General features: G+C 40.6%; 2 protein-coding genes and 1 pseudogene across 8 annotated transcripts in view; 2 read left to right on the top strand and 1 right to left on the bottom strand.

The window, feature by feature from the left end:
* Positions 1–2,664: 2,664 nt before the first annotated feature.
* PPP6C (protein phosphatase 6 catalytic subunit) lies at positions 2,665–41,521 on the top strand. The gene is made up of 7 exons (XM_032865849.1): positions 2,665–2,863; positions 21,639–21,734; positions 30,109–30,174; positions 31,315–31,456; positions 36,557–36,636; positions 36,808–37,017; positions 38,811–41,521. The coding sequence occupies exons 1-7, from the start codon at positions 2,789–2,791 to the stop codon at positions 39,057–39,059; spliced, it is 918 nt and encodes a 305-aa protein (XP_032721740.1). The 5' UTR covers positions 2,665–2,788; the 3' UTR covers positions 39,060–41,521.
* On the bottom strand, positions 13,831–14,383 carry LOC116872579 (annotated as a pseudogene).
* A 3,614-nt stretch (positions 41,522–45,135) lies between the features above and the next one.
* The window catches only part of SCAI (suppressor of cancer cell invasion), a 129,895-nt gene continuing 111,985 nt past the window's right edge, over positions 45,136–63,045 (top strand). For 3 of the 7 annotated variants that reach the window (XR_004383676.1, XR_004383675.1, XM_032865845.1), the window contains exons 1-2: positions 45,136–45,304; positions 46,014–46,058. Coding sequence is in view for 3 of the 7 variants with exons in the window: in XM_032865845.1 (XP_032721736.1) it covers positions 45,252–45,304; positions 46,014–46,058 (98 nt within the window). In the remaining 4 variants the exon portion in view is untranslated. Of the gene's footprint in view, positions 45,305–46,013; positions 46,059–63,045 lie in introns of those variants that run through there. The other 4 variants (XM_032865840.1, XM_032865839.1, XM_032865842.1 and 1 more) reach the window with 3 other exon arrangements.

Here is a 63,045-nt window from a genome sequence, read left to right as displayed (position 1 = left end):
CTGCATACAATATGATGACAGTTATTATCTCCATATAGAAGCCAAGAAAACTAGAGTACAGAAAGGATAAATAACTTTGCCAAAGTCACACTCTGAGTAATAGAGCCTGGACTTGAACTCTGGCCAGCTGGTAATACAGTTTGCACACTTTACCTCTACTATATTGCCAACCTAAAGTAGGCCTCTTCCACTCCATTTTTCTTACAGTACCCTTCTTTCCCTTTTAGACACGAATCACACTTTGCAATTAGGATTTGCTCATTTATATTTATTCTGTTTGTCTTTGTCAGACTGTAAGCTCCATGATGGCAAGGATCATATCTGTCTCATTCATGTTGTAAGTGCTATATAAATATTTGTTGAACAAATGAAGAAATATGTGCTGTGGATGTCATTAATTCTGCAGCAAACTTTTAAAAATTAATTTTAGGGGTGCCTGACTGGCTCAGTCTATAGAGCATTTGACTCTCGATCTTTGGGTTGGGTTCAAGCCCAATGGCGGGTGTAGAGATGACTTAAAAATAAAATCATCAGGGGCGCCTGGGTGGCTCAGTCATTAAGCATCTGCCTTTGGTTCAGGTCATGATCCCGGGGTCCTGGGATGGAGCCCTGCATTGGCTCCCTGCTCAGAGGGAAGCCTGCTTCTCCCTCTCTCAGTCCTTCAGCTTGTGTTCCCTCTCTCGCTGTCTCTCTCTTTCTGTCAAATAAATAAATAAAATTTAAAATAAAATCTGGGTGCCTCGGTCAGTTGTGTGTCTGCCTTCAAGTCAGGTCATGATCTCAGGACCTTGGGATCAAGCTCCGCATCAGGCTCCCTACTCGGTGGGGAGCCTGCTTCTCCCTCTTCCTCTGCAGCTCCCCCTCCTTGGTCTCTCTCTCTGTCAAATAAATAAATAAAAATCTTTAAAAAAATTAAAAAATCTTCAAATAAAATTTAAAAAAATAATAATTTTGGAGGTGCCTGGGTGGCTCAGTCAGCTGGGAGTCTGACTCTTGATTTCTGCCACGGTTGTGATCTCAGGGTCGTGAGATTGAAATTTTAAATATTTTATTTATTTATTATTCATTTATTATTTGTTCATTATTTATTATTTACTATCATTTATTTCTATATTATTCGTTTATTATTATTTAAGGATTTTATTTTAAATTAATCTCCACACCCAATATGGGGCTTGAACTCACAACCCTGAGATCAAGAGTCGCATGTTCCACTGACTGAGCCAGCCAACCCCCCCAAACTCCCTCTACCCCAACAAAATACACTTTAAAGTAAGAGGATTCAGGCCAGGGCCATTTGAACAACAAATATTTTTGAGCACTTGCTACTACTAGATTATTCAAGTCTCCTAACTGGTCTCTCATCTGCAGCCGTCCTAATACAGTCATAGAGATCCTTTTAAAATGAGTTTTGCATGTTACTCCTCTGCTCAAAACCCTGCAGAACAAAATCCCCATTAGATTAAAAGTAAAAACGTTCTTTTCTCTCATCCCTTCTCCTCTTGCTTCAACGGCACTAATCTTGCCATTTTCAATATTCCATCTAGATATGCTTCCCTCTCTGGGCCTCTTGTGTTAGCCTTTTCCTTCTGATTGCCCTCAAGCATCTGAATGGCTAATCCCCTACCTCTTTATTGGTTCTTAGAAATGCATCACGCCATCTCCCTTACACTGTGATCTTTCTTCCTTCTCTCTAGCACTTATCACTTCCTAATATGCTATACAGTTATTATTTTATGTTCTGCCTCCTCTTCTAGAATGTAGTTACAGATTGAGGATAGAGATCTTTGTTTATTTTGCTTTCCAAATATCCTAAGTGCCTACAGCTGTACCTGGCATATAATTGGTGTTCAATAAATAGCTGCTAAATGAACTACTGTTGAAGTTATACTTAGTGCCAGGTCCTGTTTTTCTTTTCTTTTTTTTTTTTTTTTTTTTTGCTGTTGTTCGTTTGTTTTTGTTTTTCTTCTTTGACGATAGAACAAAAGACTCCCTGCGCTCATGAGACTCACACCGAAGCATATTTAAACCAGGTAGACCTATGTTCGGGTCTCTGTTCCCCTGCCTAGTCCCTGTGCGTTATAGGTCAAGTTACTTAACCTCTCTGAACCTTGCTTTCCTATTAATTGTTATGAGAATTAAACGGAAAAACAGCATTTATATAGCACTTAGCCTAAGAAACCCGTAATGAGTGTTTCCCTCCCCTCCGGGGCTGCAAGACTGGTATCCTGATGTCTCTGCTACAGGCTTAGGCAAGGTTTTCACAAGGACTTTCAAAGGTACAAATAGGTTAACTACGCCCAGGCTTACCCAATTTTTAACTGAAGAAGTTCTGGTGAGAGGATGCTTAAAAGAGTCGAAGTGAGAAACTAAGGAATGGCTAGGGTCATCTCCTTTTTTTTTTTTTAATCAGAAAAGCCTCGGTGGGCCCATTGAAGTTAAAGTATAAAGGAAGGGAAGGGGAGAAAAAGTGGGGCTAACTGGCCACAACTGCAAACTACAAAGCCGAGTACTCCCCGCGGCAGAAAACTACGGGTCCCAGCAGGATTCACTGTCTGGACCCGGGGTGCCTCCAGGGAGCTGCAGCCTGGTTCCGCTGGAGAGAGCGTGGGGCGTGCGGAGTCAGCGGGGAGAATCGGATCAAATTTTACGCCGCTGCGCAGACGCCTCTCACGGGCCGGACGTGACGTAGGAAGAGTTCCGGCTTCGGCCTCCGCCGCTGCCGCCGCCGCCGCTACTAGAGCCGCCGCTGCTGCCGCCGACGTCGTCGGGGCTTGTTATTTCTAAAATGGCGCCCCTAGACTTGGACAAGTATGTGGAGATAGCGCGGCTGTGCAAGTACCTACCGGAGAACGACCTGAAGGTGAGCCCGGCCGGGGCGGGAGCGCTGCTTGCGGGGCTCGCCCCTTCCGGCAGTGGGGCGCCCGCCGGCCCGCCCTTCCTCTCTCCACGGGACCCCCGCCAGCATCCCGCCCCGTCCGGTCCTGGCGGTGGGCCTAACGCGGGGCGAAGCGACCCGGTTCGACCTGGCGTCACGCGGAGAGCGAGGGGAGCCCGAGTTCCCCGAATGCTGTCCCGGTTCTCTCCGTGGGGATCCCGTGGGATGTCGCGGCCTCTGTCCCATGGTTGCCCCTCCTGGCCTTCGGGCTACCCCAGGCTCTAAGCCCTGACAGCTTTGCGTGGAGGACTCCTCTCCGCTCACCCCGACCCGGGTTTCCCGGAGGCCGACGGAGGCCCGGCGGACAGTGCCCTCGGAGTGGGGTCATCCCCCAGAGGTGGTGACAGGAGCGCGCGGGGTGGCCGGCGTCTGACAGGAGATGCCGCCAGCTCCCGGAACGCGGCCGGGCTGTGTTTAGGTCCCTGCGGAAGGGGAAGACGGTGGGCCAGAGAGGTCTGGTAGGGATGTCAGAGAACGTCAGGTCGTCCCTCTTTCCGTACCCCTCGTCCCAGTCGCTTGTTGAGAGTGTTGGTTTAGTTCTGTTAATTCAGATAGGAACCCATTTTCCAGTGCGTTGTTGAGCTAATTTCAGTGGATAAAATAGTAGGCCCTCAGTACAAAAACTTTCTGCCTCTTAAATTGTTTCCTCGTAATCCCTTCTTCTTTTATTTTTTAAAGATATTATTTATTTTATTTGAGAGAGAATGAAAGAGAAAGCACGAGGGGGAAGGGTCAGAGGGAGAAGCAGACTCTCCGCCAAACAGGGACTCTAGGATCATGACCTGAGCCGAAGGCCGTCGCTTAACCAACTGAGCCATCCATGCACCCCTCATAAGTCCTTCTTAAGTGAAGATTTCCTTTCTTGGTTTCCCAAAGGAGATGAGTTGTTCCTTTGTGGGGGTAAAGGAATGAATGTAAGAGAGAAGGAATGTAAGTTTTTAGTATGTTGCTTTTCTGAGAAGTGTTTTCATGCACAACGTTTAGGTGTCTGACAGTGTTCAGCGGTCAGTGCTGGTGACTGTTTTACTTGTTCAGTTAACTTTGATTTACTGTGTGGTAAGTGGGTAAACCGTTGATTTTTTTTTCCCTTTAGTCTGTGGATGTAAAGCAATTTATTTTTGTAAATTCTTTTTCAAGGAAGGGATTACTGTTTTGGTGTTTTTTTCTTTTGCTCTGTTCGTACAGGAAGTTGATATTTAACATCAGTCAACAAGTATGCAAAATGTCTAAGGTCACACCAGCTCTTATGGATGTAACTTAATTGTACTTAGATGTTAATTATATGTGCTGTATGATAGGGGGAGTCATTCTTGCACATTTTCCCCTTCTTAATAAGATACTTTGATTAAAATGAGGACAAAGCCAATACTAGCACTGTAGCTTTTATTTATGCCCATCTGAGTCCTTCTGACATTAGTTTTGTGGCTTCCTTCTGTTTATATGCACTGATACAGCCAACATTCTAATTCATGGAAAACTAACTAGATGTCTTTTGGTGGCATTGTTCAATAGATCAAGTTGATTTTCTCATATCAGTGATTTGATGTGGAACTTTGTTTTTTAGCACAAGTAAAGCTGTCTTGAGCTTTGTGTTAATGAATAAAATGTTGCTTATTATTATAGCGTGTCTTGATATTAACTCGAGATTGGCTATATGATTTGGAAGATAATCAGTTGGATTGGATTTTCTTTAGACCTCTTAGTTTGATAAACATTGGATTTTCTTCTCACCTTAAGGAAATAGAGGTATTAAACCATTTCATTTCCCTTTGCAACACTGTTGGGCTGTATGTAGTGTATATCTGTTTCTTTCCCCCCCCCAAATAAGTATTTATTTATTTTTATTAACATATATTATTTGCTTCAGGGGTACAGGTCTGTGAATCATCAGTCTTACATAATTCACAGCACTCACCATAGCACATACCCTCCCCAATGTCCATAACCCAGCCACCCTGTTCCACCCTCCCAACCCTGTTTGTCTCCCTCCCCAGTGCCATCTAGTTTCATTTTTTTCCCTTCCTCCCCCCCCCCCCGTGACCCCCCACCCTGCCTCTCAAATTCTTCTTATCAGAGAGATTATACGATAATTGTCTTTCTCTGATTGACTTATTTTGCTTAGCATAATACCCTCTAGTTCATCCCCATTGTTGCAAATGGCAACATTTGGTTTTTGATGGCTGCATAGTATTCCATTGTTGGATATATATATATATATATATATATATATATATATATTCCCCCCCCCCAAATATTTCATTTATTTATTTGACAGAGAGAGACAGTGAGAGAGGGAACACAAGCAGGGGGAGTGGGAGAGGGAGAAGCAGGCTCCCCATTAAGTAGGGAACCTATTGTGGGGCTGGATCCCAGGACTCTGGGATCATGACCTGAGTGGAAGGCAGATGCCCAACCAACTGAGCCACCCAAGTGCCCCTATATATCTGTTTCTTTTCTTTTCTTTTTAAAATACTTTATTTATTTATTTGACAGACAGAGATCACAAGTAGACAGAGAGGCAGGCAGAGCAGGGTAGGGGAAGCAGGCTTCCTGCTGAGCAGAGAGCTGGATGTGGGGCTTGATCCCAGGACTCTAGATCATGAGCTGAAGGCAGAGGCTTTAACCCACTGAGCCACCCAGGCGCCCCTGTATCTGTTTGTTTGTTTCTTTTCTTTAAAGTTTTGTTTTATTTATTTGACAGACAGAGATCACAAGTAGGCAGAGAGGCAGGCAGAGAGAGAGGAGGAAGCAGACTCCCCACAGAGCAGAGATCCTGACATGGGGCTCGATCCCAGGACTCTGGGATCATGACCTGAGCTGAAGGCAGAGGCTTTAACCCACTGAGCCACCCAGGCGCCCCTAAACATCCAACTCTTGATCTCAGCTCAGGTCTTGATCTCAGCGTGATGAGTTCAAGCCCCAGGTTGGGCTCCATGCTAGGCTTGGAGCCTACTTTAAAAAAAAAAAAATAATAAAAATTAAAAAAAAATTTTCCCACTTTTTTTTTCCCCCTATACTGACCTTTGTCCCATAGCTCCATTTACCTTATTGCTCCATTTTACCCTTCTCTGTTGTATGATAGCAAATATGTCTGTATCCACCATTAGATTACAAGCTTCTGGAAGGCTAGGATCATATTTATTTTTGTGTTCTCCGTAGTCTTAGAACACTGTCTTGTATGTGATAGACAGTTAAGGTTTGTTGAATCTCGTTGTATACTGTTCTACAACAGACATTTTTCAGATGTCTCCTTGTGTCCAGTACTGTTCCCTGTGGGTGCTAGAGATAGAATCCGATACTTCCCTATGAGGGGCTCTCAATATAGTGAAGGAGATAGAGAGGTAAACAAATGATTGTTGCGTGGTATGTTAGGTGCTATAATAGAGGGCTCTTCAGGATATTGGGGAATGTATTCAAAGCAGCATCTAACTGGAACTGGGACAATTTCAGCAAGAAGGAGCAGTGAGAGGATAAGAGTGTGTTCGGGTAGACAAAACAGGAAGGAAAGAATTTGCTAGCAGAACAAATACCATATGCAATGGTACAGCTTAATTTGAAAGAACATGGCTGACTCAGGGAACTTGAAGTAGTTTGGTATGGCTGGAGGTGGTGCTGGGAAGGCAGGGAGAGGCCAAATCATGGAAGACTAGATTGATAAACTTCGATTTTTATCTTTCAGGTATTATATAGAGAGACGCTGAAATGCTTTTATATTTTAGGGAAAAACAAATCATACTGTGACTTTGGGATGTTGTTTAAAATGTACCTACTTGGGGTGCCTGGGTGGCTCAGCGGGTTAAGCATCTGCCTTCAGCTTGGGTTGTGATCTCAGGGTCCTGGGATCAGGCCCCATGTTGGGGCTTGGTTGGGAGTCTGCTTCTGCCTCTTCCTTTTCCCCATCCCCCACTTGTGCACGCTCTCTCTCTCAAACAAATAAAATAAAATCTTAAAAAAATGTAGCTAACTAAAAAGAAAAGTAGATTCAAAGAAAACTATTACGGGGATACACTTTTGTATGTGGTAGGAATATGACAAAAATCATAAAGATGGTATCTGTGTAAAGTTTTGGAAACACTGCCATAGACAGAGGAGTGCTCTTGAGAAATTTTTAAGGAGGACTGTGATAGTAGATTTTAGAAATATCGTTCTGGCAGCGTTTGTGGACCATGGTTTGGAATGGGCAAAAATGTCATAGAAGCAGTAGGGCAGGTGACATGGGAATTTAAAGTAAGGCAGTGACAAATGACTGCGGTGTTTAAAAGGAGATGGGGACTCCTGGCTGGCTCAGTTAGGAAAGCATGCTACTGGATCTCTGGGTTATGAGTTCAAGCACCACACTGGGTGTACACAGTTTTCCTAAAACACACACACACACACACACACACACACACACCCACCCAAAACTTTAAAAGTAGATGAAGAAGGTGTACTAGGATCTGTTGACATGTTAGGCCTAGGTTATGGGGAAGAGAGAAGAGTTCAGTGTAATCTGTTTCTGGCATAGATTACTTAGTAAATACTGTAAATTAAAGAATGCAAGGGAGTTTGCTTTGGGCTGTACTGAGTTTGAGATGCTGCCGAGTGAAGATACTGAGGTAGAGATGTCCAGATTATCTGTTGGGTTCGCAAGCTGGTTAGGTAACAAATACTTTTTGATTGTCAAATGTGCTCCAGACGCCAGTAGCTCTAATAGTAGTAAACTCAGAAGAAAGGTCTATACCATTGATTCTCAGCTGGGGTGATTTTGCCTCTGAGAAGATCCTTGGCAGTGTCTGGAGACAGTTTTGATTGTCACAGCCAGGGAGTTGCTATGGGAGTCTAGTGGGTATAGAGGCCAGGGGTGCTAAACGTTCTGTAACAGATTGGACAGCAGCCTCCACAAGAAAGAGTTATTGGTAGTGCCATGGCTGAGAAACTCTGGCTTAGACTAAAGATACGGATGTTTTCTTCTAGATTGCAAGGGTGTGAATATTATTATCATCTTGGATTCCAGCTCCTTGTTCCCAGTGATTTGTATTATAGTAGAAATTCTATACAAAGGCTATGTAAAATATACTTTTAGATAGATTTTTATTTATTAAACCAAGAGATTTTATGAATACTAGTATGTTAAAGTAAATAAAGGAAATGGGATGTTTTAGCTAGCAGGATCAGCTAAACAAAGAATCACAAAAATTTAAAACTCGGTGAATTTGAGGAGCAGGAGGGGACACAGAGACAGGAGCAGAGAATAGACTGGAACCCTGAGTATCATGAAGAAAAGGTAGAGAAGGGAAATGGGGTCTTCTAAGAAGGGGGTTATGAACCTTATGTTCAAGAATTAGGAACTAATTGGGCATTGTGGGGAGAGATGGGTATAGTTTGCCTTAAAGTTGGGTAAGATTGAGAATCTTGCCTCAGAGATGATTTTGTAGCAGTAAGAGAAACCACGCTTCTTACCAACTAAGCAATAGAACAAAGCTGTGAAGGGCTTTGGAATAGAGGACGATGTGTCTTCTCTCATGGCAAGGCTAGGCTCTTTGAGGCCAGTGTGTGTGTAGTTGGCTGACTTACATAGAATTTGTATTTGAGCTTTCGTGGACTTATTTTTGTGTGTGCTTGGTTTGGATGTGTAAGCTACTGCTGAACTGGAGAGATGAGAGGCAATGGCTTTGGCTTAGAGACTCGACTTTCTAAATCTTCAGTTGGGACTGCAGACATGGCAATCACAGGAGACAATTGTTACTTTACTTAAGGTAGTGTGCGTGGTCTCAGATTGAAGATGCTGCCTAAGTAGTTTACATGTGTCCCCTAGACACTTACCAGCTTTTGAGATTGGCAAGGTTTCACAGTAACGTTCTTGAGTTTGTGGTGTACTGTTACTTTGAGGTCAGCACTGGGGGATATGGGCCAGTCAGCAGGGGTGACTTGCAGTTCAAGGGGTATTATGGGCTAGGAGAGCCAGACATATGTGGGTGCAAATTCTAGCACATTTGCATATGGAAATCATGGAGTCCCTCGGGAATCTGTGCTGTGATTAGTTTCAAAAACGTTAATTTGTTCCAGAAAGGATATAGAGTGGTTTACAAAGGTGTGTTCAATATAGCAAGATAAATTACATACAAAATAAGTAAGAAAAATGAGACAAAGAAAATGTAAAGATAGGATACCAAGATGGACCAGTAAAAGAATTGTATATAAGATAAAAGCTGTGATGGCCAGATTACTTCTTTGAGATTAAGCCCTGAGCTTTCAGGAAGTCTACTGAAAGATAGAAACTAATCAGCTAAAAAATTCACAAAGTCTAAAAGGTAACAAACACAAGCTTCTCAGGAAATCACATGTATCCATGATAGAGGGAGCAGAGATGTTCCTCCCCTGGGTCCTCCTTGAACAACAGCACCCTGCGCATCTTATTTATTGTCTACACGGTGACAAGCTCTGTTCCCACAATGCCCCTTACCACAGGTGGATGGCACGACATTAAAGTGTAATTTGGGGAAAAAGCAATTGGGAAAGGAGGGCAGTATAATGCAGGGTGATGACAGGTCTCCCTGAAGGACAGTTTGGCTTATTTCAGGGTGGAGTTTATAGTAGGTTGGTTTCTTTCTTTCTTTTCTTTTCTTTCTTAAGATTTTATTTATTCATTTGACACAGAGAGAGAGAGAAAAAGAGAGAGAGAAAAGAGAGCATGCACAAGCAGGGAGAGGAGTAGGGAGAGGCAGGCTCCTTGCTCTGTGGGAGCTCAATCCCAGGACCCTAGGATCATGACCCAAGCCAAAGTCAGATGCTTAACCTACTGAACCACCCAGGTGCCCCTAAGAGTTTATTTTTAAGTAATCTCTATACCCGTTTTGGGCCTTGAATTTAGAACCCTGAGATCAAGAGTCATATGCTCTACCAGCTGAACCAGCCAGGTGCCCCTATTTATTTATTTTTTAATTTTTTAATTAAGAAATTTGGGGGGGACCCCTGGGTGGCTTAGTCATAAAGTGTCTGCTTTCGGCTCAAGTCAGTGATCCCAGGGTCCTGGGATCGAGCCCCACATTGGGGTCCCTGCTTAGCGGGAATCCTGCTGCTCCCTGTCTCACTCCCCCTGTTGTGTTCCTCTCTCGCTGTGTCTCTCTCTGTCAAATAAATAAATAAAATCTTTTAAAAAAATTTTTTTTAAGTAAGCTCTGTGCCCAATGTGGGGCTTGAACTCAGGACCCTGAGATTAAGGAGTCACATGCTCTACCTACAGAGCCAGCGAGGCACCCCTAAAATTAACTTTAAAAAGAGGTGCGTGGGCGCCTGGGTGGCTCAGTGGGTTAAGCCTCTGCCTTTGGCTGGGGTCATGATCTCAGGGTCCTGGGATCGAGGCCCGCATCGGGCTCTCTGCTCAGCGGGGAGCCTGCTTTCTCCTCTCTCTCTCTATGCCTGCCTCTCTGCATACTTGTGATCTCTCTGTTTCAAATAAATAAATAAAAAACTTTAGAAAAAAAAAAAAAGAGGTGCGTGAGTGCCTCAGTTGGTTAAGTGTCCAATTCTTGATTTTGGCTCCCGTCATAATCTTGGGGTCACGAGATCAAACCCTGCTTAGGTTCTGTGCACTCAGCACGGAGTCTGCTTGAGATTTTCTCTACCACTCCCTCTGCCCCTCTGCTCTGCTCTCTTTCTCTAAAATAAATAAATAAAAATCTTTTTAAAAATTAAAAAAGATTAACTTTTAAAGTGTACAATTCAGTGGGTTTTAGAATATTCAGAGTTGTGCAACTATCATCATAATCAGTGTTTGAATGTTTTTTTTTACCCCAAAGAGAAATTCCATAACGGTTAGTAGTAACTCCCCATTTCCCCCTTATCCTAAGCCTGAGGCATAGGCAACCACTAATCTACTTTCTATCTCTATGGATTTCCCCATACTGAATGTTCTAAGTTGAATTCTATAGCATGTGGCCTTTTGTGACTGGTATAACGTTCTCAAGGCTCATCTACTTTGTAGCATGTACCATTACTTCGTTTTGTTCTGCGGTTCAGTGATGTTCCATTGTATGGATATACCACATTTTGTTAATCCATTCACTGTGGATGGACACTTGGGTTGTTTCTACTTTTTGGCTATTGTGAATAATACTGTAGTAATACTGGTGTAAAGGTATCTGAGTCCCTGATTTCAATTTCTTTTGGCTCTATTCCTAGGTGTGGTAGTCCTGGGCATGTGGTAATTCTTTTTAGCATTTTGAAGAACTTCCAGACTGTTCTCCATAGTGGCTATCCCATTTTATATTCCTATCAGCAATGTGTGAGGATTCCTGCTTATCCATCTTCTTGCTAGCACTTGCTGTATTTCATTTTTATATTTATTTATTTATTTATTTATTTATTACGATTTTATTTATTTATTTGACAGGGAGAGAGGGATATTGAGAAGGAATACAAGCAGGGGGAGTGGGAGAGGGAGAAGCAGGCTTCCCACTGAACAGGGAGCCTGACATGGGACTCAGGGATCCCAGGACCCCAGGATCATGACCTGAGCCAAAGGCAGATGCCCAACAACTGAGCCACCCAGGCGCCCCTATATTTCACTTTTAAAAACTTGTGGTCACCCCAGTGTGTATGAAGTGTTATCCCATTGTGGTTTTGATTTTCATTTATTTCCCTAATGACTAATGATACTAAACATTTTTTTAATGTGTTTATTGGCTATTTGTATATTTTCTTGGGAAATATGCCTGTTAAGTCTTTTGCCCTTTTTTTTTTTTAAGAATTATTTATTTGAGGGCGCCTGGGTGGCTCAGTGGGTTAAGCTGCTGCCTTCGGCTCAGGTCATGATCTCAGGGTCCTGGGATCGAGTCCCGCATCGGGCTCTCTGCTCAGCAGGGAGCCTGCTTCCCTCTCTCTCTTTCTGCCTGCCTCTCCATCTACTTGTGATCTCTCTGTCAAATAAATAAAAAAAAAAAAAAAGAATTATTTATTTGAGAGAGAGAGTGAGTGTGCATGGATGAGGGGAGGGGCAGAGGGATAGGGAGAGAGAAAATCCTAAACAGACTATTTTCTTCCACAAAGAATAAATGTTTTTCATGCTTTTTTAGAAAGTAAAAGAAACAGGGACGCCTGCGTGGCTCAGTTGGCTAAACAGCTGCCTTTGGCTCGGGTCGTGATCTCAGGGACCTGGGATCGAGTCCCGCATCGGGCTCCTTGCTCAGTGGGGAGCCTGCTTCTTCCTCTACCTCTGCCTGCTGCTTCCCTGCTTGTGCTCACTCTCTTTGACAAATAAATAAATAAAATCTTTAAAAATAAATAATTAAAAAGTAAAAGAAAGATGAAAGTGGAATTCCTTTTGTTTGACATCTCCAGCAACTGCTATTGTATGTGGGCTTGGTGCATATCCTTCTTGCTCATGTTTTATAATTCAGTGTACACAGATATGTAGTAGGCTGAGTATATAACCCTGTGTGTGTAGGTATAAAACTCTGCCAGAGCAGTTTGCATGCACTCTCTTATTTCATCCTTAGAATCTCCAGGTAAGTATCTCTATTTTGTGGATGAGGAAACTAAGACACAGAGAAAGATCAAGTAACTTGCTCAGGGATATACAGCTAAGGTAACAGTAAGCTAAGTAATAAGGTAAGAGGTAGAGCTAATATTTGACCTCTTATCTTTTTGGACTTAAAAGGCTGTGCTCTTAACCTCTGAATTATACCATGGTATTAATGGGTATGCTCCTTTTCTTAGAGTATAAAATATTCTGGAAATGGTACTTGTTGATTAGGAATAAAAAAGTATTCCCTCTCAGCTCCACTCTGTTTCTCCAAAATTTGACCTTTTAGCAGCATTGAACATAGTTGATTACTCCTCATTTTCTTTTTTGCCCATGCCTCTCGATCACTCCTCTTTTTTTTTTAATTCTTTTTTTAATTTTTAAGATTTTATTTATTTATTTGAGAGAGTGAGAGAGAGCATGAGTTGGGTGAGGGGCAGAGGGAGATGAGATTCCCTGCAGAGCAGGGAACCTGACACAGGGCTCTATCCCAGGACTCTGGGATCAGGACTTGAGCCAAAGGCAGATGCTTAACCAACTAAGCCATCCAGGTGCCCTGATCACATCTCTTTTGAAACATTTTCTTCACTGGACTTCCAGGATACCACATGCTCATGGTTGCCTTTCTGTCTCACCAAGCTATCTCTTTTACTTGTTCCTCCTCTTTTCCCTAACTTCTAAATATTGATGTATCTTACAGATCATTCCTTGATCTTAATCCTTTCCTCTCTTTGTAGCTACCACTATAGTTATCTCTTCTGGTCTCATGTATGTATGTATGTATGTATGTATGTATGTATGTGTGTATATATATCCTGACAGTCTCTAAATTGGTCTCTCTGGCTCAGACCCTTTTCCTTGAATTCAGGACTCATTTGATCACTTATTTACAGCACATACAGGGCTCTTAGAAGTCTGGTAGGCATCTGAGACTTAATGTGTCAAAATCAGATCCTGACAGCCAAATAGTGGAAACCACCCAAATACGTAGCAACTAGTGAATGGATAAGTAAAATGTGATAGATACATACAGTGAATATTATTTATTTAGAAAAAAGAACAAAGTAATAACATGTTTCAATACAGAAAAGCATTTTCATTACATATAATGAAAAGCATTATATTAAGTGAAAGAAACCAGTCACAAAAGGCCATATATGCAGATGTCCAGAGTGGACAAAGCCATAGAGACTAAGTAAATAAGTGATTGCCTAGGGCTGTGGCGTGAGTTGTAGGAGGAGACTGCCAATGCATACATAGCTTTTTGAGGGATGATCAAAGTGTTCTCTTTTTTTTTTTATTATTAATTTGTAGCTTTGAGGCATTTTATTATAAAAAACTGGCATTCATGTACATAAACAATAAACTTAGAATTCATCACATATTTATTTTACTTTTTAGCTTGACCTTCTAGTAAATCTTTAGCTTTATTGATTTTGGCTGCTATGTAAGGAGATTCTCCCTTGTCTGGGTGATTTAAAAACACAATTCATCAGTGAGCAACTCTTATTTTTTCCTTTATTGGCAGTAGTATGCCTAGTATTTTTTTTTAAGTTTTTTAAAAAATTTATTTACTTGACAGAGATCACAAGTAAGCAGAGAGGCAGGCAGAGAGAGAGGAGGAAGCAGGCTCCCTGCCAAGCATAGAGCCCGATGAGGGGCTCGATCCCAGGACCTGGGATCATGACCTGAGCCGAAGGCAGAGGCTTTAACCCACTGAGCCATTCAGGTGCCCCATAGTATGCTTAGTATTAATGCTGCTTCTCGTTTTGTCATTTTGGGTTCCAATCCACTTCTGTAAACCACCGCTGAAGGCAGATTTTGGTAGACATTGAAAAACTTGTTTCACTTGAGGCTCCATGTTTCATGGTTTGCAAAACATAACATCCTGCAAATCCTGCAGCAGCAATGGTCAGTCCAGCTGCTACCTTTGTACTGGCCATGGCTCTGGCTTGGTTCCCTTCCTTCACCAAGAGCAGTGTTCATTCCAGCTCAAAGACCTCAGCCATCAATTCCTACGCCTCTACCAGGCAGTGATACAGCCACCACCAGCAAGCACTGAAAATTTTCTAAAATTAATTATGATGATGGTTTCCAAACATCAAGCACATGAAGAAAACAACTGAATTTGCACTTTATTATTTTTTTAAAAGAACTAAAATCAAAACAATCTGCTTATGCAAGAAATAATTGATAAGCTGGACTTCATTAAAATTAAAAACTTTTGCTCTGTAAAAAGACAGGAGAATAAGAAGACAAGCCACACACTGGAAAAAATGTTTGCAAAATACGTATGTGATAAGGGACTTTTTTTTTTTTTTTAAGATTTTATTTGACAGACAGAGATCACAAGTAGGCAGAGAGGCAGGCAGAGAGAGAGAGGGGAGGAAGCAGGCTCCCTGCAGAGCAGAGAGCCTGATGCGGGGCTCGATCCCAGGACCCTGAGATCATGACCCGAGCCGAAGGCAGAGGCATTAACCCACGGAGCCACCCAGGCGCCTGTGATAAGGGACTTTTATCCATAATTTGCAAAGAACTCTTAAAAATCATCAATAAGAAAACAAACTGCTCCTTTAAAAAATGGCCAAAGACCTGAGCGGACACCTCACGGAAGAACATGTGACGAGCCTATGAAAAGGTGCTCCTCATCATACATCACTAGGGAAATAAATGCAAATTAAAACAATGTTATAAACAGGCAGAATTCAGAACACTGATATCACCAAATATTGGCAAAGTTGGGGAGCAAAAGGAGCTCTCATTCATGCTTGATGGGAATGCAAAATACAAAGTATGGCCACTTTGGAAGATTGTTTGGCAGTTTCTTGCCAAGCTCTTACTCTACAGTCTAGCAGTCATGCTCCTTGCTGTTTACCAAAATTAATTGAAAACTTGTGTTCATCCAAAAACCTATTCGTGGATGTTTACGGTAGCATTATTCATAACTGCTAAAATTGGGAACCAACCAACATGTCCTTCAGTAGGTGAATGGATAAATAAACTGGTACATCAAGACAATGGACTATTATTTAGCACTAAAAAGAAAAGAGTTATCAAGCCATTAAAAAACATGAAAGGACCTTAAGTGGTTATCATTAAGTGAAAGAAGGGAATCTGAAAAGTCTACTTGTGTATGATTTAAACTGTATGACCTTCCGGAAAAGGCAAAACTATGATGACAGTAATAAGATCACTGGTTTCCAGGATTTGGGGGAGGGAAGGATGCATAGAGGATTTTTAGGGCAGTGAAACTATTCTGTATGATACTATAATTCTGTATACATGTCATTATACATTTGTCCAAACCCACAGAATGTACAACACCACAGGTGAACCCTAATTGAAACTATGGACTCCACATAATACTGATGGATCAGTGTAGTTCATCAGAAACAAATGTACCACTCTGATGGGGAATGTTGATAGTGGAAGACGCTGTATGTATGTATGTATGTGTTCGTGAGCAGCACATATATGGGAATTCCCTATATCTTCTCAATTTTACTGTGAACCTAAAACTGCTCTAAAAAAATAAATTCTGTTTAAGAGAAAATTACAGTAAGAAAGTCTTTCCTTAGGGGCGCCTGGGTGGCTCAGCGGGTTAAAGCCTCTGCCTTCGGCTCGGGTCGTGATCCCAGGGTCCTGGGATCAAGTCCCACATTGGGCTCTCTGCTCAGCGGGGAGCCTGCTTCCTCCTCTCATTCTCTGCCTGCCTCTCTGCCTAGTTGTGACCTCTGTCAAATAAATAAATAAAATCTTTAAAAAAAGAAGGTCTTTCCTTAGAGTCTTAACTATCAGTAATGACTATTAACACCCTTGCAGTTACTTAAGCCAAAATAATTTTTTAAAGATTTATTTATTGGGGCTCTGGGGTGGTTCAGTCACTTAAGCCTCTGACTTTGGCTCAGGTCATGATCCCAGGGTCCTGGGATCGAGCCCCATGTGGGGCTCTCTGCTCAGCAGGGGGCCTGCTTCTCTCCTCCACTGCTGCTCTGCTTGCTTGTGTGTGCGCTCTCTGTCTCTGTCCCAGGCAAATAAATAAATTAAAGTCTTTATTTTAGGATTGAGGATTTGATTTATTACTAGTGAGAGAGAGAGAGCACACCAGTGGGGGGAGGGGTAGAGGGAGAGAATCTTCAAGCAGACTCCCTACTGAGCACAAAGCCCAACATAGGCTTAATCTGTCTACCCCTGAGATCATGACCTGAGCCAAAACCAAGAATTGGACGCTTAACTGCCACCCAGGCACCCCTTAAGCCAAAAACATTGAGTCACCCTTGATTCCTTTCTTTCAGTGCTTTCTTTCCAATTGTTCTCAAATCTAGTGGATGCTGCATTCAGAAAACATCTGGAATCTGTTCACTTGTGGCCATTTCCTACTTTATGATGCTAGTCAAAGCCAGTATTAACTTGTACCTAGATTATTTGTAGAAGCCCCCATAAGTGGTGTTCCTGATTCTGCCTTTACCTCTTTCCTATCCCTAATTCATCATAGCCCATAAAAATAGAGGACGTAAGATCATAATCACTCCTCTGCTTAGGGCCTCACAATGGCTTCCTGTTAAAAGCCAGGTCCTTATATTTATCCCCGAGGACCTAAAAATGTTTTGTGGTGCTCTCCTGGTTTTTTTTTTTTTTTTTTTTTTTTTAAATTCAATCCACTAAGCACTCCAGCTTTGATGTTTCTCAGACAACAAGCATGCTCTCATCTAAGCATTTTGTACTTACTGTTCTCACTGGCTGCAGTGCTGTTCCCCCATAACCTTACCTTTTTCTGATTTTTGCTCAAAAGTCACTTTATCAGTAAGGCTTCTGTGCTCACCTTATTTAAGGTACCAGTACCACCTCCCGCCTCTGCCACTATTTACTCCTGTTACAGTGCTTCATTTTTCTCCATTCCTTTTGCCACTATCTGAAAAAGTAGTATGAACATATATTTTACTTATTTCTTTATTTTCTCTACCTCTCCTCATGAGAGTGTAAGCCTCTGGAGAGCAGGGCTTTTAGTCTGTTTGGTCATTACTATTTATTTACTTTGTTTCTAGAATTACTGGTATCATACTAGGCTCTCAATAAATATTTGTTGTGTTGAACAACTAAATATTTAAGATAGTACAGTGAAAAAAGGTACGTAACCTGGATTCCAGATCTGTTGTTACTAAGATTAAGTAGCTTAGTGACTGAGTGCTTGTGGGTCTCAGTCTTACCATCTGGGTCTAGTGAAAGATTTGACATAGGCAGTTTTTAATGAAGTGAGATAATAGAAATATATATATTGGTTTCTGCCCCCAGTTCCTAGCACAGAAACCCTTATAATTTCTTGGGTGATAGGAGTGTCCTGTTCTAAAGAGATGGTTCTGGGTCAGCTCCCTGGGTATAGGCTAATCATTGGAAAAAACAAATCATGATTAGAAGCTTGGCATTTTCAGGGGCACCTGGGTGACTCAGTGGGTTAAAGCCTCTGCCTTTGGCTTGGGTCATGATCCCAGAGTCCTGGGATCGAGCCCCGCATTGGGCTCTCTGCTCAGCAGGGAGCCTGCTTCCTCCTCTCTCTCTCTGCCTGCCTCTCTGCCTACTTGTGCCTACTGTCTGTCAAATAAGTAAATAAAAAATCTTTAAAAAAAAAAAAAAAGCTTGGCATTTTCAGTCCTATCCCCAGTTGTCTTCAAATGGGAGAAGGGCTGAAAATGGGGTTAATGGTTGGAGCTTCCATAAAATCTCTGAAGTATGGGGTTCAGAGAGCTTCCATCTGAATGTTCATTCATATCCTTTGTCATGTTCTTTAATAAACTGGTAAATATGTAGATGTTTTCCTGAGTTCTGTGAGCTGCTCTAGCAAATTAGACCCAAGGAGGAGGTCTTTGTAACCTGCATAACCTTTGATCTATAGCTGGTTGGTTAGAAGGCTAAGTGATAACTTGAGCTTGTAACTGGTATCTGGAGAGAGAGAGAGAGAGAGAAAGTGTGTGTGTGTGTGTGTGTGTGTGTGTGTGTGTGTGTGTGTGTGTGTTTGGTGGGGGGAGGTGGCGCAGTCTACTTGTGGGATATGATGTTATCTCTGTGTGGATAGTGTCAGAATTGAGTTAAATTGTTGGACAGCCAGCTGGTGTCATGAAGAATTGCTTTTTGTGGGGAAAAAAACCTCTACACATTGAGTGACCAGAAATGTGAGTGTTTTGTGTCACTAGTACAGGAGACACATAGGAAAGAAGCACACACTAGGAAAGAACTGGGTTTTTCCCTCCATAGGAAAGAAAAACTGAATTTTTTTCTTCTACAAATGTAAACCAGAATTTTTAAACTGAAGCAACCTTGAGAAACCGTCTTTCATTATAAAGTTAAGGCTTTCAGTTCAGAAACATTGTTTCACTCACTGGTGTCTGTTCCTATTATGGATTATTGGCAGGACTAAGGCTTGTTTGCAGTGTCTGTGTTGTGGGAAATTCAGCACAAGAAGGAGCTAGCTGCTCAGGGGCCCTAAGCTAGAAGGACTCCAGGCCAGAAGAAAGATCTTGGCTTTGAGGTTCTATTTGAAGATGAGGAACTTATCCTAGGAATAAGAACAAACCATTTTATTTTGAAAAATTCCAAGCAGCTGTATTTCCCCTCATTTTCTTTTGAGGGGCTTCCATTACCCACCCCCTTTTCCCCCGGGATCATCTGTCATTGTGAGTTCTCGCCTGTGCTTGGCTCTGTATAAAGTAGCTGTTGCTGTTAAAAGTGTGTCTCCTATATATTTAGTTAAATTGTCTCATTCAGATATTTATTTTTTTATTTTTTATTTTTTTAGATTTTATTTTTTAAAGTAATCTCTACACCCAATGTGAGGCTCAAACCTATAACCCCAAGTTTGAGAGTTGGGTGCTCTACCAACTGAGCCAGCCAGACGTCCCTAGCATTTAGATTTCTTCATTTTTTCTTAAGGCTTTATTTATTTGAGAGATAGAGAGTGAAAGAGCATGTGTGCATGTTTTGGGAAGGAGCAGAGGGGAGAGGGACAAGCAGACTCCGTACTGAGCATGGAGTATGGAGCCTGACTCGGGGCTTGGGGCTCGATCTCACAACCTTGAGATCACGACCTGAGGTGAAACCAAGAGTTGGAGGCTCAACCAACTTAAATTTCTTTTTTTTTTTTTTTTTAAGATTTTATTTATTTATTTATTTGATAGAGATCACAAGTAGGCAGAGAGGCAGGCAGAGAGAAGAGGAAGCAGGCTCCCCACTGAGCAGAGAGCCTGACACGGGGCTCGATCCCAGGACCCCGAGATCATGACCTGAGCCGAAGGCAGAGGCTTTAACCCACCGAGCCACCCAGGCGCCCCTCAACTTAAATTTCTTAATAATTCCATTATGCTTGTGTAGTTGGTTGGTTGGTTGTTTGTTTTAAGTAAGCTCTACATCCAACGTAGGGCTTGAACTCATAACACTGATGAGCCGGCAAGGTGCCCCTTTTTAATTAATCAGTTAATTTTTATTTTTTAATTTTTTTAATGCTTGCATAGTTCAATTTCTCTTTTCTTAGCAGACCTACCATAAAACCCAGTAGGGCCTCTGACTGTACTATAAATTGGTCTCGTATGAAAGGTAGGTTCTCCCCCAGTTCTCCATGCATAGCAAGACTGTACACTTCCTTCTCCACTGCTCTGTCATGAGAATCATTTTCCTTCTATGAAATCTTTTGATTTGAGTGTTGTCAGAGAACAAATACATTTAAATGCAAACAGAGTTCTTTTTAAAAAGTTGGGTGACTCCTCAATTTTAGGTTTACATTTTGTAATTATTTAATTTTAATCTTTTAATTTTGAGATAACTATTTATTTGTAATTGTAAAAAGTAATACTGAGAGATCCCACATACCCTTCACTCATTTCTCCCTAGTAGTAAGGTCGTATAGAACTATAGGATATTGTTGTTGATACAACCCATGATCTTACTCAGATTCTCCAGTTTTACTTGTACTCTGTGTGTGTGTGTGTGTATTTATTTCTCTGCGATTTTATTACATCTGTAGTTTTAAAAAAATTATTTTAAGATTTTATTTATTTATTTGACAGAGAGAGAGAAAAAGCACAAGCAGGGGTAGTGGGAGAGGGAGAAGCAGGCCCCCTGCCAAGCAGAGAGGCTGACGCGGGGCTCGATCCCAGAACCCTGGGATCATGACCTGAGCCGAAGGCAGATGCTTAATGACTGAGCCACCCAGGCACCCTGATTACGTCTGTAGTTTTATGTATCCAATGCCATATTTAAAATACTTCCATTACCACGAGGATTCCTCATTTTGTCCTTTCCTAACCATACCCACTTCCTTTCTGCTGCTTCTAATTTCTGAACCCCTGATGACCACTAAGCTGATCTCCCTTTCTATAAATTTGTTATTTTAAGCGTGTTATATAAATGGAATCATATAGTATGTAATCTTTTGGGATAGGTTTTTTCCTCACTCAGCATATATCTCTTGAGATTCATCCAAGTGTCAATAGTTTCTTGTTATTACTGAATAGTATTCCATGGAGTAGATGCAGCACAACTTGTTTAGCTCTTCACTTGTTGAAGGATACTGAATTATTTCCAGTTTTTGGCTATTATGAATTAAGCTTCGAACATAAATTTTCATTGGTGAGTCCAGTTGCTAGGTCATATGGTAAATACATGGTTTGCAACTTGCTGTATTTACTTATTTTTTTAAAGATTCATTAGTTTTAAGTGGTGGGGGGAAGAGGGCAGAGGGAGAAGGAGAGAAAAATCCAGGCTGACTCCTTGCTGAGTGTGGAGCCTGCTTGAGGGCCTGATCTCCCAACCCTGAGATCATGACAAACCAAGAGTCCAGGGGTCTTCTGACTGTGCCACCCTGATGCCCCTCCAATTTACTTTAAAAATGAGTAGATAAAAATCTTTTATTGTTAAAATTATTTACTCTTACATTTGTTTGGTGAAAAGTATCATTTTACAGTTTCTTTAAAGATGTTTTCTAGAACCTATTGTCTGTAGCCAGGGAATTTGCGTTTTGGAGTAGCCATTATATCATTCTTGGGCATTATGAGATGAAGGTGGAAGCTGACGAATCAAGCCACAGAATCGTTAAAGGGTAGTTTTCCTTTCTTATGAAATAATACATGTATTAGTTCTTGTCTTTTTTGCATTTGATCTTTAGTTTTAATATTGTAGTAAAAGGTTGAATTGTATTTTCTCTTCTTACAGCGGCTATGTGACTATGTTTGTGACCTCCTCTTAGAAGAGTCAAATGTCCAGCCAGTATCAACACCAGTAACAGTGTGTGGAGACATACACGGACAGGTAAAATTTCATGAACAGATTTTTAGCTTTTGTACTGTCCATAGTCCACGTGTGTTTCCACTTATGTGCAAAAATGCCACGAGAAAAACAAGAAACAAACACAGCTCATTTGATAGATTGGCCTGTCTGTGTGACACTAATGATTCCTGGTTGCTATTACAGTGAGTAAAAGCGGTGGTCAAATTACTCGTGGAGTTCGTTGAAATTATACTTGCAAAGTGGATAGAATGCAACATTATTGCTCTGGGAAGGGTTGTGGACAACTCACAGTGACTGTGATTAACAGGACGTGCTTTGGTTGTAGGTACTAATTTTCTATTCTATTTACTCAGGTCAAATTTTATTGAAAATGTATCATTTCCATAGTGGGAATGAGAATAATATAGGTTCAGAAGGATAAAATTGTTGGTGCATGATTTTACAGCAAGTCTCTGCTAGGATAGGAGAAAGATGAGTCTCATTTTTTTATCTGCTGGGCTTTTTTTTTTTTTTAACTTGACAGAGAGAGAGTGAGAGAGGGAACACAAGCAGGGGGAGTGGGAGAGGGAGAAGCAGGCTTCCTGCTGAACGGAAGCCTGATGTGGGGCTCGATCCCAGCATCCTGGGGATCGTGACCCAAGCCGAAGGCAGCCGCTTTAATAGCTGAGCCACCCAGGTACCCCTGGGCTTTTGTTTTTAAGAGTTTCAAGGCAGTGGCAAGAGGAATACACCTCATCTTTAGACTCTTACTGTCAGGGTGTAGCCCAGTTGGAAACCCTCTGTGTATTTGTAGAGGTGTTTTGTGTGTGTGTTTTTTGTTTGTTTGTTTTAACTGGGAATGGAAGCTAAGCAGAACTCTCAGTCTGCTGTCTGTGTACAGTGGGGTTGTGGATATAAGACATATATTGTAAACAATATCTTTATCAAACCCAGCATGACTTGCTGTCATCTGTGCAATTTCCCTGCCTTGAATAAGACTGCCTAAAGGAGCAGAAATGTATATAAATTGGTTGTGATTGGTGGCTGTTCCGTGAATTAAGTTCTGTTTTGAACACTTTAGGGCTCTTTTCTTTTTTTGGTTTTCAATTTGTTCTTTGGGTGGTTGAGGTCATAATAAATCTGGCATTTGCATGTTATCAGCTGCTAAATAGAGAGCCCATTAGGTCATCTCTGAGCTGTTGAAAGATTTATTTATTTATTTATTTATTTATTTATTTATGTAGGTGGGGTGTCTGAGAGTGGGGGTAGGGTGGGGGGCGGTAGGTGGGAAGAGGCAGAGGGAAAGGGAGAGAGAACTCAAGCAGACTTGGTGCTGAACTCGAAGCCCAAGGCAGGGCTCGATCTCACTATCCGTGAAACCATGTCCTGAGCTGAAACCAAGAATTGGATGCTTAAGTGGCTGCACCACTCAGGCACTCCCATCTGTGATCTTTTAAAATCTTAGTTCTCTAGGGTAGACTTTAGGAGTGCATTTCTTAAAATTTCCATACACTGGGGTGCCTAGATAGCTCCGTCCTTTAGCTTCTGCCTTTGGCTCAGGTCATGATTCCAGCGTCCTGGGATTGAGCCCTGCATCGTCAGGCTCCCTGCTGGGATGGGGGGTTGGAGGGGTGAGGGAGCCTGCTTCTCCCTCTTCCTCTCCCCCTGCTTGTGTTCCCTGTCTCACTGTGTCTCTCTCTTTGCTAAATAAATAAGTAATCTTTAAAAAAAAAAAACAAAAAACAAAACAAGTCTCTGTAAAAAAAAAATTTCCATATACCTTCTCTCCAAAAACATAATAAATAAACATTTGTATTTTGCTAAGATAAATGATACTAATATAAGCATGCTGTAACACATTCCTAAAAGCTGAAATAAACAAAATAATGTTTTCCCCTAGGGGTGCCTGGGTGGCTCAGTGGGTTAAGCCTCTGCCTTTGGCTTAGGTAATGATCTCGGTCGGGGTCCTGGGATGGAGCCCTGCATCCCCTACATCGGGCTCTCTGCTCAGCAGGGGGCCTGCTTCCCCCCCACCCCCGCCTGCCTCTCTGCCTGCTTGTGATCTCTCTCTCTCTGTCAAATAAATAAATAAAATCTTAAAAAAAAAAAAGCTTTAAAAAAAAATGTTTTCCCCTTATTATAATATTAAAATTGATGGGTTTCCTGGGTTCTTAGGACTTTTTAGTATGTAATTTACAATAACTTTTTTAATACATAATTTGCAGCCATGATCAAAGGCCAGGAAATTAGAGACAACTTCAAACTACTAAAATTAATTAAAATAATAAAATTTTACTTCTGTAGTACATATACACCTTCAGTCAAATGTACAATCTAGCTAACATTTCTTGTGTTTTGAAGGTTAACAAAGTGCCTTTATTTTTTTTTTTTTTAAGATTTTATTTATTTATTTGACAGAGAGAGTGAGATCACAACAAGTAGGCATAGAGGCAGGCAGAGAGAGGTGGGGAAGCAGGCTTCCTGCGGAGCAGAGAGCCCGATTCGGAGCTCGATCCCAGGACCCTGAGATCATGACCCGAGCCGAAGGCAGAGGCTTTAACCCTCTGAGCCACCCAGATGCCCCAACAAAGTGCTTTTTCACATATTCTGTGTCCTACTTTTTCAAGAGTCCTGTGAGATTGAATTATATTGTAGAAAAGGAAACTTAGACTGAAAGATTGAAGAATTAGCCTAAACTCACAGAACTACAAAGGGACATAGTTGAGATTTGAAACTTAACTTTGGTGCTTGTGTCCATGTTTGTTTTTTTTTTTTTTTGTTTTTTTGTTTTTTTGTTTTTTTTTTTTAAAGAGAGTGAGTGGGGGAAAGCAGAGAGGGAGAGGGAGAAGCAGACTCCCTGCTGAGCAGGGAGCCAGACATGGGGCTCGATCCCAGGACCCAGGGATCATGACCTGGGCTGAAGGCAGATGCTTAACTGACTGAGCCACCCAGGTGCCCCCGTCCATGTTGTTTTTAATTGTTTTTATTGAAATATAGTTCTTATTTTAAGACTACCACCAAATTGAACATTGTTTCTCTTTTACTTGATCCTTTATATCACCTGCTAATTAAAAGCTTGGGACTTTCAGAGCTTCCAAATATAAGATGTGTCCTTTAGGATTTTAGAGTTATCTTCCCCTTGGGCCAGTTCTGGCATTCGAAAATTGGGTTATGAGCGTCAATAAACTCATTTAAAAATTTTGGCAAGCATGAAGTTCTGAGAAGCATTGCAACAGTGTAATCTAGTGAGGATATTGTAGACTGCATTGTCCAAGCTTGGTTTAAGTCCTGGCTTGGCTGCCTATTAACTATTCAAGAAATCACTTTGGGTAGGTCACAAGTTTTTAGGTATGGCCTGTGGACCTTTGAAGGTCTGTAAGGTGGTACAAAATCAATTGAGGGTAAGACTGCAGGTATCTCAGCATGAATCAAAGGAGTAGCACCAGACTATGCTGGTTGTTACTGTATTCTTCACAACATATGTGCGCAGTAAAAAAAAAATTCCGGTATCACTTAAGAATGTCCTCGATGATACTTACCTGGCAGGGGAGATACCATGATCACAAAGAATGTCCTTGGTGAAGCAGTAATATTAGTTGTAATTATCAACTTGTGAGCTGATAACATCTTTTGAACAGTCCTATGATGGAAATAGGAAGTATGCGTACAACACATCTGCTGGATACCAAAGAAAGGTGTTTTGCTCAAGAAAAATATTTGTGTAGTTTTTGTTATCACAAGCTGAAGGAGCTTCTTTTTTTAATGGAACACCTTTTTTACTTGAGAGAATGACTAACAAGCTATGGGTATTTGACAACTATCTTTGCAACAGTGAAGGAGTGAACCAGTCACTTCGAGGAAAACAATTGACCATATTTATTGCCAGTGACAAAATTTGGTTTTTCAAATCAATAATTAGAATTTTAGAAAATTGGAGCCCACCATCATGATGGCGGACTGTCAGCTTCTGATATTTATTTTTTTCATTTTTTATTTTTTAAGATCTTTATTTATTTATTTGACAGAGAGAGAGAGAGTGAGAGAGAGAGCACAAGCAGGGGGAATTGGGAGAGGGAAAGGCAGGCTTCCTGCTGAGCAAGGAGCCCAATATGGGGCTCGATGAAGGTAGATGTTTAATGACGAGCCACTCAGGTGCCCCAGCTTCTGATTTTTAAAGACTTTTCTGTTGGTGATGATATTAACAAATATGGTTTTTTGGTGATATATAATGAAATATAATTTCTGTTTTCCAAATGACCAGTGTGCTAGCCACTGAGAGTGGTAGACCAGTCTACTAACAGAATAGGAAAAAGACCATTTATCAAATGTTGGTATATTAATAAGGTATGCACCATTATCTCTAAAGATTATTAAAATACTCTTCCTTTTTGTAAAATACACTTGTGTGAAGCTGGATTTTCTTTATGTACTTTCATCAGTATATCCCAACAGATTGAATGCAGAGGCAAATTATGAAAATCTAGCCAAATTCTGTTTAACCAGATATTAAATTTGTTTTGTTTTGGAAGACATTGTTTACTTTTCGTTAGAAATACGTGTATGTTACTATTTAATGAGTTGTTACTGACTTAAACAATTAAATATTAAAATGATTACTTTTCATTTCTAATATGGTCAATAGCAACTGATGATAAACTATATCAGCAAAAGCTTTTTGGGCACCAGTAATGTTTAAGACTATAAATGGGTCCTGAAACTAAAAAGTTTAAAAACTGCTGAGCTAGCCAACTGTTTCCTTGTCTCTAATGATGGAATAAAATCCACTTCTCGGGATTGCTTTTATTTTATTTTAGTTTAGTTTAATTTTTAAAAGATTTTATTTATATGAGAGAGACAATGAGAGAGAAAGAGAAAATGAGAAGGGAGATGGTCAGAGGGAGAAGCAGACTCCCCGATGAGTAGGGAGTCCCATGTGGGACTCAATCTGGGGACTCCAGGATCATGACCTGAGCTGAAGGCAGCTGCTTAACCAGCTGAGCCACCCAGGCACCCAGAATTGCTTTTATTTTAAAATGAGATTTACAGGAGTTCCTGGATGGCTCAGTCAGTTAAGTGCCCAGCTTTTTCAGGTCATGATCTTAGGGTCGTGAGATCGAGCCCCATGTTGGGCTCTGTGCTCAGGATGGAGTCTGCTTCTCTCCCTTTCTCTCTGCTCCCCGCCCCCCCTGCTCATGTTGCATGCTCTCTCTAAAATAAATCAATCTTCAAAACAAAATGAAGCTTACAGAGTATCCGTGATGTGGAAAACATATAATAGATGGTAAAAATAATTTGTGAAATGATGAGGTGAGCTTCCAGTAATGTAGGACAAACTTAGTTGTCTGCACATGTTCTCAGTAAATGTTTATTATATTAAAGAATTTTGGAAAAAAAAACTTCCATTATGAAGTAGGAACTGTTGGGTCCCTAAAGCAGAATATTTGATCGTCTGTTAAATATATATAGGGTAAATGGAAACTTATAACATTTTTATTTAGGAATATGTTTCTATAACTATCAGTAGAAAAGTTTAAGGACACTCACTCCCTCTGCCACCATTTCTTTTACAAAAGCAACTGTTTTATGAAACTTTTAAATGCTCCCTTCCTGACTCTGTGTGTATATATAGTAAAATGGTATAGTTTACTGTAGGTATAGTTTTGTGTTCTATCCTCTTCCCTAATCATTTTTCCATTTTGGTGCATAGTTTCTACTATAAGCATTATTCATGATTAATCCAGGTCTTTGAGTTGGTAGATCATACTTTATTAAAAGTCTTTTAGGGATACCTGAGTGGCTGAGTCTGTTGGGCGTCTGCCTTTGGCTTAGGTCATGATCCTGGGGTCCTGGGATCAAGTCCTGTGTCAGGCTCCCTGTTTGCCGGGGAGCCTGCTTCTCCCTCTGCCTGCCGCTCCCCCTGCTTGTGTTCTCTCTCTCTCTCTCTCTCTCTCTCTCTCTCTGACAAATAAATAAATAAATAAATAAAATCTTTAAAAAGTCTCTCAAAAAAATCATTGAACACTACATCAAAAACTAATTATGTACTATACAGTGACTAACAACATAAAAAAAACTAAAATAGTCTGTTGTCAGTCATGAAGTGTGTTTCTCTAATTATTATTATAAATGATGTTGTAACACATTTTCTATATATTCACCCAGTATTTATTTATGTATGTATGTATGTACGTACTTATTTTTTTGCCCTTAGGATATAGTCACAGAAGTGGAATTACTAGAATTACTAGGCTAGAGTAACACACAACACATGTATTTCACTGATACACAGCACACACACACACACACACATTTTTATTGCTCATGCTGTGTGTATATATATAAACATACACTATGTAAATAATATGTGGTATATATGCATCATGTATACATCTATGGGATGGGAATTGAGATGTGTACTTTTTAAAAATAAAGATTTATTTATTTATTTATTTATCTTTAAAGATTTTATTCATTTATTTGATAGAGACACAGCGAGAGAGGGAATACAAGCAGGGGGAGTGGGAGAGGGAGAAGCAGGCCTCCCGCCAAGCAGGGAACCCGATGTGGGGCTCAATCCCAGGACTCTGGGATCATGACCTGGGCCGAAGGCAGACACTTAACAACTGAGCCATCTGGATGCCCTATTTATTTATTTTAGATAGAGCCTGTGGAGGGGATGGGGCAGAGGTAGGAGAGAATCCCAAGCAGACTCAGGCCCATGGGGGACTCAGTCACCTGCCCTGAGATCAGGCCCGGAGGCAAAACCGAAAGTCGGACACTCAACTAGCAGAGCCACCCAGGCACCCCAAGAAGTATACTTCTGTGTATCTGTGTCCATTTCTAAATGGACAGACAGCAAGTGTGTTGGACAAATAATAGTCTACCACTTGACTGAGATTGAATGCTGTTTCATTTGCTTGCTAATTTTAAGAAGATAGGGAAATTTTAAACTTTCTAAAGTTTTTTTTTGTTTTTTTTTTTTTTAATTCTAAACCAGGAACAATTTCAGACTTACAAAATACTGTTATAAAGGGTAGTGCTTTATTTCTTTTAGTAGTTAACATTTAAATTTAAATTTCGTTCACGGTGACTTAAGATTACTGTTTTAAGTGTTAGAAATTTAGGGTGCCTGTGTGGCTCAGTGGGTTAAACCTCTGACTTCAGCTCAGGTCGTGATCTCAGGGTCCTGGGATTGAACCCCGCATCGGGCTCTCTGCTTAGCAGGGAGCCTGCTTCCCTCTCTCTCTCTGCCTGCCTCTCTGCCTACTTGTGATCTCTCTCTCTCTGTCAAATAAATAAATAAATAGACCAATAAATAAGTAAATAAATAAATCTTCAAGTGTTAGAAATTTAATAATTTTATTTTCAAGTGTAAAATACGACTGTATAGGTGTTTTAGTTGTAGTTGGTCAATATAGTAAATTCCTTTAATTCAAAGTCTTAGAAAAGCTTAAGTTTTCTTTAGGAATTAGGATTAAGATAACCTAGTTGATTGAGTTTACCACATGTAAACTCAATGGTAATTTGTCAATTACCAATTTACAGTGAAATAGAATATGATGAAATACACAGTTCTTTTTTTTTACTGATTATTGAGAAGACACTCCATAGCTAAAGAGCCTGAGGGTATACATCTCTAAAGTAGAGTGTGGGAAGGTAGGTTGAGGTGATGTTGTGAAGTGTCATGTAAATTCACTTGAAAAAAAATTCTTACCTACTTGTTTCCTTATTTTTTTTTAAACATTTTATTTATTTATTTGACAGAGAGAGACACAGCAAGAGAGGGAACAGAAGCAGAGGGAGTGGGAGAGGGAGGAGCAGGCTTCCTGCTGAGCAGATAGCCCCAAAGTGGGGCTCCACCCCAGGACAATGGGATCAGGCCCTGAGCTGAAGGCAGAAGCTTAACGACTGAGCCACCCAGGCGCCCCCTGTTTCCTTATTTTTTATCTCATTAAAATAGATGCTGAGTATGGGGTGGGGTGGTTAGGTTAGCTTATTAACAAGTTAGGTAACTGATCAGTTATTTCAAATTCTCAAGTGATGGGGCACCTGGCTGACTCAGTTGGTGGAGTATGTGACTCTTGATCTTGGGGTCGTGAATTCAAGCCCTGCACTGGGTGTAGAGATTATTTAAAAAATTCTAGGTGACAAGATAAAATGAAAGAAATTTGAGGGAGAAGGCTTATAACATTAATGATCTGGGAATGATTTACTGGTAATTGTGAGATTTATTTTAGTACTTTTTTTAGACTTGAGATCTGTGTGCTTGGCAGTTTTGCTTACACTTTATTTCTTGCAAGTGTCAGTATTTGAGGTCTTCTTAATTAGATACTTCTTTACACATTTTGCTCTCAGTTTTATTATTTTACTTCTTTGTGGGAATTTGTAATCAGCATATATTGCCTTTCTTTTGTAGTTTTATGACCTTTGTGAACTATTCAGAACTGGAGGTCAGGTTCCTGACACAAACTACATATTTATGGTATGTAAACCCCAATGATATCACATACTTACTTAAAATGGAAAGGATCTGACTTATTACAATAAATTACATAACAGTTTAATTTTCAGGTAACATTCACTATTTAATTATATGAAAAGGTGATGCTGTACTTTTTTACATTTTTGCCATTTGACCAGATGAAAGTAATTGTGTTAGTAAATTGGGATATGCATAGGACTGGGTTGTAGCCCGAGTAATGGTTGGCAGAAGAATAGTCTAGAACCACCCAACTTTAAGGCACAAATCTTCAATTTACTGTTATTTTATCACACTTTTTTTGAGCATTTATTTTCATCTGTTACCATTCTACGGATTGATGAATATGTGCACATACACATTTGCTATTAAGGGAGATATTTGCTTACTTTGCTTTTGGAATGTAATGTTACTGTTGAATTTTTCCTAAATCCTGTCATTTTCCTTCCTTTTAAAGGTTTCTGGGTCACTTTCCTATTCTTTTAGCTGTTTTCCTCTTGATCTAACATTGTCCCAACTAAAACATTAATGGGAAGTGAAAATAGTATGGCTTTACAAGCAGTTGTTAGATGCACAGCTTTACCTAGAACACTGTTATAATTACGGCATCTGCTTTTACAAGAACACTATCTTTTCATATTGGTAGTTTTTCTGATATAGTTATGGTGATTTTGGGGACACCAGGCTGACTCAGAAGAGCATGTAACTCTTGATCCTGGGGTCGTGAGTTTGAGCCCCATGTTGGGTATAGAGATTACTTAAATAAATAAATATTTAAAATAATAGAGTGATTTTTGAAATTTATTTTAAAATTTTTGATTCACATATGACCTTTTAGAAATATCTGCTAATGTAGGTAATAGAGAATTGGAAAAATGGTGGTTTTGTAGGGAAGATCCTTGAGAGACTTGCACAGCAGGATGCTCTAGGCCTCCTGAATCATAAGACAAGCACATTTAGTAGAGACTGCTCATTTACTTTGATTTGAGTTTTTTGGTTAAAACCTAGTGTCCAAGTAATTCAACATGTGACTCTTCATTTTTGTTATTTTTGACTGTGTCTCTTGGTTTGTACATTTAGGTATAATTTTAAAAAATATTACTGCTATTATATTGTTTCTAACTTTAAATTTTTACTTTACAGGGTGATTTTGTAGACAGAGGTTACTATAGTTTGGAGACCTTCACTTACCTTCTTGCACTAAAGGCTAAATGGCCTGATCGTATTACACTTTTGCGAGGAAATCATGAGAGTAGACAGATAACACAGGTGTATGGATTTTATGGTAAGACTTTCTATTTTCTCTGATTCTGAATATTGTTTTACTTTCCTCTTTGGGAGAAAAGCCATGCAAGTCATACATGTGTTTTACAGTAAAATTAGAAATACAGATCATCGTTTTCCACTTTCTCAACCTTTAACTCTTCCCTCTTCTTCCCCCAGTCAATTGAGAACCTTACCATGGAGTGAGAACTATTTTTAACTTTTTCGCGTACATTGTCCTAGATCATTGCCTTAAAGTGTAGTCCTCAGTTTACCTCAAATGAATCATTAGGAGTGCTTGTTTAAAAGGTACATTGCCGGGACCCCACTGAAAACCTTTTGTGGTGGGAATCCTAGAATCTGCTGAATGTGAATGTTCTACGCTTCAAAGTTTGAGAACGTGTGTGTGTGTGTGTAAACATATTTGTGTGTGTACATACCTGTTTTTTCCACTTAATGCCACCAGCCTTTCTTCACTTCAGTGACGTTATTTTTATAGCTGCATTGCGTTTACTGTGTGGATGTACTATAATTGATTAAACCTGTATCTTTACCATTGGACATTGAAACTGTTTGTTTGTTTGTTTGTTTTAAAGATTTTATTTATTTATTTGACAGACAGAGATCACAAGTAGGCAGAGAGGCAGGCAGTGGGGATGGGGGTAAGCAGGCTTCCTGCTTAGCAGAGAGCCCAATGTGGGGCTTGATCCCAGGACCCTGGGACCATGACCTGAGCCCAAGGCAGAGGCTTTAACCCACTGAGCCACCCAGGCGCCCCTGGAATTATTTTTAAGGTGCTCTTATACACATAGCTGAATGAATGTTCTTTTACATGTGTTTAATATTGTATGTGTATAATATATATAATTACATATGTATGTGTGTGTATATGTCTATCTTATCTATCTGCTCCATCCAGAGAATGCTAGAACCTGAGGGGTCAGAAATGGAACTTAACCTTTAAAAGCAAAATATCTGCTTCTTTCAAACTTTTATGTGGTTGAAAGTTTTTAAAAATGTGGTAAGAAAAAAAAATGAGGTTAGAGTGGTGTTGGAAGAATTGGACAGCCACATGCAGAAGAATGAAACTGGACCATTTCCTTACACCACACACAAAAATAGACTCAAAATGGATGAAAGACCTCAATATGAGACAGGAATCCATCAAAATCCTTGAGGACAACACAGGCAGCAACCTCTTCAACCTCAGCTGCAGCAGCTTCTTCCTAGAAACATTGCCAAAGGCAAGGGAAGCAAGGGCAAAAATGAACTATTGGGACTTCATCAAGATCAAAAACTTTTGCGCAGCAAAGGAAACAGTGAACAAAACCAAAAGACAACTGACAGAATGGGAGAAGATACTTGCTTAGGACATATCAGATAAAGGGCTAGTATCCAAAATCTATAAAGAACTTATCAAACTCAACACCCAAAGAACAAATAATCCAGTCAAGAAATGGGCAGAGGGCATGAACAGACATTTCTGCAGAGAAGACATCCAGAAGGCCAACAGACACATGGAAAAGTGCTCAACGTCACTTGGAATCAGGGAAATACATATCAAAACCACAGTGAGATACCACCTCACACCAGTCAGAATGGCTAAAATTAACAAGTCAGGAAACAACAGATGTTGGCGAGGACACAGAGAAAGGGGAACCCTCCTACACTGTTGGTGGGAATGCAAGCTGGTGCAGCCATTCTGGAAAACAGTATGGAGGTTCCTTAAAAAGTTGAAAACAGAGCTACCCTACGACCCAGCAATCACACTACTGGGTATTTAAAGATACAAATGTAGTGGTCTGAAGGGGCACATGCATCTGAATGTTTATAGCAGCAATGTCCACAATAGCCAAACTATGGAAAGAACATAGATGTCCATGGACAATTATCATATGATATCTCTGATATGAGGAATTTGAGAGGCAGAGCGGAGGGTTGTGGGACATAGGGAGGGAAAAAATGAAATAAGATGGGATTAGGAAGGAGAATATAATATATTATTATATTAATAATAATATTATAAACTGTAAGAGGTTCTTAATCTCACAAAACAAACTGAGGGTCTCTGGGGAGTGGGGGGTAGGGATACGGTGGCTGGGTTTTGGGCATTGGGGAGGATATATGCTATGGTGAGTGCTGTGAAATGTGTAAGCCTGATGATTCACAGACTTGAACCCATGGGGCAAATAATACATTATATGTTAATACAGAAAACTTTTTTAAAAAATGAGGTTAGGAAGCTCTTTGAAGGAGATGGCAGAACTGTTGAGATTATGAACATGAATTTTCCTTAAGCCTAATTGAGGCAGATAATGAGATATTTGAAAATATTAATTTTATAACCCTTTATTTTTATTGTTTTAGATTTTATTTATTTGACAGATATCACAAGTAGACAGAGAAGCAGGCAGAGAGAGAGAGAGGAAGGGAAGCAGGCTCCGTGTTGAGCAGAGAGCCCGTTGCGGGACTCAATCCCAGGACCCTGGGATCATGACCTGAGCTGAAGGCAGAGGCTTTAACCCCCTGAGCCACCCAGGCACCCCAACCCTTTAGTTTTAGATCTTATATTTTGGATTCTTTTCTGTCATAACAAAGATAAGCTAAGCTCTCTCTCTCCTTTTTTTTTTTTTGTAAGCCATTATCAATTACTAAACTGAGAAATTTTTATAATTTATTATTTATTTATTTAAAGATTTTATTTATTTGACACAGAGAGAGAGAGAGAGAGAGACAGCAAGAGAGAGAACATAAGCAGGGGGAGTGGGAGAGGAAGAAGCAGGCTTCCCGATAAGCAGAGAGCCCGATGTGAGGCTCTATTCCAGGACCCTGGGATCATGACCTGAGCCCAAGGCAGCTGCTTAATGACTGACCCACCCAGGCACCCTGATAATTTATGACTTATATAACTTTATTTATAGTAATTGAAAAGTTAGATGGCTAATATTTGTTTCCTTTTTCAAGTTACTTTTGATTTTCACTCACAAAATATCAAGTACCATTTAAAATAAATGTTTTTGATTTTTTTTTTTAAGATTTTATTTAGTTATTTGACAGAGAGAGATCACAAGTAGGCAGAGAGGCAGGTGGGGTGGGGAGGAAGCAGACTTCCCGCCGAGCAGAGAGCCTGATTGAGGACTCGATGCCAGGACCCTGAGATCATGACCTGAGCTGAAGGCAGAGGCCTAACCCACTGAGCCACCCAGGCACCCGAAGTTTTTGATTCTTTTGCAAAATAGTCAATAGTTTGGATAGTACAATACTGTGGCGTTAACTTAGTAAAAGCAACTGGCTCTGAGATTAATATTATAATTACATCCCAAAATTTGACCCATATTTATCTATGTAGGACAAAGGGATAAAGGGGGAGAGGAAAGAGGACTTTTTATTTTTAATTTTAATTTTAATTTTTTAAAGATTTTATTTATTTGTCAGAGAGAGCACAAGCAGAGGGAGTGGCAGGTAGAGGGAGAAGCAGGCTCCCCGCTGACGAAGAAACCGGATGCGGGACTTGATCCCAGGACCCTGGGATCATGACCTGAGCCAAAGGCAGATGCTTACCAGAGTGAGCCACACAGGCATCTGAAAGAGGACGTTTTAAAGTATTTTTTTTTAAGACTTTGTTTATTTATTTAACAGAGAGAAATCAGAAGTAGGCAGAGAGGCAGGCAGAGAGAAAGGGGGAAGCAGGCTTCCGTTGAGCGGAGAGCCCAATGCGGGGCTCGATCCCAAGACCCTGAGATCATGACCTGAGCCAAAGAGGCTCAAACCACTGAGCCACCCAGGCGCCCCTGAAAGAGGACGTTTTAATCAAGATACCTTGACTGAAGAAAATGACAACAGCACAACATCTATGATTGAATTCTCTTGTTCTCGAGCTGTGCTGGTCTGTTATTTTGTTTAATAAAAGGAAGACCACTAGCTTCTCAGGCAGGAGACAATTTTAGTTATCATGGAAGTTAACATTGATTTTAAAGTAGTAAAAATGTCCATATATAGCTATTACCTATATGGAGCCTTCAGTTCACACTGATACACACGTACTGAGCAGTTATTGTGAACCAAACACTTTGCATATGTGTAAAGACAAAGAAAAGATTCTTGCCTGCAAGCTCAGCCCCATGTTAGTGCCCTCATGACAAGTTTACTTAAGGATCCTGCTTCACACGTAGAGGTAATGTAGAAAATCATGAAGCTTCACCACACCCCATAGTCTTCTGTAGCATTTTCAGTTGTACTTACAGCAATAGTGATATGTCAGGTTTTGTTTTTTTTTAACTAAGGAAGAGGTCAAACAGAACTTCCATGATATTAATGGAAGAGCCGTATATCCTATTAACTGTTGTAGACAACAGAGAAATTGTTCAGCTGGGAATATGTCAGAACCTGATTGGCGGTCTGTCTCCAGTGATGACTGCAGGGGTACTTACCAGAGTTCAAGTATTTCATTGTGCAATTTGCAGAAAATCTTAGAAGAGACAACTTAGGCCTGAGAAATGTTGAGATAGGCATCTCCAATGCTCCTATAATTAAGGGTCCTCTGATTTGTTTGATCATCCTACTAGAGGATTTAATTACATTAAATAAATTACTCTGACAGAATTGTCCAGTATGAATAACATAATAGGCCAAAGCATTTGTTTTGGGTTGTATGAATTTAATAGTTAGCGCTTTCTGATCCTAGCATTTTGATCAATAACTTGAGCTGCTTTGTAGGGGCACTTCTGGAACGAAAAGCAGGACCACATGCTTAGATTACTTAAACACAAGTCTCCTTCATGGCTCTACGTGGAAGACCTGCGAGGTCATAGCTTGCCATCCTAGTTTAATTTAAACTTTTTTTTTTTTTAAAGATTTTATTTATTTATTTTATAGAGATCACAAGTAGGCAGAGAGGCAGGCAGAGAGAGAGGGGGAAGCAGGCTCCCTGCTGAGCAGAAAGCCAGATGTGGGGCTCGATCCCAGGACCCTGAGATCATGACCTGAGCCAAAGACAGAGGCTTAATCCACTGAGCCACCCAGGCGCCCCTAATTTAAACTTCTTTAGTATTGGGTGCATTCTTCATTTTTATTGGCAGCTTTAGAACTTCACTAATGAGAAGCTCTTCTGTTTCTTTCACAGATGAGTGCCAAACCAAATATGGAAATGCTAATGCCTGGAGATACTGTACCAAAGTTTTCGACATGCTCACAGTAGCAGCTGTAAGTTTGTGTAAATCTTTGTAAAACTCAAGTATTTTCCTGTCAGTAACCCTTTGCATACTCTTATCCAATTGCCATCTCAGTTATATTGACATCATTAACATTCATTGATGAATTTAGATATGACTGAGTTTATCATTATGTTTTCAACTCTGTTATCCTTTTTGCTAGTTAATAGATGAGCAGATTTTGTGTGTTCATGGTGGTTTATCTCCTGATATCAAAACACTGGATCAAATTCGAACCATTGAACGGAATCAGGAAATTCCTCATAAAGGAGCATTTTGTGATCTGGTTTGGTCAGATCCTGAAGATGTGGATACTTGGGCCATCAGTCCCCGAGGAGCAGGTTGGCTTTTTGGCGCAAAGGTCACAAATGAGGTAAAGCCAATATTTTTCGAAAAATGGTTTGTTGGTTGCTAATGGACTACTTAAAGAACTATGGTGACTAGAGATAACAACCTTCTGTTTTTCATCTAGTTCATCATGTATGTCTTTCCTTACTGGTTAGATGAGATGACATATGAAAGCACCTCCTTCAGTATCTGCCTGCTAATACATATAAAATAGATGTTTCTTCTTTTTTTTTTTCAAATGTTGTAATTAAGTAATATAATAGCAAGGGCAAGATAGGTCATATACATATATGTGTGTGTATATATGTGTATATATATATAAATTTTTAAAAAGATTTTATTTAATTGTCAGAGAGAGAGAGAGCAAGAGAGGGAGCACAAGCAGGGAGAATAGCAGGCAGAGGCAGAAGCAGGTTCCCTGCTGAGCAAGGAGCCCAGTGTAGATAGGACTTAGTCCCAGGACCCTGGGATCATGACCTGAGCTGAAGGCAGAGGCTCAGCTGGCTGAGCTACCAAGGCATCCCTGTATAGAAAAATTTTTAATATATATTTTCAATTTAGATTAATTGACATAAAGCAGTGTATTAGTTTTAGGTGCACAACATGATTTGATAGATATATCTATATCTATCTATAGCAAAAATCCAACTTTTGAAGTTCAGCTGTTTTTGTTTTTTTTTTTAAGATTTTATTTTTATTTATTTGTCAGAGAGAGAGTGTACAGGCAGGCAGAGTGGCAGGCAGAGGCAGAGGGAGAAGCAGGCTCCCTGCTGAGCAAGGAGCCTGATGTGCCAGGACCCCAGGATCATGACCCAAGCTGAAGGCAAATGCTTAACTGACTGAGCCACCCAAGCATCTCTCAGCTGTTTTTAATTTAAAAAAAAAAAAACCACACATACATATTATATACGGACATAGGGATGAGCTTATATTGGGAAGTAATCCAGCACAATGGAATTAGAGAGTTAGGTTCAGCATAATTTAGGTTAATTATTTATGTGCTCTGACCCTCTGTTTCCTTAAGTTACAAAAGAAGAATAAATCTCAGAATTCTTATAAGAATCATACTAAACCCTCAGTAAATGATAGATATGGATAGCAACATATTTTTTCATTATACCGTAAAAACGTTGTTTCATATCAAATAGTGCTTACAGAACACTTTTCTTCCAGAAATTTTTTTTTTTTTTAACTTTAGATTTTATTTATTTGACAGAGATCACCATAGGCAGAGAGGCAGGCAGAGGGAGAGGAGGAAGGAGGCTCCCTGCTGAGCAGAGGGCCCAATTTGGGGCTCGATCCCAGGACACTGGGATCATGATCTGAGCTGAAGGCAGAGGCCTTAACCCACTGAGCCACCCAGGCACCCCTCTTCCAGAAATTTCTAATAAATTATGTGACTGTGTGATTTCTATAACTTAGGCCAAAGCAGCTCTGTTTGTCTATAACTTTTGGAAGTAGTGGGGATAACCAGTAGAGTGGGTTCTATAATCATGAGAACTTTAGTAGTAAAAGGATTTATCTTTTTTATTTATTTATTTGTTTATTTTAGAGAGGGAAGGGGAGGGCAGAAGGGAAGAGAGAATCTTAAGCAGGCTTCATGTCCAGTGTGGAGCCATACAAGGGGCTTGATCTCACAACCCTAAAATCATTACCTGAGCCACAATCAAGAGTTGGGTGCTTAATGACTGAGCTACCTAGGCACCCCTATACTTTATGTAAATACTATTTTCGCACGTGCGCGCGTGTGTGTGTATAAAATATATAGCGTGATTTTTAAGTGTGCTAGATACTTAACAAAACCTTTCTAAATTGCAGTTTGTTCATATCAACAACTTAAAACTCATCTGCAGAGCACATCAACTAGTGCACGAAGGCTATAAATTTATGTTTGATGAGAAGCTTGTAACAGTATGGTCTGCTCCTAATTACTGCTATCGTTGTGGAAATATTGCTTCGATCATGGTCTTCAAAGATGTAAATACAAGAGAACCAAAGTTATTCCGGGCAGTTCCAGATTCAGAACGTGTTATTCCTCCCAGAACGACGACGCCGTATTTCCTTTGAGGCCTTCGCCCATCCTGCTGACCCATTTTTCCTCCCTCTTCTTACCCCAACTTTCGTGTATTACCCTCTACAATATACTTTTTATCGAGCACTTTGCTGCTGAAATGCTGCCTCTTGCCTTTTTTTTTTAATTTTAAATTATCTAAATTTATTGTTTGTTATGGTGTCTATAGCAATGTTTTTCTATCAATTTTCTCCCCCATCCCATCCCCACCTTGGACTCATTTGAGAAGACTTGAGAAATGTCTTAATACTCTCACACTGCTGCATGTAGCTCTTGCTTATTTACTGGTCTGGGGGAAACAGGATGTGTTTCCTCTTTTTTTAAAAAGCCAATTGACAGAACAGACTACCCCGAAAGCTCCTCCTTTTGTATCATTCAGGCTTTTGTTTTAGTTTGGTAAGTTTTAAGAAATTTCAGCAGCAAAGTTGTTATTCAGTGGGCACGATGGACTGCAAATGCCTCGAGTTATGTATACCTACCTGTCCCAGCTGTAAACTTCATTGTCCTTTGTTGGATGATATTTTAAATGGATATAAAATAAATTGGTCTAAAGGGCTGCCCTCCTTGTTGTGTTTTTAAATTTTAGTTAAAACTGCTATAGCTTATGACTTTGTACAGTAAGATAATTGTATTGATCTTTTTTCAGATTCCTTGTATTTTTTAATAAAGTAATCTTAAATAAAACCCAGATAGGTTAAAGTGTTAGAAATTTTAAACAGCTTACATTGTTAGTTTAAAGTTATTCTCCTCCCCACCCCCCCAAATCAGAGTTTTTGACCCTTTGGCTATTGAGTTTAAAACTTCAACTGAAATTCAGTACTATTTATTTAAAAAAATAAAAATCACTAAACTGTGCCTAAAGAACATAACTGCCATATTAATGTTTTGGTTTATATTCTCTATAGTAATAGAAAAACATTTAATACTTGTAATGCTGATGTGTTCATTTGATACCAGTTAAGTAGAATGTGATCGATCCAGTTTACAATCTATCATGAGTATCATTAAGTAAAATCTGTGTACTTTTCAATAGGAATCATTCTCCTCTTGCTGTAACACTTGACCTTAACTTTTAGAAAGTGTTCATTTTTTAACTGCAACTGGAAAGGTTGAAAAGTCAGGACTCTTGTATTTGTGAACTGTAATTTGAAGCAAATTTTAAAGAGTGTAGAAAGAAACAAATTGTCCTATTTTGTAAAGGTCTGTGATACCGTGTTTCGGCTTTGTTTAAGTAATTTGAATATCCAAAGGGTGTGATGATCAGTTCTTTATATGCAACTGTCCACTTAATAAGGACAAGTGTTCCAGTGTCTCTTATGACTGTGGTCATAAATGATGTTGGAATTCACTATTTTGTGAAATAGTTGGTATCCCTTTACTACTATAATTAATTTTTGTCATTCCAGGAAATCTTTGTGAAGCCAGCCAATTAATAAAGCACTTTAGTATCTGTTCAGGTAGTTTTGAAAACCAACTTTTCCCCTTCAGGATAAGAACTTCCAGGTTACCTAAAAATGCAATAAAAACTTTATAGTCTAAGCTTCTTGGCACATAATTTTTCATCAGGGTTTTTCTTTTATTAAATGAGCACAATAATATTTTGATTTTTATTTTCTGCAACCACCTAGCTCCTTGTTTAGTTTTTAATTGTATAGCTATATGAAAGAAGTGGCTAAGACATTTGCTGCACACACTTGAACTGTTGGGTCAGTAGCTTTGTGTTACTGCCCTGACCCCAGTGTAATTCAGGGGGAAAGGTATTTTTTATCTTACAGGGATATGTAGCTATGTATTTTACTAATTGTGAAACACTGGAAATTAATGATGCAGACAACTTGGTGTGGTCTTTGAACAGCTCTCTGCAGTGTTTTTTTCTGTTACCATAAATTGTATTTAAGTGCTTGCTCTCCTCTGCTTTTAAGTTGTACCAATAAAATCGGTAACCTCAGCCCTCCCTTCCCATTTGACACTCCTTAGCTTAGAATGATGTAGTTGTTTTAGTTATCCCTGTAATGTGACCTTTATTTTTAAGTCATGGTGTACTGCATTTGTTTGTCACTAGTTGGGCATGTGCCAATAATATTCTGTCCATTCCTTAACTGCCATCTCTATTTTGTCTGATTTTTTTTTCTCTTCAGCTGAGTAATGGCTTTTTTGCATGAAAAAAAATAGTTTTTACTATTAGACATGTAAAGGGAAGAGAGAGTGAATGTATTGGACTTTGTAAGCCTAAAAGGAACATTTGGATCCCTCTACTAAGTAAGGGCTATGTACGATACAGAGTAATCATGTAGTGGAAGATACTTGGAAGTCATAGATTTGTAGGCAGGAGGCTCTGTTACTCCCTGTATGTAGGCTGAATGTAAAATCCTTTATGTTGTATTAATGGGGGTAATAACTATTTTTATTTGCTGATGATAATACTTGGTTTCTAATAAAGTGTCCTAGGCTCTAGTGAGAACTGTCTACTTTTAATTGCCAATTACTCCCTTTCCCGATATGCTCTTGGCTAGCTTTTTATAGGTTAATGCTTTTTCCTGAAATATCTCACTACTTTAAATGTGTTCATTTGGGTGTGATCCTAAAAAGTCTGGATCAAGAGCACATCTAATATGCAACCTGCATCAGCATCTGTTCCATCTGGATGACCAGAACTGTTGGAAGATTGTGACGTCTTAAACCCTGGGTTTTGCTTTTGAAATAAGGTTTGAAATATTGTTCATTGCATTCAGATTTGTGTGTTTTTGCTTTGTAAGCCCAACACCAGGTTTTGAAAATGCCTGTATTGCGAAAGCAAATCCGAACTCTTTCTGAGCCTCTTTCGTTGTCAGAAATAGAATTGCTTTCCATCAGCCTCCAGAAAATTGTGTATCTGGAGTTGAAGAGATTTAACAGCACGAATCCAGATTTTTAAATGTAATTGTTTTTTTAAATGCTAATGTTTGTAAAGCACCTTCAGTTCTTTGGATGAAAGGTGCTGTATTCTCTCAGTGTAAATTAATAAAAAAGATTATAGGAAGTTTGTCAGAAACTTTTATCTAATGCATAGTCTGTAGCCTGTCCCGACAAGTTAGCATTTTATATAACACAATTTAAATTAAAAAATGCTTATTCCTTCACTTGGTTGCTTGACTAGTAAACAGAAGTGAAACTTTCTCTCGTTCTGCATTTGACTTTGAGCTAAGTGTTCTAGTTCTTTAAAGGCAAGTTTCATTGTTATGTCCTGGACCCAGTGCCCAGAACCATGCATCATGAGATCATCCCAACACTTTCAATTATATGTGTACCGTGCGCCTTCATGCTGATGAAGTATACAGTAGTAAAACACCAAAAAGCATTTGGAAATTCCCCTGGTGTGGTGCCAGACACAGTAGATGCTGGGGGGAATGTTTGTTCCTTATTCTCCTCCTCTTAATTTTCTATTTCCTTATCAATCAGTTGGTGATGGCCTTTCTTACCCTCATGAGAGATTATGCTGGCTTGGATCACTCAAATATTTCCTTTGTTCAAATGGCATGAAATTTATGGGGAGTTTTTTGTGTGTATCAACAAGAATACTTGCTACATAAGTATATTCCACTAAATCCTTAGACACCCACTATTGTTCTCAGCACTCTGCTTTTGTGTATAAATGGGAATGAGATCGAAAAGATTGCATGGAGGCATTATGCAGTAGTGTAAAGAATATAGGCTCTGGGATCAGATCTAGGTAAAAAACCCAGCTCTGCCAGGCAGTAATAGCTAACTTAGGTAAATGCTGTATGTGCCCTATTTTGTGTTTACCTTTACCATGGTTCTATGACTGTATTACCTGTCCCCGCCTCCCACCCCCTGTCCCCCTTCGGATGAAGGAACAGATTTAGGTAACTTTGCCAAGGTTGCATAGGAGAGCTGGAACTTGAACCTCTTTAGGGCATATGAGAATACATCTTAAACCCTCTTAAGTCATCTTAAGCAGTATTGGTTATTGTAGCTGTGTGACACTGCGCGAATTGGGTTCTCTGGATCTTAAAATTCTGTGTCTAAGAGAGAGTACCATACAGAGTTGATCTCAGGATTAAAAATAGCACACATAAAGTACCCAGTCCCTGGCCCAAAGCTGCCATTTATTGAGGGCTCATTCTAATATATCATTTTAATTAATTAAATATATTAAATATAGAATAATTAAAATAATTAAATATATTAAATATATATTGAATAAGTATATCAATTTAATTAAATGTCCTAAATGTAGGTGGGAAGTAAGAATAAGGTAATATATAATTGCTGATACAGTGTAGCTTATGAAAGTAAAATTTGGAGAAGAAAGAGATGTAGAATGGAGTAATTGGGAAAGCTTAAAAGAAGTTTGATTAAATGTGAACAAGAATGGTGGGATGTACATTTCTTATTTAGTAAAAACACAGAAGCAGAGATTATTAGAACTTGCATGTGACACAAAGATCGGACTTGAGGGTGCCCCTTGGGAAGGCTTAAGAAATGGACGCAGCAGCTCTATAGGCAGAACCATATATCAGGAGTTGGCCAATTATGAAAGATATTGAAAACCACACAGAATTTTAATCTCTGTTTTTAAGAAATGTAATAAGTGATATTTCAAGATTAGTCTCCTAGTGAGTTGATGGCCCTCCCCACCAGGACTCCTATTCCACCTGCCACACTTTTGTCTGACAAATTATTCTGTCCCCCCTTTTCTGATTTGATTGAGATCAAGGCTGTTCACAGTTTGGTGATTTGGGGATTACATAAAATGTTAATTATGGGAACCAACAGATGTTCGGCAACATTTTTTCCCTTGTCAAAGCCATTTAAGAACCCCCCCAGTACAATTTGTCATCATTATTTCATAGAAGGAATGTCATTTTTAACATGAAAGATGTAAAAAGAGCCATCTCAGAATAAAAGTCCTTCCTGTCAAATACGGTTTTGTGAAAAACTAGTATCCTAATTTCTGCCATTTGTGAGGGCCAGTGAGAGATTTGTCCTCAGTGTGCTGGTGTGATCTACTCTAGGTTGTCACATTATTGATGCATGAAAACATTTTCTAATAAAAACGTAATAACAAAAGAAAGTTTGATGCCTCCTTCCAGTTCCAAATAGATCTACCAGTTCCATCAAGGATATACCAAAAACAACAAACACCTGTTCATGTGGAATGTAGAGAGGCTGTAGAGTACATTAAAGGAAGAATTTTATATGTTAATGAACTGTGTCTTCAAGGATGGCCCTATTAAAGTATAAGAGGAACGATAACTTATACTGTGCTTATGTGCTGAAACTATTTAGGTCTGTCAACAATAAAAATGCAGTGAAATTTATTTTTAAATTGATTAACTGGCATTTAATTTATGATCATCTGCAGTATCACAGGATGGTTAGCACACACTCGAGGATCAAGTCTACTTAGTCCTTCCAAATGGAACACATTGCTTTTAGTTATGGCATCAATTCTGTTTGCAGTGATGATTTTTCTTTCACGGCAATTTTTTTCTTGCTTTCTTGGAAAGCTTGCCCACAAGCTTGTGATCTTTTCTTCAGAGAACTGAGCATCTGAAACATGCTTTATTTTGGTAGATTCTTGCAGTTTTCTTGCTGGATCTTCTATGAAGGGTATCTGTGAGCTGTGAGACCATTTCAGCATGATGTAGAGTCAGGGACCGCATTGAGGTGGTTCAAAATGAAGCTTCTTCTGGAGAGTTACCTCACTGTTGCACCTGCCAGAGTTTGGGAAATTGCAGTGCTTGGCTGTTGGTCTTGGCGTGGTGCAGTGTTGGGGGGCGCCAGCAGGTGTGTGGAATGCAGGACGCAGAGCCAGGAGAACCTGCCGGCAGGTGTCTGGCGCCTGAGATGCAGTTTCTACTTTCCAGCGCACGGTGGCGCTTGGGTCTCCCCTGCCCTACTAGCAATCTCTAAGGCACCTCCGCCGCCACCTGCAGTCTCAACCAAACCTAGGTGGCGGGATGTGACGGCCTGCGCATCCAATCGACTGCTAGGCTTTCGGCTACACTACAGCTCTAGCCAATGGGAATCAGGGAGAGGCGCGGTGGAGGCGGGCCCCGCGGCATGCCAGGCAGAGGCGCGAGGCCCTCCTCCCGCCTCTCCGCCTACTCCAGCCTCCGCCGCCTCAGCTTCCCGAGCGAGCCCTACGGCCGCCGGAGCAGCTCCCGCGGCGGAGCAGGAGCCGGATGGTCAGAGGAGCCCGGCAGCCCCAGCAGCCGCGGAGTCGCCTGGCCCCCAGGTGGGGCGGGAGCTGGGTCGAGGTCGGGTTTGGGAATGGGGTGGGGGCGCGGGAGCGGGCCCAGGGGCCGTGAAGCATTCGGGGCTCCGAGACGGGAGGGGCGGGGGGTTCAGGCTTGGGGGGGGGCTCGGGGGCGTCCAGGGACGCGGGAGTGGGCTGGGCGGCGATCGCATCCTCGAGGCCGGAGGAGAGGGGCGTGTGAGGGAAGGGACGCCGAGGGGTGAGGCTGGGGGCGCCGGGCCGGGAGGGGCAGGGCGAGCGCGCCCCGTGGACGGGCCGTGGAATGCGGGGGGCGCGGGGCCTGGAGGGGCGGGGCTCGGAGGGGCAGTGCACGATCCGGAGGGGGTGGGCACGGGAAAGGGGAGGTCGGAGGGGCTTGCGGGGGTGACGAGGCAGACAATGAGTAGGTGGAGGTGGGTGGTTTTGGGGAGCGGGGCTGTGACGAATAGGAGCTGAGGATGGAGTGAGGGACTAGCAGGGAGAGCAGGGTTTGGGCAGAGCAGACATTGGGGGAACCGTGAGTCCCAGGATTGCATGGTCTTGGTAAATAGGGGAAACAGAGCATCAGGCGTTTGTAAGGTCAGGTATGAGCTTAGCGAGCCTATGGTCCTAGAGGGTGGTACACTGAGTTTTCGACTGACACAGTAGGATCAGGAGATGTGTTCTTGTATGTTACTTTTAGTTATCATCTTATTTGTTTGGTTTGTAGACTGACTGGCACAGTGGAGAAACCACCTCGAAAACGGAAAAGCAGGTAAGTCAAAATGCCTTTCTGTTTTGCTTCGTGTTTTTCCATTTGCTTGGCTACACCTGTGCCGTACTGCATAGTTATATACTGTTAGTAGATGAAGTTTTTTTATTTAGCTTCTTTTGTAATGAATATAACTACATGCAAGATTTTTCATTTGAGGAGTTCAAAGTAATACCTGTACTGTGTGTGTGTGTGTGTGTGTGTGTGTGTGTAAGATCATATGGGAAAGAGAAGTGGGTAATTGAGAAATCCTAGTTTCTTACGTTAGCTATAATTTCAACTTCTTCACCAATTTTGTTTTAAAAAGGTAGTATTTGGCGGGGTGGGGGGCGGCGGCGGCGCCTGGGTGACTCAGTTGGTGCAACATGAGACTCTCTTGATGTCAGGGTTGTGAGTTCGAGCCCCAGGTTGGGTGCGGAGATTACTTAAAAATAAGATCTTAGAAACAAAACAAAACTAATTTGGGGGCACCTGGTTGGCTTCTTTGGTAGAGTGTGCGACTCTTGATCTCAGGGTGGTGAGTTTGAGCCCCACATTGGGCATAGAGCTTGCTTTCAAAAATAATTAAAATATATTTAAAAACGAATGCTTACTGAATGTTTCCTGTGTGCTGATACCATGTGCAAGTGCTTTATATGTATCATCTTCTGCAATCTCCAAATACCCCAAGGAAGTATGTACTGTTACAATTATGCAGAATAGGAAACTGAGGCACAGAGAGGCCAAGATCACTCATCTAATAAATAATGGAGCCCACATCTGAATCCAGGCAATCTGACTCCAGAGCTTGGGCTCTTAACCATTATACTGTAATGCCTCTAATAAAAATACAATTGAAAATAGATTTTCTTACTGCTTTTTCTTTTATCATCATACTTAGTACATAGAGTCTAATAAAAAATCAGAGCATAGGGAAATAGAAACAGAGAGTGTACTTAGTCTGCAAACAAGTGAATTACTGCTTGAGTGATGAAGAAGAGCATCTGTCTATCCCACAAACATCTTTGTGTGCATTTCACATGTCAGATACTATGTAGCAATTATGAGAAGGTTTCTTTTGCACAGAGGTAGGCAGTGGTCTAGAAAGAAAGTAAGTTACAGTAGTGAGGATGTGACCAGTAGGGCTACTGTCTTAGTTAATACTTGGCAAGTTACTGATGTTAGCATGCAGAATACTTCAACAGTAAGTAGATATGAAATGCTGATGACAGAAGTGATACCAGCCAAAGTTCCTTTGTCATTCTGGGTCTGTGCTGTTCAATATGGTAGCCATATATGGCCATAAAGCACTTGAAATGTGGCTGGCATGGTTGAGGAACTGAATTTTGAATTTTATTAATTGTAATTTAAGTTCAAAGACTGGTATTTGACTGGAAAATGTTCAAGTATGTTTGGAAAAATTTGGGTATGTGAATCTACTTTTTCATCCACAAGTTTTATGAAATTTATATACACATCAAGTATTCCCAGTGAAAATTTAATGTCCAAAACAAGATGTATTCTAAGTAAAAATACAGATCAGATTTCCAATTAGTATGAAAAAAATGAATGTAAAATTTCTTATTACTAGTTTTTGTATTGATGATATGAAGAAATCGTATTTTAGATATATTAAAAGTATTACTAAGATTACTTTCACTTTTTTTTCTTTTTACTTTTCTAACATGGTTATTCAAAAATTAAAAATAATACATATGGCTTACATTACATGTTTTTTTTGGACAGATTTTAACTCTCATTACCCCACTACCCCTCTCTTGCTGTGGCCTCCTGACTGCATTCTCTACCTCAAATCTGTAACTCACTCATCATGCTGTGCAAGTTGATCTTGTAATTCTTCTGCTTCAATCCTTCTATGGTTCCCCATTGCTTATTGAACGTAATTCAAACTTTTTAACCTAATGATTCAAAGAGACTGCCTTTGGGGCATCTGGGTGGCCCAGTTGTTTGAGCATCCAACTCTTGATTTCAGCTTGTGTCATCATCTCAGGGTCATGGGATTGAGCCCGTACGTTGGGCTCTGTGCTGAGCATGGCACTTGCTTGGAATTCTCACTCTCCTTCTCCCTCTGTCCCCCCTCTCTTTTTTGCCCCCCCACCCCCCCAAAAGAGACTGCCTTTATTTCACTTCTGCCTGTCTTCCCAGCGACAGTTTAATACTGTGACCATGGAAATTCTCAATAATGGACCTCTCAAATGTCTAATATTGAATGACTTAACTTTCTGGTGAATCTTGTACGATGAGTAAATTGCTGAATGTAACTTTGTGTTCTGTTTGCTGTTCTCAGAACTTATGTTCTTTCTTTGCTTTGGGTTTCTGCACATGATTTCTCGTTCTCTCTCAAATACTTTCTCCTTGTTCCTTGGCAAGCTCCCTCCTTTAAGACTCTTAGCTTAAATGTCACATCATGTGTGTGGACTTCCCCACCCTCTCCTTCACCTTATCTGCTCCTGGGTTAACTTGTATATATGCCTAGGTATAATGGTTGGGCTGCATTGGAATCCTAACGCTGTCACAGACAAGTTGTGAGATCATGTGTGAGTTAATAAACCTCCCTGAGCCTCAGTTCCCTCAGCTGTATGCAGAAATAATAAGAGTTCAACCCTGGGACACCCAGCTGGCTTAGTTGGTAGAGCGGGCAACTCTTGATCTCAGAGGTGTGAGTTCAAGCCCCATGTTGGGTATAGTACTTACTTAAAAAAATATATAAAAACAAGCCAGTCTCCCTGCTTGGTGGGAGCCCGCTTCTCCTTTTCCCTCTGCCACTCCCCTGCTTATGCTCTCTCTCTTTCTCTCTCAAATAAATAAATAAAATCTTTTAAAAGAATTTTAAAAAGAATAATTTAAAAAAAGAAGTCCAACCCTTAGAGGGTTGTGAAGTGCTTAGTATATATAGTGCCTGACACATAGAAAGTACACACTCAATTTTATGTTAAAAAAGCAGCCATCAAATTCTGTTTATTGGGCGCCTGGGTGGCTCAGTGGGTTAAGCCGCTGCCTTCGGCTCAGGTCATGATCTCAGGGTCCTGGGATCGAGTCCCGCATCGGGCTCTCTGCTCAACAGGGAGCCTGCTTCCCTTCCTCTCTCTCTGCCTGCCTCTCTGCCTACTTGTGATCTCTGTCTGTCAAATAAATAAATAAAATCTTTAAAAAAAAAAAAAAATTCTGTTTATTTCTCGCCTCTTTTTTAAATGTATACAGGCTAAAGGATTAAAAATAAGGTATTAGGGCAAAGAAGAAATGAGAAAAGAATAATAAACCAGGGGTGCCTAGGTGGCTCAGTCGTTAAGCATCTGCCTTCGGCTTGGACCACAATCTGAGGGTCCTGGGATTGAGCCCCTTATCGGGCTCCCTGCTTGGCGGGAAGCTTGCTTCTCTCTCTCCTACTCCCCCTGCATGTGTTCCCTCTCTCGCTGTGTCTCTCTCTGTCAAATAAATAAATAAGATCTTAAAATAATAATAATAATAGTAATAATAAACAACCTGTGGCAAAGTTAGTATATAGACTAGAAAACACTGTATAGTTACTAAAGATGGGTTCCATTTTTGGCTCTGACTTTTCTCAAAGCAAAGAAGAAAATAAAGCTCAACTTCCAGATTCATGGTGTTTATAAAATCAAACACGTGTGTGTGTGTGTGTGTGTGTGTGTGTGTGTTTTAAGATTTTATTTATTTATTTGAGAGAGGGAGGGAGAGAGCAGGAGCAGGAGCAGGGGTGGGGGGTGGGCAGAGGAAGAGAAGAAGCAGGTTCCCTGCATACTGAGCAGGGAGGCCCATGTGGGTCTCCATCCCAGGACCCTGAGATTGTGACCTGAGCTGAAGGCAGATGCTTTACTGACTGGGCTACCCAGGTGCCTCCAAACCCATGTTGTTTAAGAGAAGTACAACTTTTTTTGATTGTTAGATCTCTCTTTCTCTCTCTCTCTCTCTTTTTTTTTAAAGATTTTATTTGACAGAGAGAGAGCGCACACCCAAACAGAGGGAGTGGCAGTCAGGGGGAGAGGGAGAAACAGGCTCTCTGCTTAGCAGGGGCTCCATCCCAAGACCCTGAGATCATGACCTGAGCTAAAGGCAGATGCTTAACTGATGGAGCGACCTAGGTGCCCTCTTGATCATTAGATCTGTGAAATTTTTTATCACTGGTCTTCATGGTGGGGACCCTGTGGTTTTGTGAGGGGGACAATCCCAGTAATAAAATAGTAGTGAGTTTTTAAAGATTTCTTCTTATAATTTTTCTCAATCCAGGTTCATGTAATGCCAGTGAACATTGTCTGAAGACCCAGATTAGTGTATAAGTCTACAGCTCACTGACAGCTTGGCTTGATTCAGAGACAACAGGGATGACAAGTTGCAGGGTTGTTTATTCCCAGCATCTAGACTGGTGCCTGACATGTAGAAAACAGTTGCTTGAATTATTGAATGAATGTGTCCTTAAATACTTCTCAATGAATATTTATTTTTTTTAATTAAAAAATTTTGGGGGAGCATCTGGGTGGCTCAGCCATTAAGCGTCTGCCTTCGGCTCAGGTCATGATCCAAGGGTCCTGGGATCGAGCCCCGCATCGGGCTCCCTGCTCAGCAGGAATCCTGCTTCTCCCTCTCCCACTCTCCCTGCTTGTGTTCCCTCTGTTGCTGTGTTTCTCTCTGTCAAATAAATAAATAAAACTTAAAAAGATAAAATATTTTTTTTTTACTTTCTGGGTTTTTTTTTTTAAGTTTTTTTTTGTTTTTGTTTTTGTTTTTGTTTTTTAAGTAATCTCTCCACCCAGCTTGGGGCTCGAATTTACAATCCCAAGATTAAGAGTCACATGCTCTTCTCACTGAGCTAGCCAGGTGCCCCTGAAACTATTTTCTTAATAATACTGAGACTTTACTTGCCTTTTTTGCTATTACTCAACTTTGATTCACCATGGAGTTGTCTGAGGCTACAGTTAAGAGTAATTTCACTTCTGCTCTGAGGGCTAATGGAATTTGTGCTTCTGTATTACTGTGTTTAAAATTTTTCTTTTACAATCTAATGTAAATATTGATGGGTATACTCACAAAGATAGTTTTTAAGAGTTGTAAAGGGGTTCCTGCGACTAACAAGTTTGAGAGCTGTATGAGAGAACATATTGTAAGAAAGATTAAATTATCCTTCACTCTCAATTCTCGGGATGCTCCCTTTTTTTTTTTTTAAATAAAGATTTTATTTATTTGACACAGAGAGAGAGCATAAGTAGGCAGAGAGGCAGGCAGAGAAAGAGGGGGAAGCAGGCTCCCTGCTGAGCAGAGAACCTGATGCGGACTCGATCCCAGGACCCTGGGATCATGACCTGAGCTGAAGGCAGAGGCTTAACCCACTGAGCCACCCAGGCGCCCCTTGGGATGCTCCTTTAACAATAGGTCCCTCATGGAGGCTCCTTTCCTTCCTTTGGGTGTTTTGACACTTTAAGAGTCCAGAATTGCTGCCTCTGGGAACCCCCAGCTTGGGCTTCCTGAATATAATTTCTTGTAACCACATTTTCGTAAGCATCAGCCAGCAGTGATTTAGGCTTCTATTCTTAGTCAAGAATCATGAGAGCATGTATTTTGCCTGTCTGATTAGGTCAGACCCTGATCAAGTCAAGACTTGGACCCAAGCAGACAGCTAACATACATCTCTGGAGAGGTTCTGTGTGCAAGACCATGATTTTCCTCAGAAAACAGTTCTTGAATTGCTCTAAAAATAGAAAACAAAATGACTAGTTAAGGCCCTAAAGATGGATTGTAAAGAAGGGATGTAATGATCATAGCCAAAAATTTTTTAGAGTTGTTATTATCAGTTGCATACTGTGGCCATAAAAATTCTCAGTATCAAGTGGAATGACCTCCTGATGAACGCTTCAAGATGAATTAATTGTTGAATTTGGTCTTAAGCATCCCTTTGAGTTGGCCGGCTGTGTAGAGTTGTTGACTGTTACCCTATATATCCTATTACAGTTGGGAAAACAGTTGCCAAAAGTATCGTTTTTATTTTATGGTAGTTGCTGTTAAGTCATTTTTTTTTAATAGACATTAGTTAGTGGCTGAATTATTTTTTTCCTTATGTTTTAACTTAAATTCCACTTAGTTAACATATAGTGTAATATTAGTTCCAGGGATAGAATTTAGTGATTCAGTACTTACATACAGTACCCGGTGCTCATCCCAAGGGGACTCCTTAATCCCCATCACCTACTAAACCCAGCATTCCCCAACCCTGCACTCATTTCCTGCCGTGCACTCCCCCTCCCCCCATTATCTTTTGAGATCATTCCTAGTACACACCAAACTATAATCATATTTAAGAAGAACTAAGAGAATTTGAGATAAGCATTTTATACCCTACTCTTATTAATTCCTCCTGTATTTTTTTCCTCACTAAAACTTTTATTTCTTTATCTTAGTCCATCTTTGTACCCCTGGCACCGAGGGGGTGCTCAGTAAAACCACAGTGAACCAATAAATGAGTTGGTAGCAAGAGGGAGTTCATGTATGTTGGGGCTTTAATGCTCCAAAATACTGTGGCACTATTTAAGGACCCTGATAAGGTGTATTAGACTAAAAGGAGTTTTAAGATTAGGAAATTTGATCTCTGTGTGGTTTTGGAAATTCTGAAGACTTCAACATGTCTGCTTATAATGTTTGGATTATGAGTTTGAGCATCCTCTCAGATCCTGTCAGAAACAAGACCCATTTGCTTGGATAGGATTCACGCTGATTAAAGCTTTACCGTATGATTTGGGGGCTTTTTTTAGTGATGCGTTTAGAGCCAAGAGATCTAAGCATTTTGATGGTATATGCAATTTGTCTGAATTACATTTGAATTCTAAAACCATTTAAATGCTCTCTAGTCCTGGGTACCAGGCATATAGAGTGAGATTTGGCCCTTGCTGGGGTAAAACTCATGTAGTAGTAGAGAAGGCAGACCCAAACAGTGGGCAATGTAATGACTTTGTATGTACACGAAGGATTTGTAGTAATTCTGGATACTGGTGGTGAGGGCACTTTGTACAGACATCTCATCCAGGCCCTGGAGGTTTTTGGGAGGTTACTTTGGTGGTAGTGTGGTTATTGAAATGACAGAGTAGACCTTGGATGGACTGACTAATGATGAGGTCTTAAGTGAGCTGAATTCAGGACCCGAACCAGGTCAGTATCAGGTATGGAAAGAAAGGTGTTTTTAATAGTTTGGGCTGTGATGTCAGTTTTTAGAGATTAAGGAGTGGTTCTCAAAAAGGGGCAAGTGGTTCTCAAAAAGAGGCAGTTTTGCCTCCTGGGGGGCATTTGGCAATGTCTGGAGATATTCTTGGTTGTTACAAGTAGGGGCATCTAGTGGGTGAGGCCAGAAATGCTGCTGAACACCCTACAGTGTTCCCTGTAGAGTGGCCTCTCACATCGAAGAACTATTCAGCTCAAATTGTCGATGATGCGAAGTGGAGAAATCCTGGACTACAGTCAAATCCCAGCTCTTCCAAATACTGCCTTTGGGCTCCAGAACAAAGTACGGATTCAATCTCTGAATTGTTTGCCCTTTTGCAAAATGCAGGTGTTGACAGTACTTCCTTGGAGGATTATTCCCTCTTCTGATAGCATATAAATTGTGGGAGTTCGGGGACTTTTGTCTATTTAAAAAATAGATTCATTGGGGCACCTGGGTGGCTCAGTGGGTGAAAGCCTCTGCCTTGGGCTCAGGTCATGATCCCAGGGTCCTGGGATTGAGCCCCGCATTGGGCACTCTGCTCAGCGGGGAGCCTGCTTCCCCCTCTTTCTCTGCCTGCCTCTCTGCCTACTTATGATCTCTGTCAAATAAATAAAATCTTTAAAAAAAATAGATTCGTTGAAGTGATGAATGTAAAGTACATGATAACAGTCACCTGACATCCATTAAATACTTAATAAATGATACCTGTGACTGTCATTAGTTTAAATATTCTTGTCTTTCCTTCTAGTCTTTTATTTTTTTTAATCCTTCTAGTCTTTTAAAAATCACGTTGATTGAGGTTATTATTAGTGCAAAAAAAGTGCAGTAATTTTAAGTATGCAATTTTGATGAATTTTGACAAATGTATCCAGTTGTGTAGCCACCCACTGTAATTATGATCTTGAACATCGGCATTACTATCCTCCTCACCCCCACATTTGCTCCTGTTGCCTTGATTCTGGAAACTACTGGTCTTTTTATCCTATTACTTATAGTTCTGTTTTTTCTAGAATCTCATATAAGTAAATCATTCATTAGATAGTCCTTGGTGTCTTGCTTCTTCCTTGGCATAAAGCTGTTGAGATTCATCCATGTTCTTATTCGTAACTGTAGTTAATTTCTTCTTATTGCTGAGGACCAGTGTATGTATGTTTTTTACATTGTATGATTTTTACCATAATTGGCTTATGCATTCGCCAGTTGACAGTCATTGGCTTGTTTCTGGTTTTTGGCTAGTATGAGTGCATCTGTTAATGAACATTTGAGTGAAGTCTTTGGGCAGATATGTTTTCATTTCTCTTGAGTAGATAGATGCCTATGAGTGGACTTGCTGGGTCTTATGGTAAGTGTATGCTTAACTCTTTAAGAAATTGCCAGACTGTTCTCCAAAGTGGCTGTACAATTTTGCATGCCTGCCAGCAATATTTGGGATTCCACATGCTTCCTATCCTTGCCAGTATTTGGTATTGCCATTCTTTTTCTTTTAAAAAGCTTTATCAAGGTATAATGGCATGCAGTAAGCCACACATACTTGAAGGGCACAATTTGGTAAGTTTTGACACACGTGTATACCCTTGAAACCATCACCATTGTTTGCCATTCTGGGGGTGTATAGTGATATATATCCTTCTGTTTTTAATTTCCCTTTCCATAGTGATCGATCTTGTTGAGCATCTTTTAATGTATTTATTTGCCATTCATAAAACTTCTTTTGTGGGTTTTCTTTTCATATCTTTTGTCCATTTTTTATCAGTTGTTTGTCTATGTATACAGTTATAAGGTTTCTTTATTCTGGAAACAAATGTTTTACAGGTATTTTCCCCCAATCTATGGCTTGCCTTTTCCTGTTTGCCCTACAGTAATTTTAGCTTGAATAATAGGTTGGATGGCAACGCTTTTAATCGAGACAGCAGAGACAGGAGCAAATTTGGAAGGGTAAGATTATGAGTTTATTTTGACTATATGGAGTGTAAAGTGCTTCAGAGTTCCTCATCTCTCACCAGGCAGGTGGAAACATGGATCTGGAGCTGAGAAAGGAGTAGGGCTTTAGATACAGAGCTGGAAGCCATCAGTAAATAGTTATCCAAGTTATGCAAATGAATTAAGTAACTGAGGGAGACCATCTTGAGTGGAATGTGAAGAAGAACAGAGCATTTTAATAGCTTGGTGTACATTGGGGAGGGTATATGATATGGTGAGTGCTGTGAAATGTGTAAGCCTGATGATTCACAGACCTGTACCCCTGGGGCAAATAATACATTATATGTTAATAAAAACAATTAATAAAAAAAAATTTGGTGTGGAAATAGACCAGACTACTTTCTGTTTTTTGCATGTTCTGTCTTTGCAGTATTATCTGTCCATTGCAGTCTTTCTGTATGTAGTCATCAAACAAGTAATTATCTCTGGGAGATAGATCTCCATACTCTTTGGTGAGGAACCGATTCTTGAGTTAGTTGTATTGAAAACCAGGTGAACATTTTCCAATTTACACTGAAACACAGGAACATCCTCTGCTTAGAGAGTTTGTGTATGACACTGTTTGCCTTACTAACGTCCCTACAGAAATGCAGTGGTTTTGGTAAAGCTGTTTCTTACAGCATGTGTCAGTGAAAACCTAGGACATATCAAAATTCAGTTCTGCAAAAACAGATTTTACAGGGCCCAGGATAATATGGTCAACGTGGTAAGCATTTTCATGGTAATATTTTGCTCAAGATAAAACCTAGACTGGCTCAAGAAGTGATTTTTTAAGGGTGTTAAAAAATGAGCCCAAAGATTCACTGGGACTAATTCAAGGGCTTCCGGGAGGGTGGGAGTAGGCAGAAGGAAGTTAAACAGGCCAGCTTCCAAGGCTCCACACTGACTTTTATGTATGTATGTCCGTATGCGTAGATGTCTGTATGTGTATTTTTAATGTGGAAAATTTCAAATACAAAATTAGAATGCTACAGTGAACTTAAATTGTTCATCCAGCTTCAATAATTATCAATTGAATCCTGTTTTGTTTATATACCCTCCTACTCGACCTGAAGCATATGCCACACATGGTATTCATCTTTAAATATGGTAGTATGCATCGTTGAAAGATAAGGACTCTTTTAAAACACATTACCACAGTACCATCAACAATAACTTAGTGTTTCCCTAGTATCATCAAATATCTGTCTTGTCAGTGTTCAGATTTCTACATCTGGCTAATCATTTTTTTAAAATGTCTGTCTGGGGGTCCCTGGGTGGCTCAGTGGGTTAAGCCTCTGCCTTCGGCTCAGGTCATGATCTCAGGGTCCTGGGATCAAGCTCCGCCTCGGGCTCTCTGCCCAGCAGAGAGCCTGCTTCCTCCTCCCCCTCTGCCTGCCTCTCTGCCTACTTGTGATCTCTCTCTCTCTGTCAAATAAATAAATAAAATCTTTTAAAACAGTAAAAATAAAATGTCTGTCTCTCTGGGGTGTGTGGGTGGCTCAGTCATTTAAGCATCCGACTCTTCATTTTGATTTGGGTGGTGATCTCAGGGTCATGAGATTGAGCCCCATGTTAGGCTCTGGCTCAGTGGGGAGTCGGCTTGAGATCCTCTCCTCTCTCCTTTCGCAAAAGATCTTTAAAAAAATAAGTCAAAGTACAGTGTCCGTTCAAATCAGGATCCAGGTCAGGTTCATAGCTTGTAGTATGTTGAATAGATCTCAAGTTCTTTTAAGTCTGTAGTTTTCCCCATACTGTTTATTTGTTGAAGGAAGTATGTTTCTTACTAAGAGTGTCTCACAGTCTATGATTCTTGGGTGGCTCAGTCAGTTAAGCGTCTCCTTTGGCTCAGGTCATGCATGATCGCACGGTCCTGAGATCAAGTCCTGCATTAGGCTCCTTGCTCGGCAGGGAGCATGCTTCTCCCTCTGCCTCTACCTGCCACTCCCCCTGCATGTGCTCTCTCTCCCTCTCTTTCTCTGACAAATAAATAAATAAAATATTTTTAAAAAGAGTTTCCCACAGTCTAAATTTTTAATTTCTGAAAAAGTTGAAGTATGATTTATGTATAATAAAATTTACCTATTTTAGCGTATGGATTTTGACAAATACATAGAGTTGTTTACTTAGCACTACAGTCATGGTCTCTAACAGTTCCATCATTTCCCCAAATTCCCTTCTGTCCCCACTGACAACTTGACAGCCAATGAACAGTCTTTCCACAGTCTGGATTTTGCTGATTCTCTCCATCCCCGTGGTATCATTTAGCATATTTCTCTATTCCTTATGTGTCTTATAAAATAGTAGTTACAGCTAGTTCTAGATATTTGATGATTGAAGACCTATTTATTTTTTTTATTTTTTTGGAGGGAATACTTCATAAGATTGGTGTGTACTTCCATTAAGTCTTCTCATTTTTTGATGTTAGGAACCCATAGTAATCAGTGTCCATGTTTATAATTTTATTTGTGGTTATAGATGGTGACGTTCTGGTTCTCTTATTTCTTTGTTATTAGCTAGAATACTTATATAAAGAGAAGTTTCCCTGTTGACTCGAACATTTACTTTTTTTTAATTTTTGCAATTAACATAGAGTGAAATTGTTTTTTTATGTGTGCAGTTCCATGAACTTTGAACACGTGTAGATTCATGTGACCACCACTGTATTCAGGGTACAAAACATTGCAGTTACCTCAAAAAACTCTCTTGTGCAATTCTGTTGCAGTCACCTCCTCCTTGCATCCCTGCTCCCTGGCAACTGATCTGTTCTCCTTCCGTTCATTGACTTACTTGATTTTCCTTAAGTGTGGTGTGTAAAAGGAAAAGCAGAATAAATGCTCCTTTGTCCCCCTCTTTTTTTTTCCTTACCATATTTTGGTATGAGTTGGTTTTCTAGCGTACTCCAAGGCAGCTGGCTTGCTTGCTTTCTTTTTTGTTTTATGAAAAGTATTATCAAGTCATGGATTTAAACGTATTTGATGCATTTCGGTCCATTATGGTTATTTTTCTTATTGATGTTCACATTGACCTAGCTTTGCCCAATGGAAGCCTCTTTAAATTGGCTCCTGGGTCTTTTTGATACAACTCCGGGGAACTTTGCTAGCTTCCTTGTTTTCTGCTTAGACAAGGTATTCTAGGCCCATCTTGTAGTTTCCTCCTCTGACCTAGAATTGACCATTCTCCAAACAGACCTGTTTCTTCTGGCATCATTCTTCTATGTTTTCATATCCTGAGAGACTATTTGAAAGAAGGGACTACACACCCTAAAAGTAGTTTGAAAGCAGCAAATCTAGAGGAATGGATTATATATTATGTGTTTCAATAATCCTTCATAAATATAATTTTTAAATTTAGGTTTGTGATAAAAGTGGAGTAGCACACAGTTGGGAGTTATATTCTAGGTTAAGATCCTGAAATATGGGTAATCTGTAATGCTGAGTATGGCTGAACCCATTGAGAGATCAAGTGACCAGAGGGTGGAATTGATGTTTTCTCTTTTATGGAAATTGTGGATTCCTAACCTAACTGGATGGCTTTCCCACAAGGCCAGGATTTTTCTGAGTTGGGGGTGCAGGGATGGGAATCCCCGGCGGAAGCACCACCCCCAGCTAAACACCAACTGCTGAATGTTCTAAATGGTTCTCTAGGAGAGCATAGCCTGGAAAAAATTGTGGGTAATACAATTTTTATTTTATTTATTTATTTGACAGAGAGAGAGAGAACATAAGTAGGCAGAGTGTCAGGCAGAGGGAGGGAGGAAGCAGGCTCTCCCCTGAGCTGGGAGCCCAATGCGGGGCTCAATCCCAGGACCCTGAGATCACGACCTAAACCAGAGGCAGCTGCTTAACCGACTGAGCCACTCAGGTGCCCCCAAAACCTTAATGTTTTGATGGAGCAATCTATTTAGAACTTTCTTTGAAACTACCAAGAGCAGGGACGCTTGGGTGCCTCGGTTGGTTCAGCATTCGCCTTTGGCTCAGGTCATGATCTCAGAGACCTGGGATCCAGTTCCTCATCAGGCTCCTTGCTCAGTGGGGAGCCTGCCTCTCCCTCTGCCTGTCCTTCCTGTTCTTGTGCCCAATTTCTCTCTCTCTGGCAAATAAATAAATAAAATCTAAAAAAAAAAAAAAAGAAGAAGCTACCAGGATTAATGAGTTGTAAAAGAGATCCATAAATTGGTTAATTAATTGACTATATAGTAGGGCTATGAATTTTTTAAAGATTTTATTTATTTATTCAAGGAGGGTGGCACACAAGCAGGGAGAGGAGCAGAGGGGAGGGAAGAGAGACAAGCAGACTTTGCACTGAGCTCAGAGCCTGGTGGGGCTTGATCCCACAACCTTGGGATCATCACGTGAGCCCAAACTAAGAGTTGGATACTCAACCAACTGAGCCACCGAGGTGCCCCAGTAGGTATGAATTTTATTTCACGAAATCAGGTACCCAAGAAATGTTACAATATTGGGCGCCTGGGTGGCTCAGTGGGTTAAAGCCTCTGCCTCCGGCTCAGGTCGTGGCCCCAGGTTCCTGGGATCGAGCCCCGCATCGGGCTCTCAGAGCCTGCTTCCCTTCCTCTCTCTGCCTGCCTCTCTGCCTACTTATGATCTCTGTCACATAAATAAATAAAATCTTAAAAAAAAAAAAGAAATGTTACAATATTTTAATTCCTTCATACAAAATTAAATCCAGCCTTGGGATCCATGTCCCTCCCACCCCCAATCCACCAAACTGATGAAAAATTCGGTCTCAGTGATTAAGAATGGGCATCCACCCCTCTTCCGGGTTGTAGAAGAATCTCAGAGCCAGGCAAAGGGTGCAAGGTAATTTTCAGTCCATAATGGCTGTGACTGGTAGGAATGTTGTCTGAGTGAGTGTGGTTCCTTGAGGTTTGGTGGCTCTAACAGTTATGGCCAACGTTAAGCACACGAATTTTTGCTAGCTGTGGGGATTCCAGGGTAGAAGTTTCAGCTTTCTTAGGTACAACACACATCCATTTCTCTCCAAGGACCTGTCATTTATCTGGAGCACTGCTAGAAGTGGGGTTGCAGGCCCTGTCTTACTGTGGGTCCTGAAGAAGTCCTTCCTCTTACTAGATAATTCACTCCTTTTTTAAAAAGTATTTTTTAATGTATTCATTAGAGAGAGAGAGAGACAGAACACAAGCAGGGGGTGAGGCAGAGAGAGAGAGAGAGAAGCAGACTCCCTGCCGAGCTGGGAGCCTATCTCTGGGCTCAATCCCAGGACCTGGGGATCATGACCTGAGCCCAAGGCAGACGCTTAACCATCTGAGCCATGCAGGTGCCCCATTTCACTCCTTTTTTCTTCTCGTTTCTACCTTTCTGCCCTCAAAGGTACTGTTCTTTCACCCTTCCCTCAGCGTCATCTCCTCAAGGAGCTCACATTTTCAGAAAACAAACACAAACCTCCCTTGAGGCTAGGACTGTCTTGGAGACTGGGGAATACAGTGAGAATAAAACATCATTGATGTCTTAATAACTATCCAGCTACTTTTTTTTCTTCAGTGATTCTTTTAGTCCCTGTAGTGGTTTTAAAGATCTGTCCACAAATTCTTTGGTTCTCCTTTCTTTAAAAGATGGAGCTTTATTCTCCTCCCCTCGAGTGTGGGCTGGACTTCTGACTCCCTTCTAGTGGCTGGAAAACGGTGGAAGTGATGAGACCTCACATCCCAGATGAGGTCCTCAGGAGACTTCAGCCTGTCTCGGGCGTACTCTTTCCATCTCTCTCTCAAATCACTTGCTGTAAGGAAGACTAGCTGCCATGATGTGAGGCAGCCCTGGACAGACGAGAGCCACTTGCCGTGTTGTGAAGACAGGCAGCCAATGGTGAGGGCCACATGGCAAGGAAGAAAGTCTGCCAGCAACCACATGCGTGAGTTTGGAAGGGGATCCTGCATTAGTTGAGCCTTGAGATGACTCCAGCCCTGGCCAACGGCTTGACTTACTATCCTGGCTTCACAAGGGCTGAGTTATATAAGCCTGTGATTTCGGAGGTGGGGGGGACTATCTCCTTTCTTTCAACACTGGCTCTGTTGTACCCAAGGGATGAGTCTCTGGCTAAGCTTTCTCTCCTTCTGGGTAGGTCTCTGAGGGGCACTGGGAAGTAAGTGTGTGTGTGTGTGTTTTGGAAGCAGCTATCTTTTGATTAACAGCACTGCAGGACAACTGACTTTCAGGCAGTGATGTGTGCCTGTGGTAATAGCCGAATCTTCAACCATTTGCTTTCCTCTTCAGAGTCTTTGCTCTGTCCCTGGTCTTTTGTCCCACAGATTGAGAGTTAGTCCACGCTCATGTTCACTCTTATGAAGGCAAGAGCCAAAAGGTTGTTGCCCAGTGAAATTCAGTTTTCCTCTGCCTGGTATCTGTCACTAGGTTTTGAACTCTTTTTCAGCCCCTTTCTTGGCTGTCTGGGAAGAGTGGGTGATGGATAATTTTATGTATCAACTCGACTGGTGCCTAGACATTTGGTCAAACATTATTCTGTGTGTGTGTCAGGATGTTTGTGGATAAGAGTAACATTTGAACTGGTAGACTGAGTAAAGTAGATTAACCTTCCCAATTGGGTGGGCCTCATCTAATCAGTCGAAGACCTGAAAAGAGGAAAAAGTCTGAATAAGAGTGAACTAACTACCCCTGCTAGACTGCTTGAATTGGGACATCAGTCTTCTCTTGCTTTGGATTTGAGCTGAAGCCTTGCTCTTCTTGGGTCTCCATCCTGCTGGCTCTTAGCCTGGGACTTAAACCATAAGCTCTCAGCAGGCTTTCGTACTCCCAAGTAGAATCATACCCTGGGCTCTCCTGGGTGTCCAGTTTGTTGACTGCAGATCTTGGGACTTTTTGGCCTCCATAATTGTGTAATCCAATTCTTTATTATCTGTCTATCTAGACACACACACACACACACACACACATCCTCTTGGTTCTGTTTCTCAGAAGAACTGACTAATACATAAGCCTCATCTTTTTTGTAGCCTTACTTTGTTTCATTGCCGGTTTGTCCGAGTGCTCCTAAATTTGTCATAGCTTCTGCATAATTAGCTGTGGGTTCTCTTCATGGATGCAGTCTACCATGAAATGGCCATCTTCACCATGAGCTAAACAAAAGGAAGAAATGCTTGTGTTTTCATAAACGTGGCAGCTGTTTTGGAAACATGTCACACTAAAGCTAGGCATCATTCATTATATTCTTGTTTTGCAGTGGGTTTCTTTCTCCCAAGCTCTCTCCTTATACGCCCATGGGCCTCAGAAGCATATGTGCCTGTTTGGCAGGATCCTGGGAATTCTTCCTGGATAGAGGAGCCCATCGTGAAGGTGCTCACATATGGATTTCCAAAAACCTGCAAAGGGGCAGTCAGAACTTTTAAAGTTTTATTTATTTGTTTATTTATTTATTTTCAAGTAGAATCTACACTCTACATGGGGCTTGAACTTAACGATCCTCAGATCAAGAATTATGTGGTCTTCTGAATGTGCTAGCCAGGCGCCCCAGAATTTTTAAATTACTGTGATAATTCCAAACTATAGCATTATCTACCTATTTTTAGAGGACAGTTGCCCCCCCCACCCAAAAAAAGACTTTAGATTTAGAACAATTACCATTAGCCTGTCTTTCTATCAGTAGACAAGCAAGTTGTTTATCTATTGTGGTGACTCCTAGCTGGTGGTAATGAAATTGTCATCAGTAAGAGATTTCTTACTTGTTTTATAAAGTAGGAATATGTATCTATATTGTCTGAAACCAGTTTTAAGTTATTGAGATGCAAGTTTAGAAGAAGGGGAATGTGGGACAGCTGGGTGGCTTAGTCAGTTG

The sequence above is a fragment of the Lontra canadensis genome, unplaced genomic scaffold (assembly GCF_010015895.1).
Source record: "Lontra canadensis isolate GAN:19392208 unplaced genomic scaffold, GSC_riverotter_1.0 scaffold30, whole genome shotgun sequence".
Classification (NCBI taxonomy): Eukaryota; Metazoa; Chordata; class Mammalia; order Carnivora; family Mustelidae; genus Lontra; species Lontra canadensis.
The sequence above is the reverse complement of the archived record's forward strand: the minus strand, read 5'-3'. Positions and strand labels throughout refer to the sequence as shown.

Excerpts from the sequence above, each read along its gene's own strand:
- PPP6C (XM_032865849.1), top strand. The coding sequence starts at position 2,789 with ATGGCGCCCCTAGACTTGGACAAGTATGTGGAGATAGCGCGGCTGTGC. Across the intron at positions 21,735-30,108 it reads GTGGAGACATACACGGACAG|TTTTATGACCTTTGTGAACT; the intron begins GTAAAATTTCAT and ends TTTCTTTTGTAG. Across the intron at positions 30,175-31,314 it reads ACACAAACTACATATTTATG|GGTGATTTTGTAGACAGAGG; the intron begins GTATGTAAACCC and ends TTTACTTTACAG.